Below are 72089 nucleotides of genomic sequence, written 5' to 3' on the forward strand. Positions count from 1 at the left end.
TCCCCTACACTCCTGTCCTGGTCCAATGCCTAACCCATGGGGAACACTCAATACATTAATTTGAACAAAAATGAACCTGGTTGGTGGGCCAAGCTGCTAGGGGTAGAGGCAGTTGGGGAGGAAGGTGGCAGCCATGTGCATGTTGGAGACATGTGTGTAGCTTTAGGTATCTAGACCCCAACCAGCCCAGTGAAAAGAGGGTAGAGATGCAAGACCCGTAGAGATGACATCAGAGGGTGGCAAAGAATCTGGGTCCCTAGCATGCTGGGCAGCCTGAGGTGACGGGCCGGTGAGCCAGGCTCAGCCAAGCCCCTGAGAGCATCTCCCAGGAGGTACTGTTCTGTCCCCAGCTGAGAGGCGCTAAGGCTTTCCCAGCAGAGGCCCAGCCCTACCAGAGCTGCTCAGGGGAACGTGCAGAAGGAGGACAAGGGGAGCAACTACCTGACATCTCTCTGCCCTGCTTGTCAAAACAAAACAACATGAATATTAATTTCTCAGGCATAATGAGGTGTGGAGGAACGGGAGTGGGTAGGGCCATTGTGTGGGGCTGCTCCTTCCTGCCATTTGTCACTGGCAGAAGTGATAGATGGTTCTTCCAGGCAGCTTCCCAATTAGATGGATGCAGCCACCCCAAATAAGAGCATGTCAACCATCTCCTCCGCAGGTATGATGGCATTAGGTGCTTTGGGCGGGGCTCAGGCCAGACTTTGCAAGACACTAGAGGAGGCAGGAACACTCACATAAACGTCGGTGAGCAGAGGCTACAGGCTTCACTGAGGTCAACCCCTAGGCCTGTCAAGAGGAATGTACCTGCAGATAATCTGTCAACGTACTTACAGCCTTTTCCCGACTCACAACCAATAACTAACAATTCTCTGTAAGACAGTGGCTCTTGAAATCTGGTGAGCATCAGAATTATCCAGGGAGAGTATTTAAGAATGCCATTTTCCCGACCCTCCCCAAACATTCAGAGTTGGACTTTCCAACTTGATCAGAGTCCAGGACACCTGGGTTCCACTTGATTGTGGCTAATTAGGTTGTTCGTTTCATGAACAGCTCATTAAGATAGTCATCTGAAATTTGAAGGGCTTTCAACAACTTTCATTCATTCCCTCCTTTGTTGGTGGAAGATTTTTAGAGCACCTACCAGGTGCCGGGCACTATTCTAAGTCCTGCGGGTACCCCAATGAACAGACGAGACAAAACCCCCTGCCCCATTCATTCTGTTCATGTGAATACTTTCTTGATGAGAATGATTTCAGCTAGCACATAGTTTAGAGAGAAAGCTGCAGAGGGAGGCAGATAGCTGAGTTTCAGGGTTAACCCGGAGTTGCAGTTGCGGAGTGGCAAGGCCTGCTCCTGAACTTTCTGAATGAAACTTTGTAGCAAGCCTTTAAAAAAAAGTAACCACGAAGGTCTGAAGATAAAGTAAGCCAACCTTTTCTTGCAGGAAAACATACATGCATAGAGGATCTGTGCAGCTAGTGCTAAATGGCAGCTTCTGTGATGATCCCAAGTGGAATAACTGTTTAAGGTGTGGATTCTGACTCAGAGGAGTTTACAATCTATCCTGGAGAAGTGAATAAAACCCAAGAACAGAGGAACATACAAACACATGATAAGAGGTATAAAATGTTGGAGGGAGCAGAAAAACTTAAAGCAGCTGGGGCAGGTTTCATAGCAGGCAGGTGGTAGGGTGTGGATTCGGGCCTGGAAGGATGGATGGGAGGGTCTGGACAGGTGGGAGATGTGGTGGGAGATATGTCCTCAGGGAGGACAAGGCACAAGCAGAGTCTCATCGGGCAGAGCAGCAGGCTAGAGGCAGGACGCAGAGGCCAGAGCTGGAGTTGAGGCCAAACAGCCCTGGGTTTGAATCCTCCTTTTGTCACTTACTGGCTGTTGTAGCTGTGGAGAGGATACTTATCCCCCTTTTCCAGGTGCGGAAGCTGTGGATGAGAGAGGTTGACAGCTACCTTGAGTTTTCGTGAGGATTAAAGGTTGTATATCTCAAGGACCTGGCATGCCCCCAAGGTGCTGGATGGATGTGTTTCAAGCTTAGTAGGTCTGAGATACCACGGGCACACAAAATGTTTTTAAAGAACTCCAAAACATTCCCTCTTTATCTCTCTTGGGACTGCAAGGGTTGATGCACTGGAATGATTTGTGGCTTCACTATGAATGGAGTCCCCTTGTCGCAGAGTTCATTATCGGAAGGTTTTAGTGCATATGAGAAATGCTGTTTCTTCAATTCTCAGGGACAGATAAGCAAGCACTCTCAGAGGGGTTTTCCTAGACAAGCCTTCTCTAACTTTTGTTAGGGCTGAAGAAGCTGGCAGGGGGACACCCCCCAGCAGTACTTCTCACCACTGTAAAGCTGATAGAATATTAGATTTCCATGGGTCAATGGATAGATTTCCATGGGTCAATGGATAGACAATATATATATATTATATAAAATATATATGTGTAACTTGCAACCAACATCCCTGCCTTTGGAAAGGGCTTATCTGACCGTTTTGGATATTCTTGCTTTTTAACCTGGGACCCTGTAGTTTTCAGGAGAAGTGGCATTTGATATGTGTGACCTGGGTAAAAATTATTTAACCATTAGGGTCCCCGGCTCCCTCATTTATAAAAGGGGAGACATCATTATTTCCATCTTACAGGGTGAGGTAGGCAGAATAATGCACTCCCTCTTAAGACGTCCATGAATGTGTGAATGTGTTATGTTACATGGCAAATGGGAATTAAGTTGCAGACGGAATTGAGGTTGCTGATCAGCTGAAATTGAGAAGAGGAGAGTATCCTGGGCCATCTCAGTGGCCCGATATAATCACAAGAGTCCTTATAAGTGGAGGAGAGAGACAGCAGAGTTCAGGTCAGAATGATGCAAGGGGCAAAAGATCCCACCAGCCTTAGTTGGCTTGGAAGATGGAGGTAGGGGACATATGCCAAGGAGTCCAGGCAGCCTCTGGAAGCTGGAAGAGACATGGAAGCAAATTCTCCCTAGAGTTTCCAGAAGGAACAGAGCTTTATGGACACCTTGATTTCATCCCAGTTAAATGCCTTTTGGACTTCTGACCTCCAGAACTGTAAGATAGTCAATTAGTGTTGTTGTGAGTCACCACATTTGTGGTAAGTTGTTACAGCAATGAGGGGAAGCAAACGCAGAGTTAATGAGAGAATGACATATTACAATGCTTTCGTAATCTGTAACCTTGGCAAGCCCCTTGATATCTCTGTCCCTTAGTTTTTTTTTAAGTATAATGTGGGTATGATAAGAATAGCCATCTTATGGAATTGCCTAGTACACATGAAGTGTTGGAACGCTGAGACATAGTAAGGGCCCTGGACGTGTTGGCTAATGGTATTACTATTATATAAAGCACACAGACTGGCCATGTAGTATGTTCTCAAACATAACTATGCTTATTATCTGTTGTATGGGAAGGAGAAGGAGCCTTGGTGAGTGCTCTAGAACTTCTCCTAATATCAGTAGCTCCGCTTACAATGTAGGCACATATCACAAATTTCAAGAGGCCCTGCCCTTTTAGGCCTTGCCTAGTTCCTGTTTTAATAGGAATGTATATGTTTCCTTAAGAAAGGTGATCTGACCCCGGAGACTTTTTTAGCAATTCATATAGCATTGAGGTTTTCCTTTTTTGTACAACAAACTACACCAAAGCTTAGTGGCTTTAAATAACCACTATTTTATTATACCTCATAATTCATGGGTTAGAAGTTCAGGCAGGGCTTGGTTGAGCGGCTCTTCTGCTCCACGTGGCATCCACTGAACTCATTCAGAATTATTCAGCTGGTCTGAGCAGGAGGGAGGGATGTCTGGGTTGAGCTGGCCAGAAGAGCCAAGGTCTGACCAGTGTTGTTCTCTCCCCATGGTCTCTCCAAGTGGCTTGCTTGGACTTCTTCAGAACAGGCTTCTAGTAAGTCTCCAGAGACTCAAACCTGCAGCAGGAAACTCACCCAGTGTTATATCCACTGTATACTATAGGTCAAAGCAGTCAGAGGTCCCGTCTGGATTCAATGAGATCCAATGACCCCACCTCTTAAAGGGAGGAATGTCAAGGAATTTGTGAGTGTCTCGAACCCACCACTCATCTTTAATACTTGCTAAAGAGAACTCAGGGAGTGAGAAACAGATGAGATGTAAGAGACTAAACTGCCCATCCGGGGCAACTCAGCAAACCCTGAGCCCATGGGCCTGCCTCACAATAACCATTCTGGATTCAACTAACATTGATTATCTACCATTTAGAAGGACTGGTGCTAGGTACTTTCATATACTTGATGTCTTTTGCTGCTTTGAAATGAAAGCGTTATACTTCAGCTAAGGGATAAACCAAAGCCTGGAGGACAAGTAGGGGTGCAATTGAAAGTTGCTCATTTAACCTCCAGGGCCTTTGCTTTTCATTACAGGCTCATCTAACCTGGGCTTTATGCCTCCATTTTTTTCTGACTCTAGGCAGACAGAATGGCCTCAGCAGGAACGCAGCTGTGTTAGACGTCTGTGTCCTGGGAGACCTTGGGGCATTTTGAATCCTGGTCAGAATGGACCCGAAATGAGCTCATGTTTCTAAAGTGCTCTGAGCTCCTCAGAGAGCAGAATCCATTTAACTCCAGAGCCTGGATGGTCTCATTGGTGGGTCCCTGCAGTGGGGGACTGGTTTGTCACTGCTAGCACCAGGCTGGGGCCTTGGATAAATAGGGGGAAATCAGTCTCCAGGCTTCTCTATCTGCCATCTTTTCAGCCACAATAAATTAATCTTCAGAAAGACAGAACACAATAAAAGAAGAGGGGGAAAAGAAACAACGACCAATCTGATAAGGCTGAAAGGAAAAGACGCTTTCTGCTCCTACAGTGCCCCAGGTGAAGTAGGGGGCTCAAGCTGGCAGGTGGGTCTGAAGGAGCAGACCAGGCACCCTGGTGCCAAGCACACTCCAGGAGTTGGGGACAGGTGGGCAGGGACCAGGTGAAGAGCCAGGGGGTGTCTTGCTGGAGCTACCTGTAGATTGTTCTGGATTCGTTAGCATCTCTCAAAATAAGATCAACTTGATGCTGATTAGAGCTGAAAAACCCCACAAGCCTAGCATTCTGAGTGTCTGACTCTAGGGCCCCTGAACAAATTGTTTTCCCTTTTCATGCTGATCCTTGTGAACTCTTTGGTTCAGCGTGGCTCGCCCATGGGGACAGGGCTGGAAATGGAAGCACAGGTTTCCTCTTGGCACCTAGCTGTCAGAGCTGTCCCCAAGCATCCCAGCAGGAGGGAGACAAACAAGCATTCTCATCCTGCAAGCTGATGTCTGTATATGCAAATGGACTGAAGAGCTCTCAGCCTTGAATCCTATTCACAAAAGGTTTACAGTGCCTACCTGTGCCAGGTGCTTTCACAGAAATGAGCTCATTTCATACTCACAACAGCTCCGTGACGCAGCTAGGTATTATTTACCTAAGATTTGTTATGAGGACACTCAAGTTCAGGGAGGGTAAACAACTCACCTAAAGTCTCACATCTAGCTGTGGCTATCTGAGACAGCTCTCAATCGATCCAGAAAGTTTATTTAAGGGCGAATGCCCAGGAGGTGGGTCTGTGGCTTTTTCCAAAGATGATGTTGAGGACTTCAGTATTTAATGGGGAAAGGGATGATGTTAGGAAGAGAGGGAGACATTTTTTAAAGGTGTGGGTAAGTAAGAGACAAACGGTTGCTTTCTTTTGAGTCTTTGATCAGCCTTTTGCTGAATACACAATTTATATGTGAGAGGGGTTAGAGGAATAGCCATTTATGCCTTGGGCTAGCTCAGTAAATCTGCATTTTTACATGAGAGGAAGCAATCAGATATGCATTTATCTCAGGTGAGCAGAGGGATGACCTAGAGTTCTGTCTTTTGTCCCGCACCTGTGAAGACAAGCTGTCGATTTACACTGTCGGGGGTAAAATTCAACGGAACCATTTTAGGGTAAAGATCTTGGGGCCCACAAGGAATTTCCTAGTGGAAAATTGTGAGAGAGGTATGTAGCTTTTTTAAATCTTTGTAGTTATCTTATTTAGGAATAAAATGGAGACAAGATTGACTGATGAAGTTCCCAGCTTGAATTTTCCCTTTGGCTTAGAGATTTAGGGGTTCTGAGATTTATTTTCCTTTCATACTGATTTCCAATTATAAATATGGGTGCCTGACGCAGTCTAGGGCACTTTCCACCATCCAGTGGCTACAGGTAATGTGGCTGTATGTAGACCAGTGAAAATGAAGTGCTTGGGCACAAATGCCCCTTGGAATTATGCTTTGAGTCTGTGCACTTGACCTCGAACAGGAATTTTAAACTTTGACAGCCTGGCAATGCTATGACCCCCTTCTCAGAATAATGTTTCAAAATATGAATATAAATCAAAATACCTAGGATTACAAAAGCAAGTTATTACTCTGAAATACAATCATAAAAATATTAAAAAACAAATTTGTGGTATGGTAATGTGCCTTCTTCTTTATTAATACAATGAATAATGAGATCTAGCAAAGGTTTAATAACTACGGTAATTTCAACTAGTTAGTGATGAGCATAAATAACGTTTTGAGATTTCTGCAGAAACATTCACATGATCTGAATACACCTGAGATTTTAATTGGTGACAGAAATCACAGGCCACGGCTGTTACCACTGGGTTTGTTGTCTGCACTTACAAGGAAAGGGAATACTGCATTCCTGTTAGAAGTTACTGAAAATAAAATGCGATTTTTTTCCACCATCCAGGCTCATTGGTCCCTGATTCCCTTGGGTCAAGCACTTTATGTATTTTTATACGTTTAATCCCCACAGCAACCCAATGAGGTAGGTAGTTTTACTATCCGCGTTTCACAGATAAAAATCCTGGGGCACAGAGGGATTAAGTAACTTGCCCAAGGTCACACAAGGCCACTGAGTTGATACAGTTAATCAGGTTGTCCTTCTGTCTCCAAGGGGGGATTCTGCAACCCTCTTGAGGAATACCATGTCAAGGAGAATCTTTCTTTTGGATTTTTCCCAGTTGGGCTCAACCTTTTCTAGTCACTCCCCTTCCGGCGGAATTTTTCGAGTGCTGGTCCCTCCTCTCGGCCTGGTTAGCTCCTAGTCACCCATCAGGTGCCCCCTTTCCAAGGAAGGTTCCCTTGGATACTTCTCCACCCCATTACACTTGCCTCCAGCTCTGGGATGTCTTCCCCTTGGTATTTGTGAAACCTCTGTCTGTGTGGTCATTAAGTTATCACCTGCTTTTCTTGCTAGATAGTGCACGCATGGGACAGAACTCTGCCTGGTTTGGATCACCTTTATATACCTAGCACCCAACTGTCTGTCTGGAAAAATGCAGATGCTCAGTAACTGCTTGCAGATTGAATGGAGAATAAATGAATTACTAGTCACAGAGGTAAAACTGATTTCCTCATCGTGATTACCGACTTCCTTGATTCCCCTCCCCCCATATGACCATGTAGCCAATCCTCAGCTATTCTTTTATTGCTGTTCATGAAATGGGTCTCTTTGTCTCTCTGGCCTTCAGAGCATCATTCTTTCTCTCCTGTGAACCTTTTCTAATTTTTTCAAACGATATTTCTGCTTCAGCTTCCTCTCGGCCTGCTTTGAACTTCCATGTTCTGCGTGGAAATTATTTCTGCTTTGAACTTTCACGGCTAAGATGTTTTGGGAAATACATGTTGGAGGTGTTGAGAGGTATGACTCCACACAGAAGCTGGCTCTCCCCAAAAGTTCTGTGTTCTGGTCTGTGGCAAGGTGGAAGCCTATGGGGTTTCAACCTGAGAGCACCATTTCTACTCACCTCGAGGAATGCAGCTGTAAGACAGGAGTCAAAAGTTTAGGCTGGACAACAAATGGGTATCTAGCATGATGCTTAAAGTGCTCTCCCCCAAAACAAATGTTGTCATTAGGACATTTAATTTCAGACTCGAGAGTCTCTCCTGCAGAAGGAAGACCTTATTCCTCAGCTGCTTTGCTGCAATGTTGAAAATGAGGCAGCGTAGCAGTGGTCATCCCCCTCCCTTTTCAGGCTGCTGGGATTACGGTGGGCAGAGGGCTTTCCTTAGTCTGGTTTTGGGGTGCTCCCCACCCAAGCGGCCTTTAATTTAGTCTGTATTTTCCTGTTTTACTGCTTGGTATTTAGATAAACAACAGAGAAGAACAAAATGACATCCACTCCTCAGAGCCCCCAAACGTGAAGAATCGATATGGAAGTCTTCCCAGATTCAGATTTTTTTTTTTTTTTTTAGATGGAGTCTCGCTGTGTAACCCAGCCTGGAGTGCAGTGGCACGATCTTGGTTCACTGCAATCTCTGCCTCTCATGTTCAAGTGATTCTTTTGCCTTAGTCTTCTGCGTAGCTGGGGCTGTAGGTGCATGCCACCATGCCCGACTAATTTTTGTCTTTTTGGTAGAGACGGGGTTTCTCTAAATTGGCCAGGGTGGTCTTGAACTCCTGACCTCATGATTCGTCCACCTCGGGCTCCCAAAGTGCTGGGAATACAGGTATGAGCCACTGTGCCTGGCTAATTCAAATATTTTATTACATTTTCTGGGGCCAATTTAGATTACCTTAGAGAATTATAATATTGTCTCTTCTAGGGGTGAGAAAAACAGTAATGCACTTTAGAGGATATTCATTTGAACCTGTTTTGAAAATAATTCTAAAGGATTTCTAAAACCATAGAAATATATGGCTGCACCGTTACATAGGTGGGCATATCCCAAAGTGACTGCCTTAAGGTTGGTAACAATCATTTGGGTATATAAGTTTAGGTGTGATGTACTTTGGCTTGCACCTGCCCAAGTGAAAGAGTTCCAGGTATGGGAAAGGGATCTTCAAATGACAGGCAGCAGAGAGGGGCAATTTTCTTCCTGCCTTTATCTGAACTACGCTGAAAGAGGAGAGGGCACTGCCTTATCATCTAATTGCCACTGGATAACGTTCCAATAAATTACACAATGGTAAGAGCATTGGGTTTTGGAATTAGAATGACTTGGATTCGATCTTAGCTGATTTGTAACCTTGGGAGCAATGTGACTTATCTTCTCTGACACAGTTTCTCATCTGTAAAATGGGGATAATATGACTTACCTCAAAGGATTATTATAAGCATTAAGTAAAATAAAGTATGTGAAGCATTTAGTAGAGTGCATGACATATGGTAAATATTTGTTAAAGGGCAGTAGTTTTAAAAAGAGGTTATTCATCCAATTCTTCATCACCCATGCTGTTTATGACTTAGTTTACTGAGTGCTTTAACATGCAGGTTAACCTGCATTAACCAAGTTCATCCCAACGTCCCCCCCCCCCCCGAGGGTACATTCCTTTCCTTATTCTGAGCTGAGAAGTGATGCTAGCAAGGTGATGTGACCTGTTTGAGGTGGCCCAGGTAGTGGCAGGGAGGAGAGGTCTGAAAGGCAGGTCTCCTGGCCTCATCTGGAGTGACTTTCCCTACATCAAGCCTTGGTCTCTCCTACAAAATTATCTTGGAAGTCATTGAATGAGTGGATCTGGACTTCTTAGAATGTGGCAGTATAAAATAATACGGAATTCTAAAAATGAGTATGGTTGTCCAATGTGATTGGTAAACAGCAGGACCAGGGGAGCAGGAGGCAAGCCAGGTGTCAAAGCAGCAAACATGCAGGGAGCACCCTACTGGGCACAGATCTGCCCTCATCGGACCCGGGAATGGTGCCTCCTTAGGTCTGCGTCCCTGTCCTAGTCTTGCACATAGGCTCTGCAGTCCACACTTAAGAATTCCTGGATCAATGGCAGCTTCTGGAAAGAGTGCACAACCTTTGAATGTGCCAGCTTGGAAATGCATCCCCATCTAGGTGTCTCAGTTCTGAGAGTTTTTGTTTAATCTTTATGGTTTTAAGATCAGAGCTTAGCCAGACTGAGTAGTTGGGTTCCCCTGAAAGTGGTGGTGGTGGACTGGGAGGTGATCCCAGGAAGCACATCTGAAGGAGAGAGGACAGTGAGATGGGAAACCAGGAGAAGCCAGCAGGAGATATGGTACTGAGGCCACTGCTGTGGTTCCTCTGGACCTCTTAGGAAGTCTACAGAATGCCTCCCAAATTTATGCCTGAAGGACAGGAGGCTGGAGGGCTTATCTGTCTGTCCCTGCAAGTGTTCCCTGAGCAGTAACTTCTGGACACCTGCGGAATACTTGTGTGAAGGCTGAGGGGACTTCCACGGTGCTGGCGAAGGCTCCAAGGTGGGAAGTAGCAAGGTGGAAGCAGGAGGAGAGCCTGAGCTCCTGTGGAGTGTCCAGCCCAGTTCGGGCTAAAATCAGTGGTGGATCAACAGGATCTGTCACGGGTGCTAATGGTAAAGCCAAGAGGGTTTTTCTGCATTTCATAAAAGGTAAAGGGTAAAAGTTACAAGACAAGGAAATAGATGTGAAAAAGAATCAATTTGCAGGTACGCCATTCATGAATCAATAACTTTTGCTAATCAATCCTAGTTGACTAAAAAGATCTTTTTGACCAAGTTTCACCCACTAGATTCCATAGGCATTAAGAATCCAGCTCAGAGGTAGAGTAAGCTACCTCTGTGATTTCAAGGGCCTCAGGGTGGTCTTGTGCTCCAAACTACCTTCTTACCTGCCCTGGAGTTACTTAAAATCCTTGGCTTATAGATTGACCCTTTGCATTGGGAAACCTACTTCCCAATGTTCATGTGTTCATTTACATTGTCATTCATCAAGAAATAGTTAGTGAGAACCTACTAGGTGCCAGGGACCAAGCATAGGGACTATAGTGTGGTCAAAATAGGAAGAGGGGAGGTAAGAATGGGTCCGTTTGAAGAGCTTACAGTATACATAGGAAACAAGGAAATACACATGTGAAAACCTTTATCATTAAAAGGCAAATTCTGGTTAAATTCTAAGAGAGTGTAACAGAGTCAGACAAGTGCGATGGGAATATAGAGGGAGGGTTCCAGAAGACTGGATTTGCCAAGAAAGGCTGTTGGGAGGAAGTGAGTTTTGTCCTGAGCCTGGAAGGATGTGCATAGTCTTTCCACAGTTATTTCTCTAACCACACAAGCACTGTGCCTCTTTTCTTTTTCTTCCAGACTAAACCTTTCAAGGTACCAAAATAAATCCAAGACTATGGCATTAATAGCCATGTTATGATCTTAAACCTTTGGTTGCCTTGCAAAAGAAAAAAAAATCCTCCCCTTACTGCTGGAAATCATATTGCTGGCTTACCTGGAAGTTGTTCATGAATGAACAACTCTTGCTAATCACTCTGGTCGATATTTATCATAGGTACATTTTACGAGATGAATTCTGTCACCAGTGTTGGCAGCTTCTCACCAAGTCCCACCAGCAGCTGCAAATATTCATTAATAATATTTTGTTTGGGTTCCCACTTGCCACTTTCCATCCTCCTGCTTCATAAGTATGAACAGCATCATTACCAAGTGGCGCCCACAGAATGGAACACAAAGGCAACTTGGAAATTTTAATGAAAACAGATGTTGAGAAATGCCATTATCCCATGCACGCTACAATAAATAGCATTAACATTTCTAAGTGACAGGCCTCGGAATTGGACTGCAAGGAGCTCACATTTACAATTAAATGAGAGACTTATCCTTTTGCATCCCTGGATTCTACAGGTGGCTCGGTGACAGTCATCTCTTAGTGTTTCGATTTTAGTGCGGCTGTTAAGAGCCAGCTAAGCAGGGATTGGACAGGCAGGCACTTAGGAAGGTGTTAGTGCCAGATGCATTCATTGTCTAACTGCCTGGATGCAAAACTAACTTAGCATAGCAGCTGAATGTGAAAGCTCTTGAAATGATTTCTTCTCAAACAGTGCACTCCCTGTGCCAAGGAGGGGCATCATTGTTTATGTCACTAATGACTACATCCTGGGCCTCCATGCATTTTGTAACCCCTGTTCCTTTATTAGAGTAATCAGAAAAAAGATCACATAATTACCAAGATGTTGCTTTATGGGCAAGGAGTATGGCCACATACGCCTTCATAGATGTGAATAACACCACCCTGGGTATTATTATCACCCAGATTTCACAGATGCTAAACCCCAGCGTAGCAGTTAGAAGCACGGACTGTGGATCGTAGGAGATTGAGGTTGAAGCCTGGCACTGCTACTTACTAGATCTTGGTTCTCAAGCAGATTGTTTATTTTGTATGGGCCTCACTGTCTGCACCTGTAAAGCAGGGGACAGTGATATTTACTTTCAGGATGTTGGGTAAGTATCAAGCATCTGGCATGATGCTCACTGATAGCTGTTGGCTTAGGCTCAATTTTGAGGTCACTGTTATCCCACCTATTCACTGGTGTAAGATCGACTTCACCAAGGTCATGTTCCATGAGGACGGTGATGGCCAGAGAAGTGTTGGACTCAAGCAGGGCACAGCTTTCTTGGAGCCTACGCTCCTTATTTGTTAAGTCAATCTCTCTGACTCTTTCTGTCTCTCTCTCTCTCTCTTTCTTTACCCAACCACTCATCTTTTGAATAGCCATCCCACACATCAGGTAAACCTTGCCATGACTGAAAGCATTCTTTGAACCGCTTTCTCCAAGCAAATAGGTACATTTAATTCTAAGAGGACCAGGACACCTTACAAGCAATACATGGAAACCTCCTTAATTGACTCAGCAATTCCAGAATGCATCCCTGAATGACTTTTACCCTAAATTTAGAAGTTGGAAAGGGGTCACATGTAACAGAAAATACGTATTTTCTAGTTTTTTTTTTTGAAGTATACTTGGCCATAGTATTTCCTGAGGGGATCCTAATACCTTTCTATTAAAGTGCCAACCTGAAGTTGTAAATTTAGAGAAACAATTTGAGGTGAGGGTTTGACACAGCAGATGGCAGGGGACTAATGACAAGTTCCAACTCTTGGCTGAGCATTTGGAACATCTCATTACTTGTAAAGCATTGTTTAGAAATTGCCTTCCTGGCACAGAACTGGTTGACACACAGATATTAATGCATCTAACCCTCCAAACTGTACAGATAATTTGCTCCTTAAGTCTTTATATTTAATTGGCTTTATGCTATTTAAATATTGGAAACTGAAAAATTCAATGCTATTTCCTTATCAAGTATTTCTGCATTTACACTTTTAAGATGAGGAAAATGAGCCACATGTCCCAGATTCCACAGCAAGAGGGAGTCCGAATGGGACAATAGGGTCAAGTTGTTCTCACACTTGACAGCACATAAGGCTGATCCTAGGTGTGCACACACTGTGAACAGACACTCCTCCCTTTGGCTCAGTGCTGTATGAAATGTGTACACTGAGACTCTACTAATGTAAGGCCAGGAGGTCAATGTATGTTTGCTTTGAACGTGAATCTCTCACCATGATTACACGCCAGGGAGATAAATGTGATAGAACAAATAAACAAACAAACATGTGAAAGTTATAATAGCTTTAGAATAAACGTGTTCCTACAAGGAGATCCCTGGAAATGCTTGTACATAAAGGCAACCTCCTCCCTTTCCCAGAGCTGAGATTATCCTGAGAGAAGCTGGAAGCAGGACTGTATTTGAAGACAGCAGGTTCCTTGCACGTTCAAAACCACTCAGAGTTAGTGCTCTGTATCTTATTATGGCAGAACCAGATCGCAAGATAAGCCTGCGGTGCTACAATAGTACTGTTGCAAATGTGTGGTCCTGAGGGGTCTTCTTTGGAAGGGCTCTGCTCTCAGAAATGGCCTTGGGCTTGCAAGCTGGGAATGTTTTCATGAGCGGACATGGATTCGGAAAGGGTCAGCGTGGCTCAGGATGCAGCAACTGGGGAAATAGAAAACCTGCTCTGTTTTGGTCTGGACTCCTTTCTTGTGCTTCGATTCTTCAAGGATCGAACAGTGTTTGTTTCGTGTTTCTGTTTGGTGTGCAGACGACATATTCCTTTTAACATGGATTTGTTCAAGTAGACTTCACTGTGGTGCACAGATCAAGCTATGTTAAAATAATGTGAAAGGTCTGCATTGAAGCAATCTGAAGCAGAGAATTCCGCGTTTCAGGCTGCTACACCACCTTTAAATCAACTGAATGTGTCCGTGTGTGGCTGTCCATAGACTCTTCTCACTGCTGTTATCCTCATAATAGGATCATTCAGGTTCTCTCATCTGGTCTCCTAGATGCTCGTCTCCAACTATTTCAAACTGAAGTGATTTGTTACCCAGCACCACCCTTCTTCCTGCAAGAGGCATAAGGATGAAGCAAGCTTGCTTTAATGGGGGACCCAGTTTTCCCTGTCCTCAGTTAAGTATTTTATTTACAGAGCTAATCAGCCCTTAGAAGCATAAAATAGGCACGCCCACACATTACAAAAAAGGCACACACAAGTGCAAGTTAAAATAATTTAGAGCAGACTGGATTCACTGGTGGCTCTGAGACCAGTTTGCCCACTGCAGGTCTGCGCAGCCATGTCCCTGTTGACAGAGATGCATTTGATCACCTCCACCTACATACCATTTGCTGTATTAGCCAAGTGTGTGTCTCTTCATCCACTCACCTGTGGCTCCCACTTAACTGGCATCCTTTGAATATCAGCAGCCCTCCCTTTGGAGAGCCGGGGAATGGGAGTCACAAAAGTGTTTCCTCATGCTGAAACATGCAAATTGGAATTTCTTTATGAAGACAGTTGGTGATGTGCTAACATGTACAACGAATGTACGCCCTCACACCTTTAGCCCCCGAGCACAGCACATCTTCAGGTAGGCAGACAGGCTGCAGACACACAGAGCTCTCCTGCTGCTGTTCAGCAAACCCTGATTTCAAACCACACACCGCCGATCTTCCTGAGGGTCACATTTCTCTTTGCTCATTGTTTTTGTAGGTCTGATTAAGTCTTATATTCCTGAAAATGAGGTTCAGCCTATATCTGACTCCAGATTTATGAGGAAGAATTAACACCCTGCTGCTTCCTGAAGCTTTATTCCCTTGCAAGTCTACGTTTTGTTTCAGCCCTTGGAGTCGACCACATATTTTCTTGCAACTTCTGTTGCTCTCAGCGTCCGTGTCTCCAAATGCACTGACCCAAATGTACCAGTGCTTGGGAGAAAAGTTGTCTTGTATTCATTTAAGATTTTTTTTTCTATTTTATAATTATGCACCAGGAATAGCCCAAATATCACCAAAATGTAACCCACTGCAATACATAAAGAAATTTAAGTTGCAGTTTGCGGTTCGGCTCTAATTCCTGGAGACACTTTTTAGTGCTTTCCGATCCCAGCACATTATCTGTTTTGTAAGCTGGGAGGTGAGGTTGTCATAGGTCATTTGGCCCAGAATTTGGGTGGGCCTTTGATTTCTTTCCAGGGTTTACTTTCCACACAACTGCAGCCACCAGAATGAGTCGGAGCTAGGCTGAAACTATTAATCGGTATCGTGGTTAACATCTTATCCAATTTGGGCCTAAGAGAAAAGCCTGACTCATAGATACAATGTGGAAGTTATTTGCCTTTTCGGAAGCCCCAAGAATCCTTTCTATCAGACTTGGCTCCTGGCAGAAAAGAGAAAAAACTGATGACATTGGAGATCATCTCATCTGCTCGCGATTGAGGGAAAATTAGAAATCACATCACTCAGGAGTACTGTGAATGCCATGACAAAAAATTATTCTGAGATGCAATTGGCTGGAAATTCTGAGTCTAAGAGTCTTGCCCTATCTGATTTGTAAAGAAGAGAATTCTCAGGACAGGAGTCTCAGCAACATCCTTGAAGGCCTTCCTCACTGGCGCATCCCATGCTGGACTGCACAGAATGGCACTGCCAAAGCACTCCCATCCGTGCAGCTGGCCCTGCGGCCCCGGCCTGTGCCACCATTCCAGACACACGAGGAACGCACCACAGCTGGCCCATAATTAGAAGCTCACAGCAAACAAATCATGGCTTTCTTGTCAGTGTTCCTCCTACTGACCGTGCTCAGAGCATGGCAGATCCACCCACATGCCAACAAACACAGGACAACAAACAGATATTGGATAAAAACAACCCAGGTGCCTCCAGTCGTGTGTTTTGCAGTGGTTTCCCTGCCACTTCCCTACTGTCCAGGACATAATTTTGTTTGAAATTTTCTGTCTGTACCATCATGGAGTTTCCCAGTGAAAGTCCTGTGATTAATCCTCAGGAGTTGAATTCTCCTGAAGACTTATCTTTAATAACGTCACTCCATGCAGAAAACAATTCAAAACAAAGAAGAGCTGCTTTAGGCTCTATACCTCCCAGGGCTTGGGAGTAATTTTCTCCTATAAACATCATTGACATGCCCAAGAAGGTATGTGGCACTTGCTCAGATTTAAGAAGGTCCTTTGACCCCTCGTGGATGCTAAGATATAGCCAAGGAATAAATAGGCTGGTAGAAACTTTAACAAAGTGTGATGTCCACAACTTGAAAGTAGGAAAAGAATTACATTAAAACAAACCAAAAGTCAGCCAGAAAAGAAAAGCAAAGCAACCGGAAAGATTCAAGCTCCTTGCAAATCCAAAGATGGACTTCCCTATCAAATTTTAAACAGACACAACTAAAATTTATGAAAAGCCTACTACGTGTTTGATCCTGTATGTGCTGAGTATTGGAGGCAGAATGAGAATTCTGATGTGGTCCCTAGCCCCAAGGAATCTATAATATCATCAATGTGAGCAGAGGCTTGGACAAAGCACTATGGGGGTTCAGAGGGGGACACAGATTCTGCATGAAGGAGTGTACCTAGGAGATGGGTATTGAAGGGTGGTGTTGTAAAGAATATAATCCCCTAAAGAGGTCTGGCTTCTGCCAGTACCTTTGCTAGTGTCTCTAGTGCCTTCCTTTGCCTAGGGGATTTGGTTTGCACTTGGATAGTCTAGCAATGTGATTTAGGATGGGGGCTTTGGGTCACGAGGCACCAATGCACTAGAGACTGAGATCAACCATATGGGCAATCAATCAATCAAGCTTGTCTCTGTAGTGGGGCCCCAATAACAACCCTGAACACAGAGGCTCAGGTGAGCTGCCCCATCTTTAGTGATACTTGGTCTGAGTTGTTACACATTGATACAAGAAAGTCACACACCCTGACTCCAAGGGAAGAAGATGGACAAAACTCTGCATTCTGTACTTCTCCAGACACTTCCCTGTGTTCTTCTTTCCATGGCTTATTTTAATCCTTTCCCCACAATAAACCATAACGTGAGTACAATAGCTTTCAGTCAGTTCTGTGAGTACTTCTCACAAATTATCAAACCTGACAGTGGCTTGGGGACCCTTTTGCCCCTGCAGCTGATGTCAGAAGTAATGTGGTCTCTTGAGGGACCTATTCGTTCTAATGGTTCAGTTGGCATAACTCACACAAAGATGAATGGGATTTTGTAAGGGAGAGGAGAAAGGTGCCACAGGAAAACTACTCAATCTGATACCTTTAAGGTTCCTCCCTGATATAAATCCTGACTCCAACAAAGCCTTGATAAACAGCCTTTGTGCCTTTACCAGGATTCTAAAGTATATGATAAGGATCTGAGCCAAGCTGATATATGGAAGATGAACAGAGTGCCTGAACTGAAGTTAAACCATACAGTTCAAAACATCTTTACTGTATTGACAATCTGGTTAAAGGTGCCTGTTTGAGACTCCCAGAGGATAAAGTTCTTTTTCTTATTTACCAAATGAAAGAATATGGTAGCAAGAAAGCCAACTTTTTGTTGTGTACGTGACTTGTGGAGTGAAGAGAAAATGTTGAGAAATTTTTCCTTAACTCCTCATTGCAGAACAAGTCAATGAAAGAGTTGTCATCTCCTAGTGCACAAAGTGGACATTATCTAGGGCGATGAAGCATGCACGTGCTGCGTGGTGAGATTTGACATAGGGCTGCGTCCTCCAGGAAGCTTTCTCTGAACCTGGTGGTCACGGAAACCTCACGGATGTTTTCATGACACCTTGGGCATGACTCTGCCGTACCTCTTCTTACAGAACAACAAACTTATCTGTGTGCTGCCTTCTAACAGAACCTGAGACCCCTAATGCTTGGATCAGTGTGGTCCCTGCTTTGGTATTTTCAGTCCCTCAGACATTTATGGGCCTGACCCACAGAAGATATTTTTTAAGTTTTTTTTTTTTTTGGTTGAATGAATGAACTAACCAACAGCTTCAGAGTAGTGTGGTTTAGCGGAAAGAATAGAACTTTTGGATTAAAAAGCCAATTGGGTTCAAATCCAAGCTTGGTCTTTAACAAGTATGTGGCCTTGGGTAAATGACAACTTCATCCAAAATCCAGTTTATTCAACTGTGAAATGGGTTTAATATAACCAGCCTTAGAACCTTGAGGGAGGCAATACTTGTATTGAACACTTGCTCTGGGTCTGACAGCTAGTAAATGTTCAATACCAATTAATCCCCTTTCTTTTTCCTGGAGTACAAAAAAGAAAACAATCAAATATAGCTGAGATAATATTTCAAAACCCTGAATTCAAAACTATGAACTTGTTAGACAAGGACATGTCTAGACTCAGAGTGGGAATAGAAGCCTGGTGAATTGGTGGGTAGGAGTCTTTATCATGGGATTACTTCCACAATAATTACAAGGGAATCAGATCTTGTCTAGGACACAGGTCCAGATTTGAAAGAACCCCCCTTCCCACCTCTTTCAATCCTCGCTACAGCCAGGGACATGCTCTGCTGTGAAAGTGTCACAGCAATACAGGGAATAATGACTCCATCTCCTTTGAACTGAAGCATAGGTGGGCTAACTAAAAGTAATTTTACAAAAGATGTCAGTGGTCTGGCAATGGTACCTCAGTGACAAACTATTGTGATTAAAGGTGATTTTGTCAAAGCAGAACTCTACCTCTCACAATGGAAGCTTTGTTTATTTCACATGGGACAGCAACTGGCTATCCTTTTCTAACAGCTTGCAGTCTACGTCCAGGCATACATCCTATCTCTCTACACTCCTAAAGCCCCAAAGAACTGCCATTTACAGAAATACATCTAGGATATAATCTGTAGTTAAATGCATAGTTGATTCATCATTATCTTGGGTTATTTGGAATTCACATTATTTATGTTACTAATCCTGTCCCCAGACCTCTAAGTCATTGCTCATCATCCCTCTAACAAATAATAATAACAGAAAAATCTCCCTCAACATGATATTTGGACATCATCTGTCTGAAAGGTAATAAGATACTGCAACTACAATGATTGAAATGAAGGGAAAAGATTGTTAATATAATAGAGTTTCTACCGGGCACGCTTTAAATCAACGTGCAGAAGCAATTTAAACGACCCATCCTGTCATCATGTTTACAATACATCGATTTCTCTCTTTCTTTTTCCCCCTTGTGGTTTTTATCTCTTAGGTTATTTTTCCCCTTCCTGTGAATTTGGATAGCGAGCCAAAGGAAAAGAAACTTCAACAAGAAGTCTGGCTCAAATCACTCCAGGGCCAGACTGCACCTTTTACAACATTTCTAATAAATCATGAGGAAAAAGAAATCTCTGCCATAGTAGCACATTTGACAAACTGAAATTAAATTTTGCCAACTCTGGAGACACCAAGGTAACCTACTTTGTTATTTCTTCCCTGTTAATAGTTAATGGGTAAGAGGGAACATTTGAGGTTTCTGTTTTTTAAAGTGCCTCCCTCTGATCAAGTGTGATTCTCAAAACCCCAAGTCCATATTTAGCATGGAGTATGAGTTCAGGGGCTAACAATAAATATGGATATTTTTGCATATAGATGTATATGTATTTTTTTCCTTTAATTCTGAAATTGTTATCTCAGAGAGTGGTAAATGGAAGTTTTTGCTAGCAGTGAATTTTCAGTGTTATCAGCTGTCAGGTTGGAAAAATGTATGGCAGTAATAAAGGGGGGAAATATATGATCCATAAATAAAGAAAAACGGGACTTGTTTGGCATTATAAAGTTTTAACGCCTCTAGGTAGCAAAGGCTCCAAACAAATTCCCTTCCTTTAAATCTTCTTATGCTCACTTCAGATTGTGTCTCTCACATTCCTGCTCCCAAGCCTGTAAACAGTGCTGTGGCTGCAGAGACCTGCATACCAAGGAGGAAGAGGCACTGCACGGGCTGCCTCCACGGGAGGACTTGGCTTTTCTTCTTCTGTACGGGTCAGGGTGAAGAGTACGTCAAACCTCTAGCCGGCAATGAGCCATGAAAAAGTTTTTCACGGAAACAACGTTCATGGAGAGTGCCTTTGTGCCTTTCTAGAAATTTCCACATGCTGCTGAAAAATAATGATCAAGATCATCAACATGTATTGATCACATACAATTAGACCATGGTCAAGGTTGGGTGCAGCAATACTGGGATGACGGAACCTGCCTTCAGAGAGCCCATTGTCTTTTGGGGGAGAAAGATAAGATACCCTATGAGGCCGCCGAAATAGCCTAGAATAGTGTTTACATGCAGCACGGGGATGAGGATTATTGGTTGAATAAACGAATATGAATGTAAGGTTGTCATTAATTCACTGGGAGTGGAAAGGGTAGTGAAAAGTTTTGTTTCGTTTTGTTTTGTTTGGGGGGCTGGAGGAAAAGGGGTTGGATGTGTATCAATGAAGGAAGTGACTCTTGATCAGGGAGGAGAGGAGGAAACGCCACACTGGTTCCAGAAAGCTGTTCTTCAACATCACTTTATATTATATACATTTTGTTTTTAATGACAGGGTTGCCTTGGGTAAAAAGATAATGATGAGTCAGCATATTATAGGCAAACAATCCAGGCCATTGTGTGAAGGTCTTTGCTCTGGTAGAAATGTGTTATCTCCCTGAAACATCCAGGCGGGCTCCTCTGCTGTCACTGTACAATTTGCATGCTTCAGTAATGTTTTATGTATTATGCTACTTATACGCTAAAATGTACATGCACGCTCCTGCAAATTTAGGTAAATTATGAATAAATTAAATCTTATCTAAATAAACAAGTGTCTTTTTGAACCAAAATGCAAGCTGTCATGAATATTTAAGTGGACAAGGATGAATCCTCTTCCTCCTGCACTTCTTACAGAGTGCATTCTGTACTCTTGATTGCAGGAAGGAAAGTGTACACAGCTAGAGAAACAAAATCGACTCCTCACTAGGGACATGAACGTTGAGAAATCTGATCTGGCGGAGCGATACATTAAAAAATAAGATGCATTATGGAAATTAAGTTATATGGGTGTCTCCTAACCCTGGTAATCTCTGCCTTTTCACACTATATTGGAGATGCAGAGTTTGAGCACGGAGTTATTATTTTGATCTTTCTTTTAGTGGAAAGAGGCATCTCATGCATATTTCAACTCCAGAACCTAAGGAAATCCAGACTAGTTGCTTGTTGGTTTATATATTATTTCTGTAGGAAGCTCATAAGCATAAGGATTGGCTCATTGAAAATCTAAGTTTTCAAGAACATTCAGCGCCCAGGGTCAAGTCTAAGGATCTCAGTTAATGTTTTCAGGCCGCATCTCTATAGTCTTATTTTCCATTACTCATAGCATCTGGGAATCTGAGTTGAAAGGGCGGATGGGGATGGAGTTAGAAAATAATCAACAGGGAAGTTTTATAAACTTCCTTCAAAAGGCCACACTTTCCCACCTACACACATTAGCCCCCTTCATCCAAGGTTTCACGCTCCGATTTCAGTTCTCTCACAACTGTGGACTGAAAATATATGTGGGAAATTCCAGAAACAAAAAATTCCTAAGTTTTAAATGGCTCGCCATTCTGGGTAGCATGATAAAATCTTGTGCAGAACAGCTCCATCCTGCTCAGAACCTGAATCATCCCTCTGTGCAATTTCTCCGGGCTGTCTGTGCTATTTGCCTGTAAGTCACTCGGTAGCCCTCTGAGTTTTCAGATTGAATTTCACAGTATCACAGTGACTGTGATCAAGTAACTTTTATTTTATTTAATAACGGCCCGAAAGAGCAAGATTAGGGATGCTGGCAATTTGGAGATGCCAAAGAGAAGCTGTGAAGTGCTTTCTATAAATGAAAAAGTGAAAGTTCTTGACTTAAGGAAGGAAAAATTTATATACTCAGGTTGCTAACATCTATAGTAAGAATGAATCTTCTATTCATGAAACTGTCAACAGTACATTGCTATTGTTTAATTTTATGATTGTTGTTGTTAATCTCTTACTGTGCCTCATTTATAAATTAAGTTTTATCATAGGTATGTATGCACAGGAAAGAACATAGTGCATATAGGGTTTGGGACTATCTGTGGTTTCAGGCATCCCCTAGGGGTCGTGAAACATATCTCCTGCAGATAAAGGGGTCAACAATCCTCTTGTATAGTCTGTTCCTTCTGTCTAGAGGCCCTCATCCTCTTTGTCTGGAGCAACTATAGCTTTCTTGCTTCAAGACTTGGGTCTTCTCCTTCATGGAGCCTTGTCTAAGTTCCCCAGGCAGAGCGAGGCGTGTTAACCTAGTTGGAAGCCCCAGGAAGGCAAGGCCTATGTCTGCTTCTTCTCCATATATCCCTGGCAGCCAGCACAATGCCAGGCATGTAGAAGGTGTTAAAAAAAAATCCCTCCTAAAAAACGTCTCTCTTGTGGTGTCTGAGCTTATTGAATAAATCTCTCTATGGCACCACAAGATTGCTGTAATTCATTGTTTGTTTATAGGTTAGTCTGGCCCAATGGATGGCTGTGCCCTCAAAGGCAGAGGTCCATCTTATTGATCTTGTATTCCCAGGACCAAGTGCCGTAAGTATTTGATAGATGTTTGTTTATTGAAAGAAGGAAAGTTATATCCATTACATTGCAATTAACTGCAGCCACAAACCTGAGACTTATTAGCTCCTATGCACCCTACAATATTATCTTTGTCATAGTCAGTGTCTAGGCATCCTCTTTCATTATTGTTGACAGTGGTCTTCTGAATCTCAACAGGCTCCAAAGGTCTTAGTCATGCTCACTTATCCAATAGTTGTCTGTTTTCTACTTAAATCCTTCAGGAAAAGACAAAGGCTTCATGCATGGTCAAGGTGGGCCACTGGGTTGAAATAAGGAAGCACAATAACCGTCTTAGGGAGTAACCTTGCTTCCCTTTTATTTCTCCAGCTCTGGATCAGCTCTGGGCAGACCATGTACCAGGTTAGAATGGGGTAGGGTGAGGAGTGGACGCGTGTCCATTGAACTCCGCAACAGAGAAGAGGCAGGGCAGAGGAGAGAAGAGAGCGCTTTCAGGGGAGGTGGTGAGGAGGGCAGGGGACCTGCTGAGCCTCTCTGTGTGGGGTTGCTGTTTGGAAGACCAGCTCTGTCACGATCTATATCTGGGCTCTGCACTCAGGACAACAGACAGAGACAGCGAATCAATGTCACATCCAGTCTGCCCCTTTCCACATGGATGCCCCTGCTCAATCGGCCATGTATGAACTTCTATGGAATTTCTATGAACTCGTTTTAGAACGTAACTCTCTTTGCCATGAAAAAAACCTCCCTTCATATCAAGTTTAAATCTCTCAGGGCTCTGTAATGTAAATCCTCTTCTATCTACTCTGTTTTAAGCGGAAGGGCTGACACCTGTCCCCCTCCTTCTCACTATAAGCATATATCCACTGCAGCACCATTACCACACTGGGGTTCTTCCTCTTTTTTTTCAGACTAAGTCCCCCAATATCGTCCATCCACCTTCACTTGGGACCTCATCCTGGGAACACATTGCTCATGTGGGGGACGTGGTCCTGCCTCTGCAGAGCTTCAGAGTCAGACCTGGCCTGGTCTACATGTGTTGGTTTATAAAATAACACTAAAGACCTCATGCCCACAAGAGGTGACGTGGAAGCGATGGAGACACAATTAGCGGGCCGTAATGGGCCAGTTAATGTTATTGATAATGAGGACACATTTATTCACAGAAAGAGGACTGCCACCTGCCAAATGGCCAATGTCCCTTTGAACCCTGTCATAGACAGAACACTGGGCCGACCACGAGTTTGACTCAATCTCGTATCCTTTCAGTCAGACTGAGAGCTGGCCTCTCCATCGGAGAGAATATGGGTCAAGTTCAGAAGGACCAAGCATCACAGATTTTTTTTCTCTTTCTGTAAATGCAGGGCCTTTACTCGGTGCTGTGAGGAACTTGTGAGTTCTGAGTTCATCTGATCCCCGGACTCCCTGCCTAACTGCACACAATCCAAAGTCAAACTGAGGGGCTGGCCCACATTTCTATATAACAGTGTCCTCGTTCCCGCCTGCCCTTTAGGACAATATCCTGCATGATCAGAGCAGCAAGAGATGACACAGAGCAGCTCTCTGGGAGGAAGATACGGTCTCTGAGCAAGACAAAAACAAGAAAAAAACACTAATGGAAAACCCACGGATGCAGTTCAAACTGTGTCCCCATCAGTATGAAAGGCAAGTTTGCAGGGCTGGAGACAGGCTTTGATCTTGCCTCGAAGTCAAAGGCAATCTGGAAGATCTCCAAGTGTAAAGGTGCAAGAGAAATGCTTCCAGCGAGAGAGATTTCATGGAAGGTTGGAGTGGGGTGAGCTCACTCACTCTGCCGTATATCCTACTGGGAAGAAACTCCATTCCCAAAGTCCTGTTTTCAATTATGATCTGCCCAGTCTCATCCCACAGAGACTTCCAGCCTAGTCAGTTGTGCAATCAACCCAAAGTGTGCCTAAGCGCTAACTGGAGTTCTGATGGCTAGTGAGTGGGACTGTCAGAGGTGTTTGAACCAGAGCAACTCCATCTTGAATAGGGACTGGGTAAAATAAGCCTAACTTATTTAGCTTTATTTAGCCTTAAAATAATTTTCCCAGTAAGTTAATCACAGAATGAGACAGGATCAAGATACGGGTCATGGAGACTTTGCTGATAAAACAGGTTACAGTGAAAAAGCCGGTTAAAACGCACCAAAATCAAGATGGCGACAAGAGTGACCTCTGGTTGTCCTCACTGCTACACTCCCACCAGCGCTATGATGGTTTACAAATGCCATGGCAACGTCAAAAAGTGGCCCTATGTGGGCTCAAAAGGGGAGGCATGAATAATCCTCTTGTTTAGCATATTGTCGAGAAATAATCATAAAAATGGGCCACCAGTAGCCCTCAGGACTACTCTGTCTGTGGAGCAGCCATTCTTTTATTCCTTTACTTTCCTAATAAACTTGCCTTCACTTTACGCTGTGGACTCGCCCTGAATTCTTTCTTACACGAGATCCAAGAACGCTCTTTTGGAGTCTGGATGGGGATCCCTTTCCAGTAACATCTTCTTGGTGACCCAGATAGGACAATAGTGAGGAAACCCCTGATCCAAAGGCTAACTTGGGTAAGTGTGGGGGTCCCGTAACATCTTTCTGGTGACCACAGAAGAGACAATAGTGAGAAAACCTCTGACCCAAATGCTAACTTTGGGTAAGTGGTGGGGTCTGGTGACATCTTTCTGGTAACCACAGAAGGGACACTACTAAGGAAACCCCAGACCCAAAGGCTAACCTTGGGCAAGCAGTGTGGTGCAGTAACATCTTTCTGGCAAACCACAGAAGGGATGATACTGAGGAGAGCCTCAATCCAAAGGAACTAGACTGCAGCACTGATTGGCGGACTTTGGGTAGGTGGTGCTATACCCAGATAAAGGATGCGATTGGGTTAGGGGCCTGAGTTAAGGGAGTTGGCGTCTCTGCTAAGACAGAGACCATTAAAGGCTCCTCTCAATAAAAGGCAAGGACACTTGACCGAACTTGGGCTCGAGGTCCAACTTAGGAAGGTTAGAGTCCTTCCTAAGATTTAGGGAATTAGAGGCCTTGGTAAAGAACTAAGAATGGGTTTGGCACTATAGGATGTTAACTGCTATTATCTTTGGACTATTTTACTTGGCACTCTTTGCTGAAGGCTATGGGTGACAGAATTAGGCATGTACAGTATCTTGGGATATGGGGAGCTTTTTCCTCCCTAAAAAGGAAAACTTGAGAGCCAACAGGTCTGCTGGAAGAGATCCCTTTGCTACGAACAAGTGGCCACCTGAAATTTTCAGTGTTGTTGCAATAGGTGGGTCTTACTCTGGCCTCTCTGAGCTTTCTGCCTTCCCCACCCTGCTGCACACAATGCTTTTTTCTCTCTTTCTCTTTTCAATCTTTTCTGTTACTCAGGGCAACCATCTTGACCAGCGACCACAAGTTGAAACTTCTGGTCAGAGGGTGGATTAACGATGATGGGCCCAACTAGGTGCAAGTTGGGGCCTTGCCGGTTTGATATTGAGTACTAAGCAGAGCGGCCAATGTCTGTGTTTTGTCACATGTATTTTGCTCTGGAAAAATGGAAAAAGATAATTTTCTTTTATGTTGCAGGTTGGCACCCAGGGCTATGGTGCTGTGAGCTGGGTCACTAGGGCTGCTCAAAAAAGGGAACCCAGAAGCCTGGCATGCTGGCAAAAGGGTAAGAATTTCTTTCTAACCAGACTTCTGGGCTCTCTCTCTCTCTTTGTGCAAACTGGTTGAATGCGTGGTAAAAATCACTGTGTATCTCCTCTGCACAAAGTTTTGATTATGAGAAAAAGAATTTGTGAGGCTGAGCTTAAGCTGTAGTGAATCTGGTGTGCTCTGTGTGTCTTTCTGTACCGTTCTCTCATAAAGAGGGGTTCCTTAGGACAGAATGAGGGCCTAGGACCCCATAAGCCTGCTGTTCAAGATGGCCTAGAACACTGGTCAGCCATGACTTCAGAAGCTTGACCTTGTTACCGTGTGGCCGTGCTTTCTTTTTTCAGAATGGCAGCCTGGGTTCACGGTTCAATTCCCAGCCGAGGGAATGGGTTATTCTTGGTTTAATATCTGTTTGACCTTTACCATTTGTTTATTCTCTTCCCCTCCATGAACCACCTTAAATTTTCCTTTTTCTGAGTACAGAAATGTTGGCTGTTTGGCATGGCTAAAGTTGTATTTTAAAAAAGGGTTTAAAGGACGTATTTTTATTTATTTATTTTTTTGAGACGGAGTCCCACTCTGTCGCCCAGGCTGGAGTGCAGTGGCCGGATCTCGGCTCACTGCAAGCTCCGCCTCCCGGGTTTACATCATTCTCCTGCCTCAGCCTCCCGAGTAGCTAGGACTACAGGCACCCGCCACCTCGCCTGGCTAGTTTTTTTGTATTTTTTTTAGTAGAGACGGGGTTTCACCAAGTTAGCCAGGATGGTCTCCATCTCCTGACCTCGTGATCCACCCATCTCGGCCTCCCAAAGCGCTGGGATTACAGGCTTGAGCCACCGCGCCCGGCCAGGACTTTTTAAAAGAGTGCTATATTTAAAAGTCAGCTTAATTAAAAGCAGATCTTCAGGCTCTAAGAGCCTGTAGTTTCTTGGGAAAAACAGAGAAAGCACCACAGACCTCATTTGGGGGGAAAAAAACAAAAAAAAAAAAAAAAAAACCTCTGTTTTCCTCATGGAACCCCAGGAATTAAAAGTGGACCGATTCCTCTCAAAATCTAAGGTTCTGTTCTGTTTTGCATTGTGTTATCTGATGGTTTTAACTTTTGGGGATATCAGAAATTACTTTGCATTATGAGAGAGCTTTGATGCGTAGTAACTAGGTAGGAAACGTACTTTTGGGAATGGGCTGATGCCCTTTTTGGGATTCAGGATCTGGTATAAAAATGGGACCCTTAATTTCTGGAGATCTGTTCTGCCTTCCAGCTGTGCCTGCTTATTAGGCCCTAGAAACTTTATGCTTTAAAGAGAAACTTAAAAACTGGCAAATGAAAAATGTTACAACTACTGGATCTTCTTCCATCTGCCTATTTACATGTTATGTGTGTGATGTTTGTATATGAAAGAGCTTTAATTAATTCGTTTAAAAATAATACAAGCTTGAATCAAGTATTTTAAAATAAAAATAAAAATTATCATGCCTTTCAGTTCACATGACTTTAGTAATCTTTGTGAAATAAAAATCGCTTTAAAGATTATTGGTAAAATAAAGACATTTGGTCTTCTGTCTGGTGTCCTAGGCTCCACACCTAGTACATAATGAAAATCCCTTACTTACCACTGTTTTCACCAAAAGTAAAAGTCGCTAAGAGTTAACATTGTGACAGGTATTTGAGACTACTAAAAAAAATTTTTTCACATGCAAGGTGTGTAAAGAAAGTAAAATACATTTTTGGTAAAAGATTATAAGAAGGTGTGAGAATATGGATTTCTTACCTAAGTTTGGAATTTTAAAGGATTGTTTTAAGTTAGATAAGATAAAACTGAACAGTTGAACAAATTGTGAAAGATTTGTAAAAAATTATTCTTGTAAAAAAATTCTGTGTGTGAACATATTGGCTAAAGTTAAGAGGGTATTATATAGTTTTTCCATAAATTAAACATTTGAATAAAAGCATAATGAGTTTTTCTTAGACTGAAAACCTGCTTATAATCTGCTCTTTAACAAAATTATAAAGGGTTATAAAAGGTTTATAAAGAGCTTACCTTATGGTCAGGCATTAAAATTGGAGAGATTTATCTATAAGGTTTTATTAAGAATTTAACAGTAATAGTACACCAACGGAAGGGTGAAATTTGGCTTACTTGGCATAAAAATCATACAGGAAGCATTGTCAAATATGAAATAGTGTTTGGCTTTCTTTGGGCTGTATTTGTATAAATATCTTATTGGTATGTGGTCCAAAATTATGTGAAACTCCTATAATTCTGATAGGACTTAGTGTAGATTATCAGTAATAATCATAATTGTTACATAAAATCATTGTATGCCACAGAGGTAACCAAATTTCTTTGTCAATCATGTTTTTGACTGTGGCTGCCCTAAACATTTTGTCATCCATAGACAACTGTTGTCTTGTTTTAATCCTCTTCAAAAGGTGGCTTATAAAAAAAGGTAGCTTATAATCAATATAGGACCTTAACAGGTGCTCTTAAACGCAAGTTTCTGATAACTTTAGAGATTGTGACATTAGAATAGAGGAACAAACTTTCAGGACTCATGGAGAGCTGAAAGCTCATGAACATCAAGCAGAATAGAGTTAACTGCATGGACTAAACTAATACTAAACAAACGGAAGTCCGAAGTAATCTTTTTTAACTTTTTGTTTAAAACATTGCTAATCCTTTACTTTGTTTTTCAGAGTTAAGAAAAATCTTCTGTTGAGCTATTTACAGCTTGAAGCAGTTAAGTAAAGTATACTCCTGCAAACAAAATTTGGAACATATTTTTTTCCTTCTACCTGATTTCTAAATTTGGAAGTTAGTTGTATTCTTAACTTACGGCAATATAGTTATTTGCATAAGTGCAATACGAATCTATTTTCTTTTGTAACACGACCCAATTGGAGAAACTGGTTATTTTACCAAGGCTTTGACTGGGATGGCATGCTTTCTTTAAGGAATCAAACTTACAGAGCTAATAAAAGCCCCTTGGGAAACTGGCCTCATACCTTCTCTACACAGTCCCTGTACAGGGTTCCTGACCTGTGGTAAGTAAAGAATGTCACTTTCTGACACGTCCAGGAGCCCATGTCATCTTGGGACCTCAAAAGGACAGGAATTTACCCAACTCATAGGTATTTGAGGGTACAAACCCACAGCAGGGCTTGGCTTTTAAAAAGCCTTATCTGAGATTACTTATGGAACAGAGTTTCATCAAAGCCAATTTTAAAAGCCTCTGTGAAATAAATATTCTTGCTGCACTTTATACAAGTAATCAGGCCAAGTATAATAAAGTAAATCAGTCTTACCATGATTTGTCTTTAGTAAAAATGGAAAATCGGAGAGGGAAAAATTATGTTTCAAGAACTATGGTATACCTGTTATTAAATTCCAGTCTCATCAGTTGTTTTTAAGTTTTTAAGTTTTTTTCCTGCATTGTAGGCTGACCCTGCTTATTCCTGTAAACCAACCAGTGATTGGTTGCTTCTTCTGGCTGCTACTCAGAAGAAACAAGACTGGGTAATGTAAAAATCTGGATTGGATCAATATTCTAATCCTGGACATATACTGGAATCATCTAGCAACTCCATATCAGCTTGGTTCCAAAAATTGCCCAGTTCATGGAAACCCTTCTAATTTAGTTTACATGGGATGATTTTGCTTATTTCGTTATGTTGCTGCTGGACTCTCTGTGTAGGAATGCAGAATAAGCTTGCTCAATGTTTTCTTAAATGGAACACTTATCACTCTTCCAGATACCACCTTTTGTTGGAACTCAAGAGTTATAAATGGCCCTTGACATGCCAAAGCTTTCTGACTGGGCTGCTCTCTACCCTGAATACAAGAGACCTTCATAGTTTGGCAGAAATATCATCACCTCTATTCAGCATGAAGAAGTTACAGAAGATGGATCTTCGTCCCTCTACATCCCTTAGGATTAAGGGTTCTCTTATAAAAGGGAGTTGGGAAACATCAGAGGTGTTTAAACCAGAGCAACTCCATCTTGAACAGGGGCCGGGTAAAATAAGGCTAAGACCTGTTGAGCTGCATTCCCAGTAAGTGAAGGCATTCTTAATCACAGTATGAGATAGGGGGTCGACACAAGAGGCAGGTCATAAAGACCTTGTTGATAAAACAGTTTGCAATAAAGAAGCTGGCCAAAACCCACCCAAACCAAGATGTCAATGAGAGTCACCTCTGGTTGTCCTCACTGCTACACTCCCACCAGAGCCATGACAATTTACAAATGCTATGACAATGCCAGAAAGTTACCCTATACAGTCTCAAAAGGGGAGGCATGAATAATCCACCCCTTGTTTAGCATATCATCAAGAAATAACAATAAAAATGGGCAACTAGCAGCCCTTGGGGTACTCTACCTATAGAGTAGCCATTCTTTTATTTCTTTACTTTCTTAGTAAACTTGCTTTCACTTTACTCTATGGACTTGCCCTGAATTCCTTCTTATGTGAGATCCAAGAACCCTCTCTGGATCGAGGCCCCTTTCCAGTAACAGGACCACACAGTTTGGGAAAGGAATGGGGTCCCAATGGCCACCTGTTCAGGTAGAGGCTTCCTATTTCCCCTGTCCTCGTTGACCAGAAATCAGGTGCAGGAGAAAGGCTTGGGCAGCTCAGAGATGTCTAGTCACAGACATTTGACTAAAGGGCAGTGGGGAGAACGGGCACTTGAGGTCATGATGGGGCACTACAGAGAAGGGAAAGAGACTGAAGGTGGAGATGGTGTGAAATGGGCAGCACCCAGGAGGTATAGGTGCAGCTTTTCCAATGGATGCCCCTGTTGAGGATGGAGATGACTAGACACATGATCACCATGGCACAGGTAGCAGTGAGGTCCATCCATTTTCAGGAGACTGACAGAATACCGACAGCCTGTCTCAGAACTTTACTTAATAAATCAAAGCTGACAACTCCTCCCAAAATGATATGAAAATGCTCTTTAGTGTCCATGACCGGCATACGTTGTATTCATTTCACTTTCTAAAGTAAGAGGTGAATCGTAATCACAAACAATCCATTTTTGTCAGGTATCAACAGTACATCTTTCTTTAGCCACCAAAGCGGGGGTCCCTGTAATCTGGCACTGCCTGGGCCTGGGGTGAAGGAGTCAGAGTGAAACAGCAAACAAAGCAGAGACAACAGCTCCCATCTGCAGAGCACTTTGGAATATCCAAAGATATTTCACCCATATGATTTCTTTTGAGAATCATGACCACTTTATCAGATGGATTTTATTAACTTCCCTTTTCACAAGGGCAAGTGCAGGTGGAGAGGGCATAGCTGGCACTCTGTGCACGCCACAGTCCTTGTGGTGGGCAGCCCTATGCAGCAGGAGAGCCTTGCCCTCAGACACCTGCCCTCCTGGTGCTTGCGAGTGAGCTGCCGGGTGGGCTCCCTTTGTTGGCAGCTCTAGGCCTTGAGTTGGGATAGAGGCAAAGCTAACCCAGGCCTGTCCTCATGCGTGCTCCCAACTCTTTCTCTACCCAAACTGCTGCCTCTTCTTTAGCTCTTTGATTCAGGGTAGGGTTCCCTGTGCCTTCCACAGAGGCCACGAGCTAATCATAAAAACCAGTAAGGGTCAAGAGGCAAGAGTGAGTGGTTGCTATCTTTGCTGCCAACAGAGGAAGACTTTACCCAGAACTTCAAAAGGCAGTGTTCCAGTCACCGTTTATCACCAGAATAAGAGGAAGGACTCAACTGGTTTAAATGAGCCTCATCTGTGAGGGGTCTCAGCTGTGGAGGGGACCTGAGGATAATAGATTAGAATCCTGGAGTACTCTGCCTGCGAGAAACCTTCATCTGGTTCACTAGGAGATCCCATATCCACAGCCAGGCCAAAGAGGCAATCAGAACAAAAGACTAACAGATACTGGACAGGCCCAAGCCACACATACACTGCGAAAGAAACCTTAACTCCAATCGAGTAAGAGGCAGAGCAGCAGTAGCTGTTGAAAGTTCAGCCAGTTAATATGTTCAGCCCATCTGGGTCTTACTAGGCACTCTCTGAAGGTGATAGGGCCTTGAACTGTCCCTGGTGGGGTTGGGTAGGAAAATAATTCTGTATAAAGAAGGCTTTGATCTCAGATCATTCTGTCAGTGTCCGATTACACTTAGGACCCGACTGCCATTGAGCGAATGCGTACTGTGCTTTAAGGTGACATAGTGAATGAAGGAGCCACATTTTGGTAGAGTGTGTGGGTCACTTCACCTAGATGATGAGCTGGTGGTTCACCGGAAAAAGTCTGAGACCAGAGGTCAGGGCATCACTTACACCCTAGTGGCCCTGAAAAGGCCATTCAGACATTTGGGGTACATATATGACTGAGTCCATGCAGGGAAGGTACCTCTCTTGATTGCTGCTTTCTCAGCGATATCACCTTGGTGCTACACATGCAAATATTTATATGTAAATGCAAGGATGTGGTTTATTGTTGAAATTCCTGAGGGGAATGCCATGGGAGTTGCTCTGGAGCAATATCTACTCCCCGACTCTCAAGCCACACAGCATGTTTCAGACAGAGAGACCATCTCAAATGTCCTCTCTGCCTGGCCCTGGGAACCACATCTTGAACCCTCACCAAGACCAAGGTGCCTTTATTCAGGCCACCTTCTCTATCTCCCAGTGTGGTTTTCTGTCTTTCCTAGACTGCAGGATGCAAATTGTGGGCTCAGGCTCCCAGTGAGAGCGATTAAGACATCCTGGCAGGGAGGCAAGTTCTTTATTTGCCCATTTTTGATGGGACAGCATAAAGCTGATCGTTTCTCTGAGCTCCCTTGGGACCATCAAAGTCTACGTGGACAGATGGAGCATATAAACAGGCCAGGCAACTCCCTAGCTGCTGGAAAGCAGACAGTGGCTTCTGTACCTCCAGGAGAGTGGGGCGGGTGGAAGTCAGGCACAGAGGCCTTTGCACCTGCCGCTTCCTTGCCTGACCCTACTGGCTTTCCATTTGCCACTCTTCCATGAGCACATGGATTCAGAAGATCGTGGCTATAATCTTTTTTTTTTTTTTTTTTTTTAACACAGAATCTCGCACTATCACCCAGGCTGGAGTGTGGTGGTGCGATCTCGGCTCACTGCAACCTCTGCCTGCCGGGTTCAAGCAATTCTCATGCCTCAGCCTCCCGAGTAGTTGGGACCATAGACACGCGCCACCAAACCCAGCTAATGTTTGTATTTTTAGTAGACACGGGGTTTCACAACATGAACGTCTCGATCTTTCAACCTTGTGATCCACCTGCCTCGGCCTCCCAAAGTGCTGGGATTACAGGCGTGAGCCACTGGCGCCCGGCCAATCGTGGCTATAATCTTAGCTCTACTATTTATTACTTACCTAGCCTAAGACCAATCATCTAATCTCTCTTAAGCCCATCTGCATAACAAAATGTTATTCATATCAGTTTGCATGGTAGGAAAGGAGGAAACTGACTACTTCTGAGCACCAACTGTGTGCCATATATATAGTATCTGGAGACAGTAAGTCCTCTGGGAAGGTCAACCAGCATTGTGACTCCAAAACTTGAGGTATCTCCACTTCAATATGATGAGAGCTGGGAGCATCATGATGAGGTGAGCAAAGAAAGCACTTGATAAGCTCCAAATACCTATACAAATTTAAGACATTACATGTGAACTGAAACACTTGTTGTGCTTTTATCGCAGTCATTTTCAAAGGAGAAACTGAGGCATGGGGTCAGGGCACTGTACTAAAGGTCCCCCAGCAAGGCAATGGCGGGCTCTGAACCCTGGGCTCTTTGCTCTTGGCTTCTTGCCCAGCTCTGGAAGGCAGGTGGACTCCCTGAGCAGAGACTGCGTCATCCTTGGCTGGACTGGAACCAAGCCGCCCTCAGAGAACGTCCAGGGAGCAGAAGCTCTTTCCATGTCATTTGCCAAGTTCCTCAGGGTGTTATTTCTCCAAGGAAACCTGCTATTCCTTCCTAGAGTCACTAAAAAGCTCACAATGGGAACTTCGTGTAACTTAGTTTTTTGTGTCGTGCAAGTTTTTTTGTGTTGTTGCTGTCTTTTTTTTTAAATGGGAAAAATACTTCCTTTTTCCAAATGCTATCAATTTCAATCAAACTGTGTATACTGCTAAACCAAAAAGGCTGTTCAAATCGCTGTGTGTGTTTTTTTCCTTCAGTTTCTCTCAATCCTTCTACTCAGCTTCTCCAAGAATTAAGATTTGATCTTTTCAAATGTAAATCAAGCAATTTACAAAATATGTATTTTGGCATATAGGAAACTTGGCTTTCCAAACAAACTGGAGTTTTATTGATTCTGTGAACTGCCATGGAGTTATCTTGTGGCCATAATTTGAATCTCTAATATGAGACTTTTCATTTATACCAAGAAGTACATTCTGCTTTTATCTAACTTCACTGTCCATTTCTGCATTTTTAAGTGGATAAAATAAGTGATGTCAGTTTTAATATGCTTTTCATGAGTTTAGTTTCTCAAATGTTATTTTTATCATTTTGTCAATTTTACTTATTACTGAAACAATACTTGATGCCACAAAATAAATTGAAATATGAAAAACATCCACCCACAGCTTCCCCAGCCTAAGACAGCTCTTCGTATTCACCCATGCTCTTGCCAAGTTTTTGACACCCTGCATATGCTTTTATGGAGTTAAAACAATTCTGGAAAAGTAATTCTCAAAATAAGTTTCACACAAACTTAAAAAACAAAACAAAACTTCCTTGACTTCCTTTTCAAGGTCTCCAATTCAGTTTCACATAAAACTTTTCTGTATGTTTCATTCTAAGTATATGACAGGGACTTTACATTTCAGAGATTAAGAATACATTTCTCAGTCTCTAGTTAATGATATTAATAGTGGGGCAGAAAATATTAATAAATGCAATGCAACTGATCTTCAAGGTTAATTATTCAACTCTTTACATCAACAAATAGTACACATGAATCATCCCACACAAGTCTCCTCTTAAAGCATTCAGGGAAAAGGGTTCTCCAGTCTTGATTGTGGATCTTTTTATTTTTTTAAGTAAAAACAAAGCTCCTGTTCACATATAGCCTAAACTCTTCTGGTAGTAAGTTTCTTCTGTGTGTGTGTGTGTGTGTGTGTGTGTGTGGTTTTTCAGTTTTCTATTTTTCTCTTTAATAGTTGATACTTCTTTTTAAAAATTGTGTTAAAATGCACTAAAATAAAATTTATGATTTAAACTATTTTAATGGTACAGATCAGTGGCGTTAAGTACATTGTACATTCCTATTGTCATGCAACTGTCACTACCACCCATCTCCAGAAACTCTGTACCTGTTAAATCCTAACTCCTCATCCCCATTACCTCCAGCCCCTGACAACCACCCTTCTACTTTCTGTCTCTATGAATTTAACTACTCCACAGACATCATATAAGTAGAATCATACAACATTCAGTCTTTTGTGTCTGGCTTATTTCACTTAGAATATATTCCAGGTTCATCCATGTTGTAGCACAGGCCAGAATTTCTTTCCTTTTTAAAGCTGAATAATATTCTCTTGTTAATATAGACCACATTTTGTTTATCCATTCATCCATCGATACTTTGACTACTGTAAATAATGTTGCCATGAACATGGATGTACGAATATCTGTTTCAATCTCTGCTTTCAATTCCTTTGGGTATATACCTGAAAGTGGAATTTCTAGTTCATATGGTAATTCTATGTTTAATTTTTGGGGGAACCTCCATATTGCTTTCAACAGCGGCTGCACCATTTTTATATTCTTACCAACAGTGCACAAAGGGTCCAATTCATCCTCTGCAGTCATTTCAATCTCTTTCTCTGTACTTGGAATAACTAGCCACAGCCCTCATTATAGTCCTTCACAGATGTAGGTTCACCCTTGTCTCTAAGTCATGGCTGTGGTACAGAGATGTTCAGCCCCAGCCCAAGGGCCCAGGGCAGGGCAGAGGCAGGAGTCATCCCAGTGGCAGTCTGGCTCAGGAGCCTGGACACTGCATCATCATCACGGTGTTAGATCGGCTCTCAGAGAAACTGCTCTTAGCCCCTCTTGCAACCTTATTGATATGGTTTGGATTTGTGTCCCCGCCAAAATCTCACGTCCAATTGTAATCCCCTGTGTTGAAGGAGGGCCCTAGTGGGAGGTGATTGGATCATGTTGGGAGATCCCCCTTGCTGTTTTTGTGATAGTAGGAGATCTGGTTGTTTAAAAGTGGGGAACCCCCGGCTCCCGCGCCTTCTCTTTCTTCCTCCGTCCCCAGCCGTGTAAGGCGTGCCTACTTTCCCTTCACCTTCTACCATGATTTTAACTTTCCTGAGGCCTCCCCAGTCCTTCCTGGACAGCCTGCAGAATTGTGAGTCAATGAAACGTCTTTTCTTTCATAAATTACCCAGGCTTAGGTGGTTCTTTATAGCAATGTGAGAACAAACTAATATACTTATTTTTCAAATTTGCTGTTTTTCAACTCAGAACTGCTTCATGAAAAGTAGCATCATGTGTGAGACTCAGTGAGAGGTGAGGCTCTGGCAGCCAGATGGGGCAGGCTTGCCCATCAGCTCCATCACCAGCCTTTCCAGTCCTGAGAGCTTTCCAGTCCTCCTTAGCTTCCTTGGCTGTGAGTTTGGGTGAGGTCTAGTGCCAGACTTGACATGACCAACCTATGACTCTAGGAGACGGTCCATGCCCTCTTCCTTCCCACCACCATCTCTATGCCCTCTGGACTCCTTCATCAAGGTTTCCCTGAACCTGGTCTAGGCTGTGGGCAAGGAGGAGGGGACAGGGCCTGTGGACCCAGCAGGGGCTACATAGGGAGATTTGGAGGCACCAGAAGGTGTTCATGCCCTCAAATTTCTTGAAAAGGACACCAGGGACCCCCATCTTCCCTCTGCCTTAAGCCTAGTATTTCCCAAAGTTGGTTCCTGGGATGAAAGTCCCTCAAATGCACCTTGCAAAAAGGGTTCCAATGCTAAGTAAGTTTGGGGAACACTTTGTGGGCTATGTGTCTCTGCAGAGTCATATGCACTTTGATATGGTAAAGGCTCTGGAAAATTCTACAGTAATGAAACCTATTTAACTGTATTTAAGCCACAGTATCCACCAAGATCTTTGTTAAAATACAAACACATAACCAGGATGGTAACTAATCAAAGATAACAATCTGTCTACTTTGCAACTTTGCTTCTGCATTGAAATGTAGGAACTGGGAACAAGTGAAGACAAGATGGCCTTTAAATTTTTTTTCTCATGTTATTTAATTAAACTACTTGATCTTTCTAAGTCTTCATGTTTTAAAGTATGATTTAATATAAAAGTAACACTTGCTCATGACAGAATAATCAGACAAGTATTAAAATTAAAATGAAAAATAACTCGTAATTTCAACAGCCAGAAATAATCACTATTAGCATATTGGGTATTTTCTGATAATATTTTCTAGGTATATATGTGTATATATACACACACTTTTTTTGTTGTTTGTTTTTTTTTTTTTTTTTTTTTTTTTGAGACGGAGTCTTACTCTGTCTCCCAGGCTGGAGTGCAGTGGTGCAATCTCAGCTCACTGCAAGGTCCACCTCCTGGGTTCACGCCATTCTCCTGCTTCAGCCTCCCGAGTAGCTGGGACTACAGGCACCCGGCACCATGCTTGGCTAATTTTTTTTTGTATTTTTAGTAGAGACGGGGTTTCACCATGTTAGCCAGGATGGTCTCAATCTCCTGACCTCGTGATCCGCCCACGTCAGCCTCCCAAAGTGCTGGGATTACAGGCGTGAGCCACGGCACCAGGCCCATATTTTGTATTTTTTATGAAATGGTGAGCATGCCAGGGATATCATTTTATATTTTGATTTTTTTCTCACCTAACATTACAGCATGAGCACCCAGTTTAACTGAGTGGAACTGTCTCCTGAAAGCGTATGGGAAAGAAGGCACTTACATTTACGTGCACCTATGAGGTGAGAGAGCATCTGCATTTGAGGCCACCTTTTATTCTCACATCAACTTTATGGTACACATATTGCCCCTCCATACACTGAAGGGCATGAAGCCCAGTGGGGTAAGGGGGTGGAGAGCACATGATCGATGCTCCTCCCAAACCCCCAACATCTATTCTAGAATCCTGGGTGCCCAGCCCACCCACCTGTGTACCTTGCTCCAGTGGCCCCCACCTATAACTGTGTGCTGTCTGATGTCCTTGGGCCAGCCTAGGTCCTTCACTCTCCTGTCTGCCCCAACTTGCAGAGAATGGGAAGTGCTTGGCAGTTCATTTAGCCAATGATTGCTGTGGGCAGATGAGTATTTGCTTAGAAAGTCCGATACACTGTAAGCTGTATGTTACATCCTAGAGCTTCCCAGCAGGATCAAGCTTAGACTGGGAGTTTACTTAAAATCACACTTCTGTTTGGCGTCATCCCTGTCTCTATTCTGCTTCCCTTTTTTCTTCCTGTTTCTCCTGAGAGCATCTGCCTAGGAATCTTTGCTCAGGGTCTCCCTCTGGGGATTGATCTGAGACTGGTATTTCCTTCATGGTCATACATCTTAAAGCAGAAAAAGCAGCATTTCCAGGACTCGAACTTAGGTCTTCCTGACCTCAGTGTTGACCGTTTTTCTATCACAGACTCTTCCTTGCCTGATTCCTAAGAGGGCAGCCGATGTGTGTGGGAGGAAAGTCTTCAGGCTGTGGGGGGTGAGGCTGGGCCCTCTAGATGTCTGGGATGTGAGTGGAAGGAAGACTGCAGGTGGCTGTGGGCAGTGGGAGGCTCATGAAGGATGAGAAGCCTACCGCTATCCTCTGTATACACACACCTCGGGGAAATTCACTGTGTCGTGCCTCAGCCTTGCCCCAGACAGCCACAGGGCACAGAGCACATGCTGCAGATGAAAGAAGCAATGGGCTTACCACTCTAACATACTGGCCCCCAGCCAGGTCCCCACTTACTGTGCGAACAACCTCGCCAAATGTGCCAGGAGCCTCCTTGTACGAAGGCCAGAGAAATGTGACTGTGGGCTCATGCTGGGAAGCAATTTTGGTCCATTTCAACCATCATGTCATGGCAGCGGAATACACAAATATAGACTAGACTTGTCCAAGGGAGCTTTTCTTTCATTAACCTTGAAGAACGAGGCACATCCCGTTGACGGCTGCTCTAGAGCCTGTGATTATGAGTGGCCAGGTTCGATGAAGCAATAGGACTTAAACAGCAGACATTAGTGCTGCCAAATGCATTTTTCCTCTTAATACACTAAAGATCCATCAAAAATGCTGAGAAGGGGGTGTGTGGGAGGGACAGAAAGGCTGGGATGATGTGGCAGGGTGCAGACGCTTGCCATTGGGTGCTGTTTGTCTTCAGCAAAAGAGATTAATCTCTCAGTTCTGACCGCCTAAGAAGTTAGCAATCTCTCTTTCTCTCTCTCTTTTTTTCTCTCTCCACATGCACACACTTCCAGTGTGAGTTCTCATCTGTCATTCACAATGCAGACTCATATTTTGACTTTGATCTCATAAGAGGTCAGCAGCAGTGACCGTGGTGTGTGTGTGTGTGTGTGTGTGGTTTTCTGCCTGAATTCTGTGATCAGAAGAAGGGCAGAAATGCTTGTGATGAACGATGTGTAAACAGATCTGTGCAGAGACAGCTGATAGGCAGAGTCTTCTGCAAATGATACTGAGGGAAAGACTGTCCTCAAAGCCATCTCAGTCATAGTGCTATTTATGACTGGAGTGGCAGAACAGTCTTCACCTGGATGTCAGGTTGCTAGAAGGGACTGTGGATTTTCCTAGGAAAAAGATTAATTCAGGAAAGAAGCATGGTTTAAACAAAGCTGAGGTTCTGCTCCTGACTGTGGCATTTAGAACAGAAGTGGCAGCTGCTGAGGGACCAGGACTCCAGCTATGTATAGGGTTCTTGGTTTCCCACAAATTGACTTCATGTGCTGCTGAGGCACAAACACTCTCTTAAAGAAATTCTGCAAAGATAACTGTTGACCTTTGCTGAGTTACCTTGCAGGTAGAGCCTTATAAAGGAGACTACAATACACAAAAGAAAAAAGAGCCCTGTCCTTGGTTCCAAGGATGGGAAGAGGGGAGGAACACAGGCTATCTGGGGGTGAAAAGTGGTAATGATAATAAAAGCAAATATGGAATATGTTAGCTTCTTTAATTCTCACGATGGGCCCAGGAGGGAGCTTCTATCACTATTCCCATTTTTACTGAGGAAGAAACTGATGCATGGCAACTTATTCAAGGTCACTGAGCAACATTTAGCAGAGCTTGGATTGGAGCCAAGGCAGTCTGGTTCCAGGGTCCACACTTTGAATCACGGTGCTATACAAGCCATTCTATAAACAAAGAGACAACTGAACTGGACAATGGATAGCAGCCTCAAAAGCCAGGCCAATAGGAGGAGGAAGAGACCCCCAAAGTATATCTGAGCTGCCAAAGCTTGTTCATAATCTAATGAGAGAAGCCACACATATAAACACTCATGGAAAAGGCTTATAACTCTGACAAAAACATACATAAATTGAATTGACATTAAAGGTAAAACTATAACTCAACTGGGGAAGGACCATAGTTGTGGAAATAAGTTTCTCCCCAAGGTTTCTTCCTCTTCTTGGAAGAGGAAGTAACCTCCACATGAACCAGGTTTGAGGAGAGGAAGGAGGATGAACTGAGAGTCCATGAGGCAGCTGGAGTTGCTTGTTATAGCACCAACCTTAACCTGAGTCTTGCTATTTCTGTTTTTGGCCATGGCAACATATCACTCCTTCTTACCTCACCCTCCTTTCTATCTCTATATATCTCAGTCTAAAACCAATCTTTTCTTTTTGGAATTTTCTTCATCATTTACTTCTTTCCTGCTCTGATTTACCCTTTAGAGCTGTAATTAACTCTGACAATCTACTATTGTATAAGAAGCATAATCTGAAAGGAGACAGACATTTTTTTACCAATAGCTTAAGTAGCAGGAATTCAGGAAGGGAGTAAGGAGAAGGAGAATAAGGAGAGAAAGAGGGAGGATGATACCGGAATTAATTTCAATACAACAAACAGGTAATGAGCATTTGTGATGTGCCAGTTGCTGGTGCTTGGTGCTGGGAATACAAAAGACAAGTTCTCCAACACCAAGCTGCGAGCTCCCAGAGGGTAGGAACTGACACTTAAATGTGTAATGACATGACAATCTGATTAAATTTAATAAAGGCGTGGGCAATGTGTCTGGGAGCACAGAGAAGGTTGCCTTTATTTATGTTTCAGGCAGAAAAGCTGGGAAAGTTACAGAAGTGATATTTAAGAGCCTCAGGTGTTGGGAAGGAATTCGCTGAATGAAGGGAGGAAGAGCATTCCAGGCAGAGGAAAGAGTTTGAGCAAAGGAGGAGAAGTGCATGACCTTCTGAAGACGTAGTGATTGCTCTGGATGTGGCCAGGCAGCAGGCTGCGTGGAGGCAGAGGGGCCAGACAGCCAAAGGCCTGGGATTCAGGGCTCAAGAGTTGGGACCTACCCTACAAATAACGTATAGTTGTTGAAGGTTTCTAGACAGAAGAATGGCTTGGGAGGCTGTGTGTTTGAGAGACTTCTTCCCAACCACAGGGTGGAGAATGGGTGGCAGGTCAGTGAGGAGGTTCCTGCCCTGGTCCAAAGGAGAAAGGCTGAGACTCTTAGAATCTCCAAGGAGAGGGCAGAGTACAAACGCAGGACGACATCTGCGGACACGTTGAAAGTTTAATGATCCTACACTTAATTCTTCTCACAGTTTCAGAAATACTACCTCCTTTGTACCACTCTAGGTACCTGCCACCTCCTATACAACGCCTTTCCTGGTACTCCCAAAGGCAGACAAATTCTCCCTCCTTTGTGCCCTCCTGCTTTATGTGTGTGGCCTTTCTCTCTGGGTTCTCTAGATTCATATTGATTTGTGTACCGGTTTTGTTTGTTCTCACATGGGTACAGAAAAGGGCAAAGCTCTGGAAGTTTGAAAACTTGTTTTGTACTAAAGATATAGTTCTCGATTGCCACATTGCCCTGGGAAAATTAATTTACCTCTTGGAAGGCTTGGTGTCATCATTTCTGGAAATGTATCATTTAGGCTGCAGGCAGGAAAACAGCGTTCATGCAGGTGTCTGCCAGGTAGACTGAGGCAGCCCAGAGGTTAGTAACTGTAGGCAGCCAATCCTGGGCTAGAGGAACAAAGGAAGGAGGAGGTACTTCCTGAACTCAGGAATGAAGACCACCTAGTGGGAACTGGGACCACCCAGAAGAACTCAACTACTCTCTTAGAAGCCACCCAGGGCAGAGATAGAGAGATGCAGTACCCTACTTCTCCCGTCCTCTACCCTGCAACCCCTTGACAGTGCCTTCCGTTGGCTGAACCTACACAGTAATCAGTTCGCAGGGAAGAGTGGGGAATGGATCCGAGTGTGACAACTGGCAAATGACCAATATAAAAAATTCACAAAAAGTCTCTGGCCCTACTTATTTCACAGGATATCAGTTAGAATCAAATGAAATGATACATGTGAAAGCCCTTTGTAAATTACAGAGAATTATGCAAATGTATGCTCGTATATTAACGTTTTATCTGGCAGTCAAAAAATCCACATTTAGCTGTTATGAATTCTCTGCCCACTTGGATCTGAAGTGGAGTGTGGACTGACTGCTTCTCTAGGGATAGTCCATGAGGTGTGGACGTCCAAAAGTCTGCCAGGGATGTCTGGGGGCACATGGACTGTACCACGTGATACAAAATCTTCTGGGCACCTGTCTCTAAACCTTTACCATCAGACCAGTTGAGTGCCCATGAGCATGGCTGGTAGACACGTGGACATGGAAAAGGACCTCTCCAACCCTGCCCTTCTTGGCAGTGAGCAGTGAGCGGCCCTGAGGAATGAAGCCACAGCCAAGTGAAGGAGTTCCATGCTGTCCAGGTGATGGAGGGAGGAAATTGAAAAGACATTCGAGAGTTTTCTGAGCCGAGCTCTTCCCCTCGCATCATGCTGTGCACTCTACACATGCTGTTTTGCTCCTGATGATAAAGGAGATGCTAGGGTAATAGGGCTGACGCAGTTGAACCCTGTAGTCTCTTCAGCCCCATTAACCCACATCCACCCAAATGGATTCTCAGCCAGTCCCATTAAGACATCCTGTCAGAACCATCCCACGTCATTTGCAGAGTGAAGTGAATATCAATAAAATTGTAATGAGTAATTTTCCCAGCTTCACTGACTCTTACTGGAAATGAAGCCAGCCCTCTGCTGTGGGTATTGACAAAAACTCCATTCCTCCTGGGAGCTACTGTTCTTCCGCTGGGTAAATCTGTATTCATCTGAGCAGATACCAGGTGAGCTAGTTTAACATCCATGGGCACATGGGCAGGAGGTTTGGAAAGGCGACTCTAGGCCCTGTCCCTTCTGGGCAGTGAGCAGTCCTGATGAATGAAGAGGTTTACCGCTCTCCCTGCTGCGTCAACAGAACGATTGTTGCACCAGGAGGCAGGGAGGGCACCTGGCTTCCCCAGCCACTGTCAACTACTCCCACCATCCACCCCAACTCCATCAGGCCTCATTATTCCTTCTATAACACCATAGGTCCCTCCCTTCCAGTTCTGGCATTCTATGATGCTGAGAGACAGAACAGCCACAGAGAAATCAATCTGCCAGAGAGTGATGCATTTGACAGTGTAGACCCTCGAGGCCCGGTCTACATTGCCAGGCATTTGAGAAGCAGACAGAATGGGAGCTTTGCTGGCAGTTTCTCACTGTGGCTTTCTGACCACAGAGAGCCCGAGCATCACACCTGCTCCATGGTCATGACAGCCAGCACTGGGATACCAGAGCTGTGTGTGACAAGGTGTTAATTCAAGGCTTAGGAAGTGTGATGGTTAGGGACTGGCTCACCCTTTCCTGTTCTCTGCCTGCTGTCTGAAAGGCTGTCAGCACCTCCTGCTGATGGCTGGCTGCTGGTGCCTTGCTGCCTGCTTCCCCCACATGAAAGTGTGGAACACAGCATGAAGGTGTTTCTGCAGCACCTGGGCTGCTGGTTTGGAATGTGCTACCTGTGGGGGAAGACTGGAGGACTGCTCAGTTACTGTTGTGTGCTGGGATGCCAGCTTCCTCTTCCCAGCTGCCCAGGAAAAGACAGGGCAGGCCAAGCTGGGGTTCCAGAAGTGTGAGTGTGGGGAGGTGTGCATGGGTGCATGTGTGTGTGTGTTTGGGTGCATGGGTGCATGTGTGTGTGTGTTTGAGTGCATGGGTGCGTGTGTGTGTGTGTTTGGGTGCATGTGTGCATGTGTGTAGCAGTGTAGTAGGGAGGAACAAAGAGGTACAAAGAGGAATGGAATCAGTGAAGCTCAGATCCTTAAAGTCACTTTAAGTTGGGTTTTCAGGGGGAATTTACAGACTTCTGGGGGACCCCAAGTGGGTGGTATTCCTCTGCCCTGCCTCCCTCCCATGCCAAAGCTCACACAACAAAGGTAGGTTGCAGGTCTTGCCTGGCTGCCAAAGCTTTCCTAGAGCCAGGGGGCCAAGAGCAAGTTCTGTGGGGCCGCCTGTTATGTGGCTACACCGTGTGTTAACCCAGTGCTGGCCAGGTTGGTTCGGATGGCACCGGTGGTGAAGTGGGTACTGGTTTCCTCCCCTCCTCCCCCACTGGGCATCCTGCTTAAAGCTGAACACTTGGCTGAAGAGAGGGTCTGACCAGACAATTCACATTACAAAGTATAGAGCAGGATGCAACTTATAAAAGCCCTTCCTTATCTATTTTTCATGTGAAGTGAAGTGGAGAAGGTGGAGTTATTATTCTCATTTTAGGAATAAGGAAACTGAAGCCAGCCATGAACCTGGAGCGCCGAAGTTCAGCCCAGTACCTCACTCCGTCCCAGGATCTGTCTCTTACATGAGCGGACGGTGGCTTCCGAAAAAATTCCAAGGGTGCTGATAAAGGAGCAGCTTCCTTCCTTCTCTCCTCCAGAAAGTTGGAGAAAGGCAGGTGTGGGACCAGGAGGGCTGCACGGCTTGTAGTATGCCTGCCTGGCCATGGTGACATGTGACAGTCACACAGTAGAGGTGAGTGGCACAGTTCTGGAATTCTTATTCCCTGGGAAGGTGCATTGCCCTTTTAGCAGCAAATATAAGACCCGAGCTATGTGTCTGAACTGGTCCTGGGTAGTCTCCATTTCACAGACTCCAGTCTGAATTAAGCATCAACCTGCTTGATCTTTTTCCATAAGAAGTAGTAACCTACATTGAATTGCACGATGTGCTTCACGTGTATTTGTCTCTCACCGTAAACCCATGCATTTGTTATAGAATTATCCTTGTTTACAGATGAGAAAACAGGAACAGAGGGAAAATAAATTGCCTTGAGTGCATGCCTCTAAAGTTGATGGAGCTAGGATTCAAATCCAGGCTGTGCGAGCGACTTTGGATCCTCCCTCTCCATCATGCATATACCGCACCGTCCTTCCCATGTAGCTCATCCACCATCATCTGCTCACCTGCTTGTTTTCCTACTGGCCTTAGGTGTGAACAGAGTACATGTCCTATTCATGGTTCCACCACCAGATCAAACAGAGAGCTCCTCCTCGCCCCTCCCTGCAAGCACCTGTGCACAGACCCACCCCTACCTGCGGCACTCGTGATAAGGCTCAGGGAATTATGTCACTCGCCTCCAGGCATCAAGGCACCTCCAGCTTGGACCAGTTTCCTGGATCCCAAGGCCTCTTTCTCTTCTGCCCCTGGGCCACATTGCTAAATATATCCCTGTATGAACCCATTTACCATCTGTAGCTAAAATGCCTCTTGACTGTTCTGAGCCAAGATTAGAAGTCTGTCTAAACGTCAATGATTATTTCATCGGCTAAAAGCAAATTGACCAAGCTCACCCTCCCTGCAGACTAAGAAGGCTCTCGGTCTATTTGTAGCTCAGTCTGATGTGCAAGAGGCGGCTGCTCTGAGTCGAGGCTGCCTGCTGCTTTCTGTACCAGTAGAGTTTGCTGAGCGAGTCATTGATGTGTTTAGTCTGGGATTAGCAGATACCGTGGTGTAAGTCAGGTAGGCTTCTTCAAGCAGACCCAGGTTATCAAAGCAGCAATGCCCCGGTGCTTGCACACCCTGCAGGGCCACCACAGCAGAATCCCATGGGGGTGGGGAGCTCAGGTGGGCAAGTCCCTCATGGAGGTTTGCACACCTTGTTCAGCACTGGACATCCTGAACGCTCACAAGGAAGAGGTTGAACTGAACATGGTCTTTGAGAAACGTGCAGAAATATGACCGATTGTACAGGACCCTGAGAGATGGATGAAGTCTCTGTTTCTGTCTATTGATGAAGTTAAGGAATGAGAGCAGGGACTTGGGTGGAGGAAAAAATGCACAAAGAAGTACAGAAAAGAAGTTTTCCTTTCCAAAAAATTTCAGAATTTTTTTTTTTTAAGTGAGAGCTAGGGAAAAAGACTTGTATATGTTTCAGAACATATTCTTTCTTTCTTTTTTTAATTTTAACTTTGTTTTTCTTTGTGATCCCAAGCTTCTCACCTCCACTGAGTTTCCGGCTGCCTCCTCTGCGCTGAATAATACAGTAGCCAGCCCAGTAGACACAGCCCATTGCTGGGCAGGAGGCTCCCAATACACAGGGAAGGGATTGTTCATTTCATACATCATTTAAAGCCTGCTGCAGTGATTTACCAGTGTCAGCCTGTCTTCGGAGCACAGAAGGAGAAGAAAGAGAAATATGTATGCTTCCATTGTGTATCTGGACCTGGATCCTAGAGAGTGATGGGGGAGGGAGGTCGACTGGGTTTTCTTCTTTATCTAAACACTACGGAGAAGCCAAAGATTACCCCACAGTTAGGGAGAAAGAGGATAGGAAAGTGGTTGATGTCTTGCAGGGAGATACTGCTTCCCTTTCCACCTGAGCTGGCCAGGCAGGGCGGGCTGCCTCCTCACAGCCTGTGTATAGTCTCCTCATTCCCAGGTCCTCGCACTTAGATTCACCCTGCACCCTGTAAGAAGTATCTTCTCAAAACCATGCTGTTATCATGCTACTAAGGACCTAACACCTTTTCCCAAGGCAAATGGAATCGCTCCTTGCCAGTGATAGTGATATAGGAGGGGGGCAGGGAAGTGCAGGAAGAAGGATGGGGTCCCTGGGGAGGGCTCCACCCTCTGGCCTGTGCCCACGGACCTAAGTGAGGACAAGCCACTCCTGTTTTCATGCCCAAATGTTGCATTTTCCAAGACCACTCTGGCCTGCCACCCTCCTCACCCACCACCCCCCGTCCACCAGCCTATAAAAACCCCAAGACCCTAGCAGGGAGGAGCACACCAGCAGAACACATTGGCAGATGCTGGCAGGCCATCAACAGCAGAACGAGAATGACGCAGACGTCGAGGAGAATTTATTTGGTCAGAGGAGAGTCTGACCACTGGGTGGCCTGACTCCAGGGGAAGACCACCTTCCCACTCAATTCCCTTTGTGGCCTCCTCACGTACCTTGCTGAGAACCACCTCCAGTCAATAAAACCTTGCACTCATTCTCCAAGCCCACATGTGATCTGATTTTTCCAGTACACTAAGGCAAGAACCCAGGATACAGAAAGCCCTCTGTCCTTGCAATAAGACAGAGGGTCTCATTGAGCTGATTAACACAAGCTGCCAACCCAATGGCTAAACTGAAAGGGGACACTGTAACACACGCCCACTGTGGCTTCAGGAGCTGTCACACTCAACCCTACATGCTGCCTTGGGGCCAGAGCCCCAAAAACGTTCCCCACAATCTGTCTGTCTGCTCCCCCTATGGGTTCGAGCAGGGGCGCTCCTTTGAAGCAAGCCACATCCCTGTTGCACAGCCTGTGATGAGGATAAAGGAATGACTCCCATTTCAACAGCAGGTCTTCAGGACCTGTGCCTGGACTCTCCTCTCATTACCTATACTCCAATGGGTCCAGGTGCCTCGTGTTCTACACACTGCCTGCCTCAGCCATCAGGCTTCCCATCCGGCTGTTCTCCAGCTCGAAACACTCTTTCTCCTCTCTCCCGTTTCCAAAACTCTTTCAAGGACCAGCCTAACACCCACTCCATCTGTTACTCTTTCTGTAACTAAGCCAGCCCTTTCTGATGAGTCACTTCCCCAAACTTCCATGGCACTTCAAGTCAGCAGTGACTGGGATTAGATAATAGGTAATACTAGTGTTAGTTAATAACACTAATACATTTCACTGAATGATTACCGAGTGCCGCGCCCCATCGGGATGTGCTGTTAATACTTCCAGGTGAAAGAAATGAAGGCACAGCCTCTCTTGGGTACTTATTTAAAGCTACATTCAGCTAGGATGTAAGTTGGCCATAATCTGAACCCAGACTTTCTACCTGTTTTTATGAGCCTTTAACCACAATTTTTACTGCCGCTCGGTCCAGTATTACTTCTAAGGTAATTGATTTTTAGGTTTGAGTTTAGTTTTGCAATAAAACTGTGGACTCCCCATGGAGGCCACGCATGTCTTATATATCTGTTCCCCCTACCGCACCTAACCTCAGAGCTAGACATGCAATAGGCATTCAATATAAACTTGATCATTCATTGATTGGCCAGACAGCTCCCAGACTTGAGCACTTCTCTCTCTTCCCATTGTGGAAATGTCTGAGTAATACAGCTCTCAAGGAAGACTGGGGGTTGAGGGTGGGTGTGAAATAGGGGTGGGAGAGCATAGCCAGTTTGTCTTTAGGAGAGTCTCGTATTGGACTACTTCAAATTAACCAGTCAGATGTCTATTAAGCATGTGTTATGGCATACCACACACATGGAGGATGAGAGAAAAGGAAAAACATTCCTGTTACAAAGCTGCACCAGGCGGTCCAGCAGGGCAGCCCTTGACGAGAGCTTTGCTGTGTGGGGCAGAGTGTGGATAAGGGCATTAGAGGACCCTGTAGATCAATGTGGGTGATCAGCAAGGCTGGAGAGGGCTCAGGAGGAGGTGCAGCTGGTGGGGCTTTGAGGGAGGGCCACGTCACCCTAGGTGGAGAGCAAAGGAGGGCTGGGAGAAGGAAATTGCCCCTGATTCACAGCCTTCCCTCTTTGGTGACTGTAATGGTGAGGCTGGGATTCGTTTAGCCTTTTCCCCCACTCCTGATGACTACTAAGCTCTGCTGCTTGCTCAGTCTTTCCTACAGGTTGGTCAGGAGGGCAAAGTGTAGGAGTGTCATATACTATAACCCTGGATTCCGTCCACATGTAGGGGCTGGTCATTATTTGTTATCGTCTTTGATGCTGTTCGTGCCCTTTCTTATCCTCTTAGCAGCATTCAACTCTACTGGCTGTCTGCTTGGGGCTGCTATATCCGAATACCATACGCTGAGTGGCTAACAAATGACAGAGATTTACTGCTCACACTTCTGGAGACTGGGACGTCCATGACTAAGACACTGGCAGATTAGGTATCTGGGGAGGGCCTGGCTTCCTGCTTCATAGACAGCTGCCTTCTGGCTGTATCCTCACTTGTGGGAGGGGCAAAAGAGCTCCCTGAGGTTTATTTTATAAAAGCACTAATCCCATTCATGAGGGCTCCACCCTCGTGACCAATCACCTCCCAAAGGCCCCATGTCCTAATACTCCTAATACCATCACCTTGGAGACTAGGTTTCAACATATGAATTTTGAGGAGACAGAAACATTCAGTCCATTGCATCTACATACAAAAAGCTGTTTGTGGTGAACATGGGTGACCCTCTGCCTGAGGGCTTTTTTTTTTTTTTTTTCCTAGCAGGACATGGCAGAATCCCTGGGTAGTTAATGCCTCAAATGCAGCCTCAGCCAGTGACAGAGGGAGGCGGGGGGATGAACACCTGGCTTCCTTGCCCCTTGGTGGGTTTGACTCTGAGGACTATTCTGTACAGGGTGAGGCCTGGCTGCCATAGTCATGACTTGCTGGATAAAGAACCTGTGGCTGCCCACCCACCCCCCCTGTGTTCCTGCCCACTCTCTTGCAGTGCCTCCAGGGATCACCCCTGACATGAGTTACTGGCACTGGAATTGCAGGGTTTATTTCTGGGGGACTGAAAGTAGGACATGGTAATCTTTAATAATTGAAGAGATATGCATATTTGGCGAATAGATAAATTCCTCTAATTGTACAAATGGGTCCAGCTCAAGTCTAATAAACCAGGTGGACCCATTCTCACTGTCTAGACTCAGCCCTGCCATGCTGTCCATGTTCACAGAGAGCTGGCTGCATCCGCCTCAGGATGCTCTCATTACAGTGTTCAACTTACCCACCCCCGACCTCACCCCACTCCCAACTAGGATTGTAAAGTCCTGGAAAGCAGGGGCCTTGCCACACTGAGTCTTTACTGTAAGACCCTCACACAGAGTAAGTGTTCGGTGAATCACTTTCTAATTGGATCCAGTTAAGCAGAAGAAAACCCCCCTCTGCGCAAAGGCAAAGCTATTTCCAGTGCCTTTCTCTGGCTTCCAAAGTGATGAAATTCAGTTCCCAAGGCCACAGTGGTTCACTACAACCTTGTAATGGGTTCATTATTTATCCTGTTGTACCACCCCTGGGTGACCTTTCAAATGGTCTCACAAATGTCCTTTCCACAATTCATTTCAAATGCCCCTAAACAGTCCTCTAATCTTGAGTAAAGTTCATCGGGTCCATGTACAGCCAGCACCTCCTTTGAAACAGGGGCCCATGAGCACTGTGATTAATGACCAGGAGTGAGTGTGGGCGAGTGTGGGGGGCACAGGGGCGTATGTCCCGGGGCAGGGCTCCCTGTTCATGGTCTAAAGCCACAGCCCGTCTGCTCCAGGCTCATATTCTGCCAAGGGCCACACTGAACACCCTCCTCAAGATGCCCGGGCTGCCTGTGCCATGCATTCCACAGCCGACCCGCAAGACAGCTGGGATTGTCACGGACATCAATATGAAAGGCAGTGCAGAAGCCAGGCTGGATTCCAACGCCGTGGCTGGCTGGAGGCCCCATCCAGTCAAGTGGCTCGCCACTTAGGTCTGAACCAAAGAGCTAAACAGGAGCTGGAGAGCTCCCCTTGAAGCTTCCATCTCCGGCCTTTAGAGATGGAAGTCTCCTGAAAGGCAGGTCCTTATGAGAGGTAAATGGCTCCGTAGAATGCAGCTTCCTGACCCAGCCCCCATAGTGGCGCTGGAGGGCTGGGTCAGGAAGCTGCATTTGTTTGAGCATCTCCATGATAATGGGCAGAAAGGAGCTTGTCTTTCTTGGATCAGGAGCAGGGAGGGGAAGAGTGATCAGAGGAGACCTCCTGGCTCCACCATACCCTCACCATGCCAGGCCTGGCAGGCCCCAAACTGGACAGACAGAAGCTCTCTCCCACCTCCTTTCCAATTCCACTCATGGCCGCCATCTATTTGCACAGCTTATCTGGGAAGGCAGCAGTGATAATGTGAGCAGGAGTCCAAGAGGCCACGAGGCGTACCCAGCTCCTGCCATTACAGAGGAGGACAGCCACCCAGAGCACAGTTCCTGCCCCCACCCGCTTGCAGTGGAGATGTGGGCCCCTGTGCATGTGGTGAGACCTGGAAGTAGGTTCCCTGCACAGGAATTTTCTGCCTACCTTAGAGAGAGACTGGACCAAAACTGTTCTACATGGCCACAAGAGGCTTGGATCTCATTGCTCCAGACAAGCAGGTCTGCCCAGGCCCTGGAAGCTGGCTCAGTTTGGGCTCTGGAGCCAGGGGCAGACATCAAGAGCATCCATGGAGCCTCTTTTGATGAAAGGAGCAGATGATGCCAAATACAGTCCAAATGGACTCTTCGGAACCAATTCATCCCTTAAACAGCTGTGTACTGCCACTGGAAGCACGCCGAGGACACTGCCACTCAAAGCATGCCAAGGACGCTGCCATCTGCCCTGACGCCTGAGTTTGAGTTGTGTATCCTTTGGAAAGAAGAATAAGCAAAAACAGGTGACTCCCCTTCACCACTCATAAAGAACTTCTAAGTCTGAGTGGGGAGGGACATGCAGGACCACCTTAGAGAGAAAATCAAGAAGGAGGCCCTCAGCACAAATGGCAGGCACGCTGGGTTGTTTAGGTCCTGCTTCATGCTACATTATGCTGTGTGACTTTGGGTAAGTCACTTACCCTCTCTGAATCTTCAAAGGCTTCATATTTGCACAAAATTCTTCCACACTTCACAGAGTTTCAAAAACCACCAGAAAGAAAGGCAGAAAAACTTTTATCCAAGACCAGGTATGAGGCTTCAGAGTAAAGCTGAAAATAGTCATTTTCCTGGACTCTTTCAGGAGAGCTGAGTTACCTTGTAGATCTACTATGAGAAAACCTGGATTATTGAAGGGAAAAGGGCCTTTTTGGTCATTTGCAGTAGCCTCTCCCTTGAAGAAGCAGGAATCACCCTTGTGGCATTTGTTCGAGCATCTCCATGATAATGGGCAGAAAGGAGCTTGTCTTTCTTGGATCAGGAGCAGGGAGGGGAAGAGTGATCAGGGGAGATCTGAGTCTGGCACTGAAATCAGCTCTATTTTCAACCAGCACATTTCATCAAGGTCCTGAACACTGGAGACACCAGTGAACAGAGAAACCCCCAGTGCCTGTCTTCATGGAGCTTACCTATGTAGGACACTCTGCCATCAGGGAGTGGAAGAGGAGGCGTGGTCTGGAGTGACTCAGGATATCCTCCTATTTGACCACAGTTCCCTGGACTTTGCACTTAATGCAGACAGTGGCTGTGAGGTAGGAAATCAGCAGAGTTTGTTTTCCCAGCAGTGGTCACAACCTGGGTTGTCACCTTGCTGATCCGAACAGGATCTGGTAGAAACAAGGTGCAGTGAACAAACCGGCCAAAACCAGCAGACGGTGATGAAAGCGACTTCTAGTTGTCCTTGTTGCTCATTCACATAAAAGACACTTCTAGTAGTGTCATGACACTTTACAAATGCCACATCAATATGCCATGGCAATGACCTGAAAATTACCTTATATGGTTCCAGAAACTCCCTGCCCCTTTTCTAGAAAGTTCTAAATAACCCACCCCTTAATTTGCATGTAAATATAAGAGGGTATAAATACAGCTGTCAACAGCCCATATGCTGCTACTCTGGGCATAGGCATGGGGCTTGTGGGGTTGCCCTGCTCAGCAAGGAGCAGCTCCTCTGCTGCTGCTGTATGCTACCACTTCAATACAGTTGCAAACTGATTTCTTTCACCATCATCTCCCCATCGGATTATTTCCTGGGTGAAGCCAAGAACCCTCCCAGACTAAGCCCCAGTTTGGGGGCTCACTTTACCTGCATCATTTACATCAAACAGCCCCTCTAAGGGACCTTAGCCCTTGTTATCTTTGAAAAAATGCTCCAGAGTGTCCAGCTTTTCTTTCTCTGTCTCCCTCCTATCCCACCCCATCCTGGCCTTGTTTTCATCTTTGTCAATGTGGGTACTTTCCTGCTCTGTGCTGCCAGAATGGTGCTGAATATGAATGAGAAAGTAAATTAGATACTGATCAGGTCTCCATTTCCATAGTGTGTTGAATAATACCCCACGACAACTGGGGTTTGAAAGGTAGCCCAGCTCTGGGAGCAGGCCTCCTGGGCATCCAAGTGACGGCCACTGTTCACCAGCTGTGCCGAGTTACTACACAGCCTGGAGGTCAAGTCCTCCTCCCGTAATCACTTGGATGGAAAATTAAAGCAGCCTGCTCCCTCAGTGGTTACACATTCTGGCATGGAAATTAACAAATTCCCCCAGAATCCATAACAGATACATCTTTGTTCAGCCAAAGAACTTTGATATAAATTGTAGCTTTTTAGGATGGCTCTGTCAAAAGTGTAATATATCATGGAATAGTGAATACAAGTTCAAAAGTACATATAATAATATAATTAAGATAGCTTGACAAGAATGTATTTTAAAAGTATAAAATACCTGCAGGTATAATAGCTTCATAAAGTCTGTCAGATTTACTTCTGCTGTGAAGAAATTTAAAATGTTTTACTTTAATGTGATGCAAATGAAGGTTGAGGTATGCATATAACACAGTCCTTAAAAAATAGGTAGAGGGAAAAGAATAAAAGTCAGATTCAGGCCAAACAAGACATTCAACTTTGCAGGTGACTGGATAATAGATCAAGTAAACAGATTGGGGAGCGATGCCGGGCTGTTTGTAGAAAACACCAATTTCACATTTCCCTCCCTTGTTGGCTGTAGAAAAGTATGTGTTTTTATTCAAAATTAATGATTCCCTTTGTGCATTTTTCTTTTTGCTCAAAAGAGTCAAGCATAATTCTTGTTTAAAGCAAAAGCAATTTTTATATAATTACCAGCTCATGAAAAATTATTTTTCAATGTATTAAAAGCTGAGGAGAAGAGTGGGCGAGTCATATCCTGCATGCACATGTCTGGAACACCTCGTGTCCACAAAGACGAGCTACCTCCAGGTGACCAGGAGTCCAGGCGTCTGTCCAGCCTCATCCAGACACTGAGTAACAGTATCCCTCACTTGGCTGACTGGGTGCTTGGACTAAAACGCTTTTTCAGGCAAAGAAGCAGTAACTGCCTACTTAGTGTACAGGAACACCAAAGTATGGAATTATAAGATTAATGCAATCAGCAGGACCACATATTGGGGCACCCAGACCATCTTCCACTTCTAATTCCTCTGCTAAAATTTTTTTTTTCTAAGAATTCTATCTCCTCAGCCTGGTGGTTTGCACCATCAGGACAAACCCAATAATGTCCACATCTTTGCATCTCCCCTTCCTGTGCAGATCTGATCTGATGTACTAAGGTGATACAAGGGCACCTATCCCCAACCATTACTTAAATGAAACCCTCTGGCCTGATAGCATTTGCCAAGCCTTCATTTATTTCTCATTTTCTCATTCCCCGTTGGCATTAGATCAAAAGGTCTCTGAGTTAGCTAGCTACCTGGTCTCAGCAACTCTCCTAAACTTCCCCAGCTTTGGCCATGGTTTACAGTGGGGTCAAAAGTCCTTTTCCTCGAGACATGGCAGAAAATTCTGGTATTTCAGCTTTCCAGCCATGCTTATGAGGGTAGGTGCTTGCCAAAGCAAAAAAGTTAAAGAATGGCATGGGGAAAGCCTTGCAACAAAAGGCATCTCTTATTCAGGGTAAAAATTAGAAGCTCGAATCATGAAGCAGTGTAGTTTAAAAATCAACACTGCCGGTGCCTGTGCTGCTGATGACGGCACCCGGAAGAATTTTCAAAGTAAATGTACTTTTCACCATTATCTCACTCATTTGCATTCTGCTCCATTTGGATTCTGAAACTCGACTAGACGCTTTATTTTCAGGGTAGGTCTGCATGATGGCAAACACACAGTTTGGGAAGGAATTAGCCATATGGGCCCGGGCATTATTTTCTTAATGTGGGAACTGGGTCAACCCTCTACAAAATGTTTCCTCAAATACTTAAACTGGCACATTTTCCTTTTGAGAGGGGAGGTTTTCAGAATTAAGCATCCCAGTTGGCTGTGCGTGGAATGGTGACTGTATAGCTTCCAGCCCTGAGAGGCTCACGAAACATCAAAGGCGAAGCAACGTCAGACACAGCCCGGTCCAGCCTCCTCATTTTCTGACTAAGACATACAGGCCTAGAGAGGTGGAGACCTGGGCAAGATCAGGCAGCCTAGGACCGAGTCCATGTCATGCTGCCCTGTGCCTCACTGCCTCTACATTGGGAGAGGTCTATGTTTGCCCCTTCCTTTTCCTCCCTATGTCTAAGAACACTTGCTTTCCTGTAGAGGACTCCTCATCTCCATGTCTGGGTCCCAATCCACTCCCCCAACCCTGTGTGGTTTTAGAGGTGGCAAGTGTATGTCAATCAATCAATCACAATCAACCCATATAGTCTTCAGCACACCCTCCATGTATGACCTTGTGTCCAAAGCATAGGCCATTGGCTTATTTTCTCCTTGTCCTTTGTCTGTTCTTCAGAACCAGGGACAAAGTGAAAAAAAAAAAAAAAAACACTGAGGAGACCCCCCCAGGAACCACACTTCTCCCCTAGTGACAAACGAGAGACATAATGTGGGGAATGACGCTGTCAGGGGCGTCAGAAGTGAAGGATAACAATATATGAAACAGACCTTTTCAGGGCAACCCATTATTTTTGTAATTTGTTTAAACAAAACCGAGTGACTCTTTAAACTCTAATTCACATCTTGGAAAAGCAACGTGGCTATCTCTCGTTTCTCTCTCTGGAGTCGTGGCAATAATTTTAATGCCAGCAGAAGGCATTAGACATTAGAGGTGAGCAAGGCAGAGGAGCCTGGCTTTTATCAGATAATTAAGATGCTACCAAAGTCAAACCCTTATCAACATTAGACTAAAAATAAGCTCCTTCCATCCAGTGGGCTTTCTAGCAAGCATTCAAAGTGACAGTGCTCTGGATAAGGGTTTGCTTTTAAAAATGGTTCATTGTTTTTCAACTTTTATTGGCAATCCATTCTCATTATGCCCGATGCATTTGTCTTCATAATATGTACTTCACAATTACAATATCAAAGAGTTTGTGTCTACATAATAAAAATGATCTATAGAATAGTACAGGGAAAGCATAATAACACAGCGTGATCATTAATGAAATGAATACTTTGAGGGAAAACATGGCATCCCATGAGAGAACTTGTCCCTATATCATAAGATGCTAGAAACAGGCAGAGGCTGGGAGGTGAAACTGCAATTGAATCTCAGGTTCCCCGGAGGTAGCGAGTGCAGCATGGCACTGCTTGGCCTTGGTGATGGGAGGGGTAGAGGAGGGGTATTGGAGGTGACCTAGTGTTGGAAATAATGACTTCAAAGGGCATCCATCTTCTATCAGCTCATCAGAACTTTCTGGCCCCAACACTACCAGCTCAACAGACAACTGAAATGAAGCTCAGGTCTTTTTTCTCAAGAATAAGCATTGGCAAGTTCTTTTCATGGACCAAGATTTGCTGCAGAGGTGCTGTTCAGGAAGAAACAGATCTGCTGGAGGCAATGATCTCTAGACTCAGTTTCTCAGCCTGAAGGCACTGACTAGAGAAAGGGAAAATGTGGAGAAGGAGATAGCAATGTGGTAAAAAGATGCTTGGTGCCCATGTGGATAATTTCATCCTATAGCACACCCAGGGAGAAAGAAGTCAGCTATGTCGATAGCTGCCAAGTGGGGATGCACTGTGCCATCCCTGCTCACTGTTGCACCTGAAGCACCTACCCTAGTGCTTGGCTCACAGTACACACTCATAAATATGTTATTTTTCTTTTTTGAGACGGAGTCTTGCTCTCTCACCCAGACTGGAGTGCAGTGGTGTGACCTTGGCTCACTGCAACCTCTGCCTCCAGGGTTCAAGCGATTGTCCTGCCTCAGCCTCCCGAGTAGCTGGGATTACAGGCACCTGCCACTACGTCCGGCAAATTTTTTTTTTGTATTTTTAGTGGAGAAGGGGTTTCACCATGTTGGCCAGTTTGGTTTTGAACTCTTGACCCAATCTTCCTGCCTCAGCCTCCCTAAGTGCTGAGATTGCAGGTGGGAGCCACCATGCCTGGCCATAAATATGTTTTTCATGAACACAAAAAGAATGTCTTCTTTATGGAGCCAAAATTTTCACAATTGATAACCCTTACAGTAGATTGCAGAAATCTGTAAGACAGACTATCACTGAACTCATAAAAAAGTGTTATATTACTGGGCACCCAGGAAAAGGAACAACAGATAAGGAAGGGGTGCAAGCTGCTCAGGTTTGCATAAGAATAAAGGTTGGTTGTGGCGCTTGGCCAAGGCAGGGCTGAGGACCCCTTGCTGGGTGACAAGGAGACCTGACAGATGTTCCAAATGAGAAAGGGGAAGCCAAGCAGACGTTCAGCTCTGTTAAGAGACCGTTGATTGAGAAGGGGCACTGTTATGCCTCTTAGTTGACAGGCAGTGGCATGAATCCACTGGTGAGAAGAGCTCTCTTCCCCCGCCAGCCAGCCAGCCAAAAGCTGCATTACGTCTGGAACTGGACTCAGATAGCAAAAGCGGGTTCTGTGTACATATGCATTTTCAAAATATTGTGGCTTCTGTACATTCAAGTCAAACGTAAGGCAGGTTGGGCAGGGTTTGGTCAGTAACGGGGCAGAGGAAGTGAATCACTTGGTCTCTGAAACCCAAGCAGTCTGTAGTGAAAGTCTGCAATCCTTCAATGGAAAGTATCTCTTTCCCCCACTCACTCACTTCCCTCCCCAGCTTCCCATCCACACCTATACGGACTCAAGGTCTACCTCCCAAAATGAAATTCATTACATTTAGAGCTAAAATAATTTCAGAATCAATTGATGTAGATGAAAGCATTTTTGACTTGGCTTATTTGAAAAATTATCCCGATTTATCAACTTTATTTGGCTAGCATAACCGGTGCATGTGCAAGTATAATTTTGAACAGGGAGAGAACTTAGCTGAATTGTAACTAAAATACCCCTGGGCACAGGATGGTGTATAAAAACACAGGCATGACGGAAACAACGTAACAGAAAAAGTGACATACAGTAGTATGTAATAACAGAAGGATCTTGAATCTATCATCCACATTTTTTTTTTTTGTGCATGGAAAAGCAGAATACTATGATAATAGGTGCAAAAACAGTTGCAGCGTGTTAAGGCTGGATTTTCCCCTAGAGACACAGTCCAAGCTTCTCATTTCACCAATAATGGGACCTAGAATCAAACATATGGAGGTGACTTGTCCAAGGTCTTAGAAGTGGGATGAAAACCTGGATACCCCAGGCTTCTAAGTCAGTGTTTTTCAATTCTACTATATAGCCTTTCATTCACAGAGAGATAGGCAGGTAGGTATGTTGATGGAAGACAGATAAATACTTATTCTCTAGGTAGTGTCAGCTTTTAGACACAATTATTCTGTCTTCAGATTGAACATCCCATAGGCACATCAAAAACTCCCTGTAGGACATTTAAACTTTACTGCAGAGTTTAAAACTGTGGAGAGTTAAAAGTCCCCTGCAGCTATTAAAATAGTGTGTAGTGAGAACAGTTGTATTACAGGTGACTAATGGGGTCTCACCACCTCCCACCCCCATTAGATATATATACTATTGCATTTCTAAGCAAGATGTCCAGTATTTTTAATCCTGGGGGAGGGAGCAATTGCTGAGTACTATTTTTTTCAAAACTGCACTAAAACTTTCTTTTGTAAGAAAAATGAGAGAAAAAAAATCAATAGAGCATGAAAGGACATGAAAAATGCATTTTAACCCATATATAATTTTTTTCTAACAGTGCAATTTTTAAAAGCTCGCTACAAAGAAAATAAAAGTCAATGTGATTCTCAAGGAAAAAAAAATGCAACATAACCCTGAATTCAGGAGCAAAAGCAAAAAAAAAAAAAAAAAAAAAAAAAAAAAAAAAAAAAAAAAAAAAAAAGAAAAATCAAGAATAATGAAGATCTAAAGATTTGACCCAGTAATTTGAGGCACAGATGAAAAACGTTGTGAGCTCTGGCCACCTCTGGGATTGGCAGGTCAAAGGGTACATGAAATATGATGGGAAACACATTCTGTTTTTGGATAGTTCAGCATATATCCATATTAAAACTTTTAAACCTCCAATCTCAGTGAAATTACTCCAAGAAACCAAGTTTCCCTGGGGACCTGGCTGCACTTCTTATTTCTTCCTCAAAGAGAAATGGCATGGCCAAGTCTGTGAGACATTCCTTACAGGGCTCAGGTGAAAAGGAAAGGAGTAAAAAGAGTGCAGGTTAAATGCAACATTAAAGATGATCTCTCTCCTAATCAGTGTATCTTTCTTCCTTGCAGCTAAGCAATCTTTGTCAATTACAGGGCATTACGCTGCAGGCCAACTGGCAATTACAATGGCCTCTTTCTTCCCATCACTGACAGCAAAAGGAGGAAATGGTCTGAGTCCAGCTAAATGTAAAGAGGGAAACTGGAGCTCATCGCGGGGGTAATGTACAGGGAACCTATAACCAGGATGCAGATGCTATATGCAGCTGTTATGCAAAGAAGCTCCTGCTCTCAGAGCTGATGTGTTTATTTAGACTAGTGCTAAAGCTGAGTTAATGCCAATTTCCAGAAAGGATTAATACACACTAACGTGGAATTATTGAACCGTCACACACATCTGGAAATGCATGTTTCAACTCTTTTGTTTTTTGTGGCAGCCAGCTGTACTGGAGAAGCAGCCGACGAGGTTGCAGTTGCTCCTGGGCCCCAGCTGATTTGATGTCATGCCATTAAGATAACTACAGGTCCTTCTGATCAAGGCCATGGTCCTTTCTCCCCTCTGATCCTTTCACCACTCCTCTTTATTTTGGTCTCACAGTGAGTTTCTTACCTTCATTTTCAAGCCCAGGCTGTAACCTCTTCCATTTCTCCCAGTTCTCTCACCTCCAAACCACTTTCCATATAGCCATGAGGCCTCTCAAAAGAATGGAGAGATAGCCTTGATATTTGTGGTTCAGTCATTTAACCTTTGCCCATTTCTGCGTGGGTCATCTGAGAGAATCATCCTTTGGCCAAGAGACCACTTAGAGGAATGGTAAAGGTCATCTCAAGGACCTCATCTGATCTCATGACCCAGAACCTTCTATCTCCAGAGACAAACAACACTATGCCCCTCACTGAGTGGTTAGCCTGCTTTTTGTGCTCCCACTTCAGAACAGACCATTCCCCCACCACCCCTCCATCATCTCAGTTATTCAAGAAGGAAGCCAAGGTATTTATTGGGAAGTCTTGTGCCTATGGAAATCCCTTAAGATAGAAAAGCTAAAGGCATGAGGTGCTGTGAAAGCAATTTGGCTGCCCTACTCCTCTCCTTTCTCTGTGCCTATCTTTTCTTGGATGAATGGATTAGCCAATACAGACGTGCAAATTATCCTTAAGTATCCTGGAAAGGCTCTGCCTCTTTGACCTTGGGTGCGGCTGTAAGGGTTTGCTCATCAATAATCGCAAAGAGCCTGGCATCTAAAAGTACCTTCCCAATATCAACCACAAAGGCAATTTCTAGTGGAAGATTCTGCTGGGGGCTCTTCGACAACTGTTTTCTTTGACCCACTCACCCCCACCTTTTGCTTCCTAGACATCCAACTGTTCAGAAGGATCCCACTGAGAAAACATCAGTCAAATCGTCCCTTCGTCTCTGGTTCCGAAGTACCCTGCAATCACTTGTGCCTTCCTCCAAAATACCTCTTTCACTGCCACATCAGAAGAGCTCTTTAAACGCTAACAAGAACCAATATTTTAGATTCTACTGCTAGGCATTTCAGCTCAAGTCACTTTATTGTAAAATTAGATGTCATTGTGAAAAGCATGGATATAAATATAAGAGCAAAAGGCCCTTTTCTTAATGCGGAAACCAAGGTAACAATATCTTATTTTTCCTTGTTGTCAAAAGTTGTGTGTGGTTTTTTTTTTTGATAGCTCAGCCAATATAATGCACTGCATATTTACACTTAGCATTAAATAACTATTATGCAAAAGTACTCCACAGTAAAATCTAAGTATATTTATGGAAAGCTAAATTATATTGCCAAGTTTATTTTAGACCAGGGAAGCCCCTGGGAAGGGATATTGTGTATTTTAAAGAGTAAATGTAAACTATTAAACAGAAAGAGCCTTTGTGGAACGTAACACATTCTACCTAGGTAAATCACAGAGCAATTACACAGTAAACTTTTCTTTGATGAAGCACTGAAGTGATGACATGTAATTACTTTTCCAATGCTGTACCGTGTGTTTATCAAAATGTTAATGCAAGCATAATAACAGGCTGTATGTTTGTGCTGAGAATGTCAGAGCCATCCAGCTGTCAATCACATCTGAAAATAAAATCGCAAATAAGCAGGCAGCTTGATAACAGGAGTGACAGCCAATACTCACTCTGCTGACAAGTACTTTGCTCCCCTCCACCAATCACAGTGTCACTGTAATGTACCTAATAGGAGGAATATATCTTTTATTAGCTGGAATGAAACCAAGTGGCATAAACGTGCTGAACTTTACATGTGGCTCCCCCTGCCCCTCTCTGTTCTGTTAATGGGGCTTCTTTTTGGGGCCAGCAGACCCCATTCCCTCTCTCCATGTTCCTTCAGATCAGTGCCCTTGTTAAGGGCTGCAGAGCCCACAAGTGGGCTGGCATTGTGAAAACTTGATTCAGACCAGGCCTCCCAGCCAACTGACCTGGTTTAATCAGTCAGCGTCAAGCCCTGCGGTACTTTCCTTGGTCATAGTCACCAACATAGGAAGTCCCAGCCTAGATCTATCGCAGCCACTGGCTGAGCTAGTTTTTCTTAAAGCTCTTAATGTAATTTAAAAAAATCATTTTAATTTTTTTTTTTTTGAGACAGAGTCTCACTCTGTCACCCAGGCTGGAGTGCATTGGTGCAATCTTGGCTCACTGCAACCTCTGAGGTTCAAGCAGTTCTCAGGCCTCAGCATCCTGAGTAGCTGTGATTACAGGCACCCACCACCATACTCGGCTAATTTTTGTATTTTTAGTAGAGACAGGGTTTCTCCATGTTGGCCAGGTTGATCTCAAACTCCTGGCCTCAAGTGATCTGCCTGTCTCAGCCTCCCAAAGTGCTGGGATTATAGATGTGAGCCACTGAGCCCAGCCAATGCAACTTAAAAAAAACAAAACAACAGGTGTCTGATTTTAAGGGACAAGTGCCAAAACTGCTAGGGAATCAGGATGAACTAATTAGTGCTTGCAGGGATACAAGGCCCATTTGAGAGGCTTCCTGGGGTGTGCATATATATGGGTGTGTGTATAAGGGGGGGATCAAACCCCAAATAGGCCCCTGATTGGTCAGGTCATTTTCCATGATCATTTGCTTGTATTCTGGAACATCTAGGAAATGAGCACTTTGGTCCTGGAAACTTTGTTCACCCTGACTCCCGCCCTCTTGACTTTCTCTGAGAACACTTTTCACTGAAGGATCCTTTGAAATGTATCTAAAAATTGCCAACCACTTGTTAAAGTGTAAGCAGGTGCATACATCTCCTTCTCCTTTAGATTAATGATTGCAGATATTCTTTCCAGTATGGGGCACATTTTAGAATTTTACCTTGCTGTGTGCAACAGGGCAGAAGAATGGGCCTAAATCCATTGCTGAACCTCCTCTTTCTATCCTTATTGTTACAAAATTCACCTTCTTGGTTAACTGAACTCACAACACAAATCATACCTACCTATTTGCACTTTGCTGTTGTAAAACGTGGAAATGGCTTGTCCACCATGTCCTATGCAATTGTAACCAGGAGAAATGCTCTGACTCCTGGTACAAAGAGATACTCTGGAGGTATCCCAGTAGAACACAAAATGCAGGGAGGAATTATGTCCCTCAACCCTTTGGTCGGCAGCAATCTTATTTCCATTATTTTTCATGCTTTCTGGTGATGCCAACAAATGTCACAAAGGCAAGAGCCAATCTTTGACATTCTTGACTGCCTAATGTGCGGCAAAGAGCTGCTTTAATCCCCCTTTTGTGAGTGCAATGACTGGAAGAAAATTTTCGATCCCATGCTTGGACTGACTAACGGTGCATTTTGAGTGGCAGCCTTCCACTTCTGCAGAAACTGTAAAACTCAGCCAAACCTGGAAACATTTGATTTTTCTGGGTTCAAGAACCATGGGTTCAGAGACCTTCACTTCCATGAGTATGACTTGTTGGACATTCAATGACTGTGCAGTAGAGACAACAAGGGGTGAGTGTTTAGATAGACCTGGTAGCTCTGCCTGCTAAGCTCGTCTGCCAGTACTCTAACTTCAATGGATGTGCATGATTCTTCCATTGTAGCAACTATCATTGTAGTTAAAAGTAGTACATCTCCTCGTCAGATACTGAATCTGGGGCCTAACTCCTTGGCAGCTGAGCAGGAGACAGGAGGATCATCGCCTGCTATAGAGAGTCCTTGAGAAGCCAGGAATAGTTAAGAGGAAATTGAGGCAACTTGGAAAGGCAAAGCAGGTCACCAGAGGTGGTAGGAGAGAGATCTTCAAGCAGCACAGCAGTTAAAGACCTTTGCAGCCTTTTCCCAAAAAATGCTCATCGTCACACTTCCTGTGACCTCTCTCTCCTGCATCCCTCTCTACCTACGTTCCATGCACACAGGACTTTGCGTTACTTCCAAAGGTCATGGTCACTGTCACAATTTCCATGACCTTACTCATGCTGGCACCTCTGCTTGAAATATCCTTAACTCATCTTCTCCTCCTGGAAAAAAATGCAAACCTTTGATGAAGTTTGGGTAGTCACTTTCTGCAGTGGAGAAAGCTCCAGGAAGAATGCATTGCTCTTACATCAGCACTCCCATAAAACCTCTATTTTAGCATTTACTTCCCTACACATAGACTTTTTCCATTCCCATGTCACAGTATGAGGATCTCCTGGACAAGCATTAGACTCAGAGCTTATGTTTGGAAGTATTACACAGGCTGGATTATAGATTTCTAAAAGGTACTCAAAAATGTTGTTTGAAATTAAAGATCCAATATTAGAAAGTATGTTATATTAAAAAATGGCCATCCTATATTATCCAGACTCAAAATTGGAATGGAGAGGCAGAGATATAGGTTTTGAATCAATGCAAAGAACTTTCTGATCATTGGAGCAGTTCAACAGTGGAAGCCTCTCCAAGTCATGAGCCCCCTGTTCCTGCAGGTATTGAAGTGGAGGATGACTGGCCACCCGGGGACATTGACAAGTGACTGCAATGATCCTTATGATGCTTTTCAATCTTAACACTCTATGAGGCATTGGGCCTACATGGATAAGTAAACAAAATTGTTCAAGTCTACTAATTAGAAAAAGTTCTCTAGTACCATGGTTCTCAGTGTGTATATGATTCACTTGTAGAGCTTGTTAAAAAGCCTGGGTCCACCCCCAGAAATTCTGTCCAGTAACATGGAGGTGGTCACTGAGAATCTGCATTTTAAACAATCCCTCCAGATGACTCTGTTGGAAGCAGCTCTAGCATTGTCATTGGAGAAGCACGGTTCTAGAGTGTGCCAATCGATGTGCCTCCCTAAGCCCTCTGTTATTTAACATGTCTTTACTCATGTTGACATAAAGTCAGCCCAATCTGCAGGTATGTCCCAATATATGTACATTAAAAAGTTTATAATTTGAGCTCAAAGTTCAAGCACAGAGAGAACTGCAAGTCTACAAAGCCTGACTGTCAGGATGAGGGGCTATCCCTGGGAAAATAGCTAGGAGAGGTCTGAGGAAGGCTGGCTGGGTTCATGACAGACACACCACAAGGGGATGCAAGGTCTCACCTCTTTAAAGTCAAAGACAACATAGCACGCCACGGGGTAAAATAACAAATGCATAAGCAAGCAAGGATCATGACCCAGGAAACTAATTAATCGATTAATCATATGACAGGTTTTGAGGCATCTTCTAGAGAAACGAGATAAGGAGATTTGCCAAGATTGTGGAAGTGCTCAAAAGCAATGATGTCATCTCTCAGTGGAGGATAATGAAGTGGAAAAGTGTAGCAACCATCTTTCAGCACACAGCTGCAGTGGTGAGTAGATGTCAGAAATGCAACCAATAGCCACTTGCCAATGGAATGGCTTCCAATTAGACAGTCAACACATGACAGAGTCTGCAGAATTAAACATCATTTGGAGTTGAAAATTTAATGTTGAGTGAAAAGGCAATAGGTTAAGAGATTCGTATATTGTATTTTAAACTAAAGACTCTTCCACAAATCCAATTTAATACAGAATGCCCTTGGATTCAGATTGGACAGTGGTAGGAAATAGGGTCATTTCAAAGACTGCTAAGGCCTTGCACATCGGAGAGGAATATGATGCCCGTAGATGACCATGGGTACTATATTCTTCATTCTTGGACAGCCACTTTTTCATTTTTTACATTTCAGCATTGAGAAATATCCCAGATGCAGGGCTGTGTGAAGTCAAGATCTTTCAAGAGTAACTGGATCCCAAAATAGGAACACAGTGGGAAGCATAAGAAATCCCAGTATGGTGCCATCTTCTACAGTGCCAATGTTGGCTTCATGAACATCCCAGAGAAGGAAAGACGGCAACATGAAAACAGAGCATGTTCTCAAAACGGACAGTTGGAGACATTTTCAGGCATATGATTATCAAATGCATTTGGTTTCTTAGGAAAGACAGCTTAAGTACAGATAATCCTGGAATCCCAACATCCCTACAATCTATTTAAATTTTGTTTGCACTGTTTGTGAATACCACGATCATATTAGTCATCATTGTTAACCTCATCATCATTATCATCATCAAAATTATTCTCTGAGAAATAACTGAGAAAAAGCCAGAAATGCTGAATCTGCCTTATTTTTTTCTTGCAGGTAATTCTTTCATGGTTACTGGGAGTCCCTTCTTTTCTGTAAGAGAGTATCACTTAGCTGAAGGACAGAGCAGAGGGCAGCAGGCTGACTCCCGAGCTATCTCAGGTTGTACGCCTCAGGCATGCCCCACTGCACTGTCTAATTCTAGGGTACTTTGGTCTTTGAAAGAGGTTTCACTTTTCTATTTGGCAACAAACGTTTCATCTAAAAAAGTGTGAGGCTCACAGGTAAGCATAATTTTATCACTGTCTACATTAACCGATCATGGGTTATTGAACCTAATCAGTAAAGACGAGAAATATGACTAAGTAGAGTTTTCTTTCTTCCCACATTTAATGTGTTCCTCACTTAAATTCTGCGATCTCATCTGCTCTTCTCTAGCTCAATGTCTTGACTCTTTTCCACTCTTTTCTCTTTGTTGTGCTTTGATACTCCCTGCCTGCATGACATTCCTGTTAGTCCTAGTGAAGAAGCTAAGTGGTTTTGACCCACAAATGCTTACAGAGGGTGCTGCAAACCCAGCTCTGAGGGTGCAAAGGGTGCAGAAATGTCTCAATGTTGAGAGATAGCCCTGAAGTGTACAAATCCTAAGTATAGCTCCCCGCATGATGATAATGGACTCACTAATGTCTATTTTCAGCAGCCCCACACTGCCTCTTCGAAATCTCTCCTGAGGCCTAAGTGCATGGATATTTCACTGACTGACTTCATTTGTACTGCCTCAGCCCCACTGTATCTCCTACCAGTGCTAATAAAAAAGTATGGCTCATTAGACAAGAAGCAGGCTCACCACTTCCTGTCTGGGTTAACTTTGTTCACCAAAGATAAACTTCATTTTTAAACTGAAGGTCTTCTGCCTGAAAACACAGCCATGTTTTGTGCTACATTCCAAAACAGGTGTTGGATAATTCAGTAATTAGTATGCAGATCTAACTTCATGCAGCCTCTGTTGATCTCTCAATTATAGTTAGCTGGGTCCTCTGAAGTTTTCTGTAGTTAATTAGAGCATTATTGAACAGTTGGGCTGGAGAGCTAAGCTCTGCAATCAGTTGACAGCTTGGTTCCATGAACTAAGCATTGGGCTGGTCCTTGACTGGGGAATGCCAGTCTGCAGGGTGACCCAGTGCCAGAACGGGTTAGATTGTCTTTCGAATAACAGCTGGAGGGAGGCCTCTTTTATGAGCTGAGAATAATGGTCACATTCCTTATTCTGTCCCAATCTTGACAGGAAAATTCACATTCCAATGGTGATCAGTTTCAGAAATGTCTCCTCAAGGGGAAAAGGAAACTTTCAACATTCAAGAAAAAAGAATAGTGGTTCTGAGCAGGCTCCAGAAAGTCAAAATCTAAGGTGTGCTCAGTCTCCCTATTCCATATCATTTCACCTTGACTACCCTCCCAGAAGAATTCAGGAAAAGCACAGGGCGATAGCAGAAGGGTGCATGAAGGGATGCACATGAGATGCACTGCACACCGAATTCTAGAAGGCAATTTGGAAATGATTGCTTCTGAATAATTGAGGTATCATGTCATCTGCAACATCCAAGTCTGATTGTCCAAAGCTCCTGATAATTGCCCAGGTTCTATTTTGAATGCAACCCATCAGTATTAGAGCAAGCATGCATTCATCACTTTAAGACCAAAAGACAAGCGTGTCTTGTCAGTGGAACGGAGGGGAGATGCTTTGGGGACTGGAGGCTAAGAAGCAAGAAGCATTACTGATTATGGTCATGGTCAGCATGCTTTCCAAGGAGGATTCTCCCCGCTGCCCAAATTTAGCTTCTGTACTGTTCTTTTTCCAAATTTATGAAGTCAGAAGGGTCACTGCTCTCTCCTCAGCAAGCTGTGAGGCATGTTATTCTGTAACCCCCCCTTACTGCAGGGGTCTGGGCTGGCTTACTGAGTAGGTTTTCATTCCTCAGCCTCTCCTCTCTCCCACCCCCACCAACCAAGGGTCCCCAATGTGACCAAGAATGTAAAGGCAACAGAATGACACACATGGCTGAAATAATGTTTAGATTTAACTAAATGTTGGAAATAGAATTGGTACAGTGAAAAGAAGGCTGCATTTGGCAGGATCTCATCTCTACTCAACCACTGAGTAGCCAATGTAAGTCACATTACTTTTCTCCATCACATTAGAAAAGTGAGGATAGGCATAACCTTCAGAATCAGTTAACCATAGGTGGGGGTCACCTGTCTCCCTGGGGATGGAATGAGACAGCACAGCACAGGAGAGAGGAGGTGGGAACAGGGGTCAGAAGGTAGAAGCCTGATTCCTATCTCTCCTCTTTGCTCAGTGAATGGTCTTGGGCAAATCTTGTATTAATGTGGACATCAATTCCTTTAACCATAAACAGGAGTCATAATAGGACCTATGCTATACACCCGCAGTACCAAGGAGAGGACTGAAAGTAAAAACTACTGTGTGCGAGGACTTTGGAATCTGCAAAGGGTGATATAAACAAACCGACAGCACATACTGGAGTGAGGCAGATGTGTGATCAAGTGGGCTGAACTGATTGCCAGGAAGGTAGGGAGAAAATTCTGAGAGTTTGGGACGCTAGACAGCAGCCACAAAGGCTGACATTAGACAATTTACAATTCCGAGCTCTCTGGGGCCTAGAGAAGTCTTTGAAGTGAGGGAGCTCAGTTCAGCTCTTCCAGCTCAATCACACTCTGCTGTGCTGTGAATGTAAAGGACCTGTGCCAGATTCTTACCAAGCTGCCTATAAATCAGGGAAGAGCATAGGAGGGCACAACAAAAGTTCTAGGACTTCTGTCTTGATCACCACCCTGCACTGCTCTTTCCTTCATTAATCATTATTTATAAAGGCTAGACGAGAGGCCCTGAATCAGGCACTAGACTTTGCTAAGCCCCACTTATCTTAGGATGTGTCGCTGAGACTCTCTTGAGGCCCTCCCATGCCAAGATGTACCATTTCAGGATTCCATGGTTCCCAATTGGAAGTTCATTAAAAAGAAAATAATTAGACCAGATGATGCCGATCGAGGTTTACTAAGTGTCCTTCAGCTCAATTCAATAAACATTGTGGACTGACCATGGGCAAGACAACAGACCAGGCCTTAGAGCAGTAGCATTGGGCTGCTTCATTGTCGACAGTGATTGAAGTTGACGAAACCCATTTGTGAGTTTGTGAATGGATACACACCTGGATTGCTGGTGCTGTTGTTTTCTCACGTTGATGATCCCAACACTCCTATGGGGTGGGCAGGGAAGGCCTTATCATTCCCATTTTGCGGAGTAATCCACAGTCCACAGAGATTAAGATCCCATACTTAGGCAAATGGTGGAGCCAAGACTTACCCAAGGGGTGTGCCTCTGTTCTAACAGGTTTACTGAAGTATGATTGCACACAATAAATAACGTTGTTAAAGTAATATATAAGGTGAGGGGTTCTGCCGTGTGTACACTCATGAAACCATCACCACAATCAGGACGGCAAACACATTACCATCACCCGCACCAAAGTTTTCTCTTGCCCCTTAGTGATCCCTCCCTGTTTCCCTCCCCCTCATTATTCTCTCTCTGCCCCTCAAGTGCCCAGGGATCTGCTTTTTGTCTCTAAAGACTAGTTTGCCTTTTTTAAAAAAATACTTTATATAAATAAAATCACATAGTATGAACTTTTCGTCTGGCTTCTTTCACTTGGCATAATTACATTGAGATTCATCATGATCACTGCGTGAATCAGTGTCCTTTTTACTGCTGAGGAGCATCCCATTGTGTGGAGGCACCATGATTTGTTTGGTTTGATGTCCAATGATTTTTTTAAAATTGTTCTTCTTGGGAAAAAAAAAGGAGAAAAAAAAAGTCAATTCCCTCTTCTCCTCCCACAACTCTACATGATTGCCACTCAAGTCTTGTTCTCAAATATTTCCTGATTAAATGGACAAATACATTACAGGTCACATCAGGGCTTCTATGCACAGCTTCGGGAAGAATCGTTTTGAGGTTTTATTGGAACCTGCACATTGAGACGACAGCTTCTTTGCTTGTAGACAAGGAGAACTCACAAAGGCACAAACAATAGAGAACTTTGGAAAAATTAAGAGAGCTATTTAAGAGTGGATAATTAGATACCTTTTGCAGGGTGTTAGGGAAATTAAATTAGCTTTTTTAAGAAATCAAGGTTCGTGGGGATCATTTCATAAAAAATATCTCCGTGACTGAATATTTTTCTAATATTCTTCACCTTTCTTCCTTGCGTATCCAAGGAAGTGGCACTTTTAGCCCTTAGCTGTGGCAGCCAATCATAGCCTCTAATTGCATTCACTGTATAAATTGTCAGTGTCATGAATTATACAATTAGTTTAAATAAACCCCCAGCCACAATCACAAATAACTATCTGGTGGAGGACCTGGTGTCCTTTCGTTCTAGGAGATGGGTCAGTGCAATCTCTGTAGTTAAATTCTTGAATTAAAATGAAGATAAAATTATTAGGGAGGCGGGGATAGAGCTGAGGGGTGAAAGTGGGAGGAGAATGGTTTCTGGCTCCCAGCAGGTTCATGAAAGAGAACAGGTCTTCTTCCTGCGCAGCCTTCAGAGAGTGCCTCACACCTAAGACAGTCAGCCCTGACCAGCAACAACAGCTGAGAAAGGGCTTCACTGGCCATGCCAGAGTCTAGAGGGAAGAGCTTGGGGCCCAGAGGCTGAACAGTCCTGTGTGCTCCTGTGGTGGCCTAATGTGACCTGTTATCCAGCAACTCCCATCTATTTCTGAAAACTCCACGTGCTGGTCTGGCACTCTAATTGTCCAATCTGTTGCTCAATTTTCAACAGGATCTCATCAAGAACTTTGCCATTTAATGGCGACCAATCTCTCCAGTTTCCTGCTCCCTGGCTTGGACAGAAGGTACCTGGAGGGGTGCTGTGGGAGTCCAGTGCCTGCTCCCTGGCTTGGACAGAAGGCACCTGGAGGGGTGCTGTGGGAGTCCAGTGGCTGCACATCCTGGCAAAGGGAGTTCATTTCGATGGCCAAGCAGCTTCTATCAGCTTCTCTCTTTACAGACCCTGCCCAAATACTCTGCCTTCTGCAGACTCTACTGAAGCCACTAGGGTGAGTGAGAGAGTAGACGACTGCAAACCTGAGTGTCCCCAGTCCCAGCACCACAGTGGCCTGCCTGTGCCCAGTGCTGCCCCAGCATCCTCCTGACCACTGTCCTCAGCATTGTTTCAGTGTGGGTCACATGATTTTCCAAAACGCAATCCCTTCTTTCAACCTGAGCCTCAGCTCCCTGATATGTTATTTCCCAGGCTGATTCCAGTGCCATTGGTGCCCCACTTGGCTCATTACATTTCTGAGCCCACTCTGCTGGTTTTATTTAATGAGGTTTATTGTTTGTGCTTAGTAATTTTCAAAGGCCCATCACCCT

The 72089-nt window shown here is 44.2% G+C and overlaps 1 long non-coding RNA gene across 1 annotated transcript; it reads left to right on the top strand.

The window, feature by feature from the left end:
* The first annotated feature begins 1495 nt into the window (after positions 1–1495).
* LOC116418409 lies at positions 1496–30539 on the top strand. Its single transcript, XR_004229244.1, has 4 exons — positions 1496–1625; positions 19356–19555; positions 26296–26383; positions 29066–30539. It is a non-coding gene; the product is annotated as an uncharacterized LOC116418409 (long non-coding RNA).
* Positions 30540–72089: the final 41550 nt, after the last annotated feature.

Source organism: Piliocolobus tephrosceles, chromosome 13 (genome assembly GCF_002776525.5).
Source record: "Piliocolobus tephrosceles isolate RC106 chromosome 13, ASM277652v3, whole genome shotgun sequence".
Lineage (NCBI taxonomy): Eukaryota > Metazoa > Chordata > Mammalia > Primates > Cercopithecidae > Piliocolobus > Piliocolobus tephrosceles.